Source organism: Camellia sinensis, chromosome 15 (assembly GCF_055761805.1).
Source record: "Camellia sinensis isolate YWXY chromosome 15, ASM5576180v1, whole genome shotgun sequence".
Lineage (NCBI taxonomy): Eukaryota > Viridiplantae > Streptophyta > Magnoliopsida > Ericales > Theaceae > Camellia > Camellia sinensis.
In genome coordinates, this window is record NC_138975.1 from 118,421,963 (window position 1) to 118,494,051 (window position 72,089).

A 72,089-nucleotide genomic window follows, 5' to 3' on the forward strand; every position below is an offset into this window, starting at 1 on the left:
TATTTAGTTTTGAGTTTTCAAAAATAATTTTTTAAATTTTCAATTCGTATTTTGATATTTGTAATGATTTTTAAAATATTTTAATCAAATTTTTTTTGGATCCACTTAATCTTAATATATTTAAAAAGTAAAAAATTTATAAATTATTTTTTTTAAAATTCATTAAATACAAAAAAATAAAAATATATTGAATTTTCATATATTTTAAAATATTTTTTTATATTTACCTATTTTTTAATTTTTTTTAAATAAATATTATACTTTTTAAACATATTTAAATTAAAAATATATAAAAAATAAAAAATTACTAAAAATAAAAAAATACAAAAAAATAAAAAACTCAATTTTCTCGAACCAAGCATGATTCACCTTAACTTAATTTATCATTTATTTATTTATATTATTTTCTTGGGCTTGAGTTAGAACCCTGATTTGTTATATATTACAACAACAACAAAAAAAACCCGGAACTAGAACGATCGCGACCCGGAAGACCCCCTCCTTCTCTCTCTCTAAAACCAGTCTGGCGACGAGGGTTTCTCCGGAGATTCCAATGGCGAAATCATCACCGGTTTCTGCGCTGAAAGCATACTGGTTTCCTCTGATTCTCTTCGCATCATCCATGTTCTATCAGCTCCTGATCCTCCCTCGTTCCTACCCTCCGTCTCACTACGATGGTCACACTCACTCACTATCGAACTTTCTTTTTTCTCTCTTTCTTCACCATCTACTTTTCATAACAATCAATCTTTGTAATTTCAGTTTTGGGGATCAAGAGGTATAGTTCCATGGAACAAGTCACTGAAGCCTACGAGAAGTTCTCATCCAAGTGGTAATAACGCTCTTGACTCTCTAAAATCTGATCTTTTATTATATCAAGTTTTGAATTTATATATATGTATATGCATACATAGTGAAGTGTGATACTTTGCAGTCTAGCCTTTTCTGGGTATCATTTCAATTTTGTGTTATATGTACTCTTATATTCTGTTTTAACCCTTGACAGTTTTATTTGTGACTTGTGAGATACAAAATTGGTAGGTTAACTTTGTGTCTTTACCTCTAAGAAGCACGGGCACTGACAGACATGGGAACACGTAAATTTTTAAAAAATACAGATACAACATGTCGACACACGTTCAAAACATATATTTTTATTATATATATATTTTTTAATTATTTAATATATATATTTTAAGTCAAATATTTAATTTTATTAAAAAATTTACCAACCTTAGGTATGCTATTTTAGTAAAAAAAAAATAGTACTCAGTGTCCCTAGAGTGTCTCTAGTGCAGCCTCAGCAGCGTATGTCCTCAACATGTCCCTTGTGTGTCCTCAGTGTGTCACAGCGTGTCCACAGTGTGTCCAAAGTGTCCAACTCTTTCCAGCGTGTCGTCCGGCGCGTGTCCGTGTCCGTGTCGATGTCCATGTCCGACATGTGTCAGACACCTACCTGTATGCGACCTCCGGAGAGGTGTTTGTGCTTCATAGCTTTACCTCATTTTTACTAATCAATTTTTTATGTTGTGTTCTGTCTAATATTTTCAAGGCATACATTTCATGGATTGGCTTTACTATGGTATACAAATACAATACTAGTAGGGCTTGTTTAATTGGTTGGAGTAATAGTGATAGGATTAATAATCCATGGGATTAACCATTGAATTGACTGTCCAACTCAATTAGGGCTTGTTTGATTAGGCAGACTACAGTATAGGATTGAGATTTTTAATCCATAGGACTCGCATTCCATTGTCTGGTTGCAGATTTTATTATTCAGATTAGATTCCAATGGTCATTCTATCTGACAAAATTGATGATTTTTTTAAATCTTACAACTTATACATATAATTGAAATTATAAATTTTTATATCTATTGCAAAATGAACTTGGATAATAGAAAATTATGTATCTCAGCAATCCAGCTGGATAACTAATCCTACACTAATCCCATGGATTGGTAATACACTCGCTATTAATTCTTGCTAACCAAACAAGAGTGGATTATTAATAATAATACTTACTTCCATATGGTATTGCATATCCCACGATTTTGTGGGATTAGAAATCCTACGTATTAGTAAGCCGGCCACTGTTTATGCCATCCAAATGTAGGAATGTGCATATCACTGGATTAACAATCCAGTCGTATGCTCGCTCTAATACTAGAATCAAACAGGCCCATAATGAAATATATTTATGAAAATGGCAGTGTTATGTTTATATAATATATTCTCAATCAACTTGACATTCAAAAGATGGACCTATGAACTCTAAATAGAGTAGAATATGAAGAAAGATAAAGTGAAAAGTCTTTATTTTAAAACCTAAAAGGTGTGTATATTTATTGTTAAAGAAAAAGTAAAATATAATTGTGGAACCGTTGGGTTGGACTGGCTTGACCCATATTTATTTCACTATAATAACGAAAGAATGGTGGGGAACAGATTTGTGAGACCACATAAGCTTATTCTAATCTACCCCAGAACCTTAATATGTGAAAATCCTCCAAACAGCTTGAATTGAGCACTAAATATCCATACAATCTTGTTTGGGGTCTTTACTACAAGGGAAGAAGTAAGCGAGAATCTCTCTTTTAATCTATCAATGTGATAGAATCTGCACTTGGCCTTTCCAGCAATTGCCTGAAATAATAGAGGAAACATGAACCTCTTTGCGCATACTTGAATCATATATAATTGGAGTGGATTTTTTCAGGCAATTGGAAGAAAAGAAAAGAAAAAAGAGGAGGCAACCATTTGTTAAACCATAGTGATATCTTCTAAGAAATTGAAGTGGTTTTTTTTTTTTTTCTTTCCAATAATACTACAAACCCAAACTTAACTACCCAGAAATTACCTAGAATTATCATCTTATGGTTGAGATTTATTCTATATATGGACCCCACACCACACAAATTCAATCACAACCACACAATCTTATTTGGGGTAAATTTGGGGAAGTTAAGGGTGGGTACCTAGAATTATTATTTTTTTTAGGTGTGTGTTTGTGTGTTATAAGGGGTATTGGGTCTATCTTTGAATTTTTTCATGTTTTTTACTCTCTTTCTTTTTTATTTAGTTGTAGAAGGGTTGTGCCCCTCACTATGTTCATATGTTTTTCTTTGCTGCTAATAAAAAAATACTTCTTTCTCCAAGCCCAAGTGAGTCCTTGAGAATTTTTAAAGTTGTGATCTATACCAATTTGCCCAAATGAAAGATCCAACATAAGTAATTAAAAAAATTCCATATATGCCTACTGACTGAGCTTTATTTAGTTCTTCATGCTTCTTAAAACCCGAACCATGGTCCTCCTTTGGCAAACATATAGAATCTTCGGCAATCTTGGCTATATGGTAGAGGTGAGATTCACTCCTTTCCATGGAAAGGCTTGCAAAACTTTTTCTATGGAAGTGAGAACTTTCTTTTGGAGAATAAACATACTGGACTCTATGTTACATGGACTTGGGTACAGGTGTCGGGTGTGGGTATGTATCTAGAGGTCGGACTCATCAAACCATAATTTAAGGGTACGTGGACTCGGCAAAAATGTCATATTTTTATATTTTTAATCAAATATGTAAGATAAAATGGTGCTATATATAACTTGTAGTGTCAAAAAGATGTTTATAGCAATTATACAATAATATGTACATATAATAATAGTGTTATTATATAAAATTATATAAGAAGTATCCATTGAAAAGTATTCGACACATATTCTGTTAAAATATATCATCCACTACTCCACTACACACCCCACTTCACCTACTACACTCACCTACCACCACCATCCACTACACCTACATCTATATAAACCACCATTTGTAATTTGTAATATACAACAATCTTGTAATCAATCAATTCAACATATCAATAATACATAAATTCTTACATGGTATCAGAGCAAGGTTAAGAACCTATTCATTCTGCTTCACCGGCGGGCGGCAGCCTCGCCTTGGCCGCCCGCCGGACCTCTACACATAACCCCCTGTGTTCGTCTTTGCAACACTCTCTCTCGCATTTTTTATTTCCCATTTGATTTGGAACTATGAAGCTAGTTACCAACATCAACCCAAAAAGACTCTTCAGGTCAAAGAAGAGCCGGCCGGTCTCACGATCCGACCCGTTATCGTTCAGCTCCGGTTACTCCTCCTCTGAGTCCTCAACCTCCGGGCCGCTCCACCACCGCAAATCCGAACCCGAAAAGGAGACTCCGACTAGCGTTTTGCCTTCGAAATCATCGGAGATCTCATGCGATTGGTCCGAAATCTGCTTCGAGTTCGTTCAAACCTTCAAGATGATCGATAAAGACGCTGATGGAAAGATCACGAGCAATGAGCTCGAGGCTTTGCTCAGCCGAGTCGGCCTAGTCGGCGCCGAGCCACCGACCGAGGAGGAACTGAAGTTGCTGCCTGACGTTAAGCTTACGTCACCATTTTGGTCGGGATCACTGTACCGGCGACTGTGACCATTCGACCCAAACCTAGATAAGTCGGAGGGACCATTTGCTGCAGCATCAAATGCAGATCTCCAATCCTCACCGGGTCCACTGGTTCTTGGACTGCTTTCTGATCCACCACTCTCCAGCATGCTGGAGGCTGCAGCTGCCCGATTGTCATGAATACTAAGTTGCCTGGTGAGCTTTGAAAGAAGAGAAGATTGTTTCTGACAACGCTCCCTCTTGCGCTTTACATTTTGGTCCTCCATCAGCAACTCTTCAATCCTTGCCATACTTTGAGAGCTGACTGAACTGTACAACTTATTAAGCATGTCTTCCTTGGCTTTCTCCACTTGGCAAAGAACCACTGCTTTTGGGACATTGGCAGCAAGGCTGTTCAGACCTTGAGCCTGAGCTTACAACCGTCACAGGGAATGTGCACTTTCAGAACACAAGTCTGGATCTTCAAAATTAATGGGGTTTTACACAACCCATGATGATGGCTAATGGTCCGCATATGCCTAAAATGATGATAATACTTCTTTTCACACACTGATGTTTCCCACTAAACTTCCTTTTCTTTTCTTTTTTTTTTATTTTAATCCCTCTTTTTAAAAAGACAACGCAACACAAGATTTGCACACCCATGCTTTCCTTAATATATTCTTGTTATTCTTATTATTATTATTATTATTTTAATCAAAAAAAAAAAAAAAAAAAACAAAAAAAATGGGCCAAGCACCCACGTGAATATTTCTCCTATCTTTCATTTTGATTTCCAAGTTATTCTTATTATTTCTTTCTTTATTTTTCTTTTACATTATTTTTACTCTTTTTTAAATTTCATTCATACCATATCGCTTTGCACACCAAACCATCTTTTATTCATATCGGGATCAACCCCGATCCACATTTTACACAAAAAAAAAAAAAAAAAAAAAAAAAAAAAAAAATACACAACACATCACAACAACAACAGCTTTGTTTTCTTTTCTGCAGACGGCCACCCACCGACCTACTCTGCCGCCGGTCTCTTTTTTTTGCCTCCGTCCTGGGCGGTCCTTGACGGTGCTGCCTCCGTGTTTTCCACGCCGCCGAGCACGTTCACTCCCCCATACTCCTCCACTGCAGCATATGGAGGACTTCCAAATCGGAACATCACGGTGGCCTTCCGCTTCAGCTCCTTGTTTTCTGCCCTTAGCACGCTTATCTCTGCTCGCGCATCCTTATACATGCGTTGGAGCAGAGCCAGCTGGGAGTTTAAATGCTGCACCTCATTTGTCCTGCTCTGCAGCCGGTTCGACAAATTTGTGACCGCCGTCATGGTTTCCACGCATGACTTCAGAGTATACTGATTAGCCTCAATATCAGTTTGCACCGCCATTTTTTGCTCCACCGACCGCATCGGAAAGTTCAATGGAGCAAACCCAGAGGTGTTTGGTTGAGGTTCACTGGCCACCGCACCAGTTATTTCTCTTGTGGGCTCGTTCAGTTCTGGAAAGAGCGTGAGCAGGTTCTGGGTAGCTGGACGGGAAGAGTCAGTGTTTCAGCGCAGGGTTTACAGAGTGTTTCAGACTGGTTTATTCAGAGGTTTCAAACTGGTTTACACAGCCTCTGCCTCAACCTTGTTTTAAATAGCCAGGGCCAGCCACGCGCATCGCGCGCCTCTTGACAGACGACAAACTGGCACGCCTTTTCATGGCACATTTTTTGATAAAGTGGGCACGCCTTTTGATGGCACGCCTTTTGAAAAATTGGGCACACCTTTTGAGGGTGCAACTTTTACAACGGTCCGACATGACCCCATAAACTGTCCCGACATTTGATTCCGGTTAGCATCTTCAACGGTCCGACATGACCCTATAAACTGTCCCGACATTTGATTCCGGTTAGCATCTTCAGCGGTCCGACATGACTCTATAAACTGTCCCGACATTGATTCCGGTTAGCATACAGTGTCCTCTACAACGTTATGACACCGCCATACAGTGTCCTCTACACCGTTATGACACCACCATACAGTGTCCTCTACACCGTTATGACACCCCCTTCAGTGTCCTCTACCACGTTATGGCACCACCTTTCAGTGTCTTCACCAACGGTCTGACATGACCATACAGTGTCTCCTATCTTTTTTTTTTCTTTTTATGTATTTTCTTGTTTTGTTCCTCTCTTCAAACTCAAGTTGGTTAGTTTCTATCCTCCTTGAGTTTGCGGGGGGCTGTTAAAATATATCATCCACTACTCCACTACACACCCCACTTCACCTACTACACTCACCTACCACCACCATCCACTACACCTACATCTATATAAACCACCATTTGTAATTTGTAATATACAACAATCTTGTAATCAATCAATTCAACATATCAATAATACATAAATTCTTACATATTCCATACCCTTGTTCGGCACGGGTGTTTGATTTATTTTGAAGAATCCATGTAACATAGAGGACTAGTATATTTGAATAGAGAATGACACTGCCTTGATCAATATTATATGGGCTCTTCTAAATTTATGAAGTATATGTGTTGGATAGTTAACACTTGCGTAAGGGTATGGGATATGTTCAATATGCCTAGTTGGAGATGCACCCAAAAAGTATGTATAAGTTGTCGAGTTTACTATAGTAATATGCATAAGATTTCTATGTTTTATATAAATACTATATTTTAGTTTTTAAACGTCATTTTATCCTTAAAATATTAAGAAAATAACATATATGAAATATAGCCGTGTCTAGGTGTCCTTGACATGAGAATTAGATGAATTTGACACTTAACACATATCCACACTCAACACCCATACCCGAGTCTATGTACATAGGTTTTGATCAATTGAAATCTGCCAGTGCAAGATTATACATCAGTCCAGGACTTAACTCTGGCTATAATTCAACAAGACGTCTGCAACACTCTGCCATGAACTTCGAAGAAATTAAGCTAGAAACGCCATATTAGAAGACTCATCACTTTTAGCAGGATTCGGAGTAAAATCAGACAAACTCTGAAAAACAGTCAAAGTCTCTTTAAATAGAGTAATAAAACTCACATCAGCCTTGCAAAAGAGTACGAGGTTAGTTATAAGTGGAAGTCAAATGAGTAATCCTTTCCTTTGCATACCTTGAGTACTTGAAGTCACTCACTATTATCTTCTTTCTCAGGATACCTGTCAGAATTTCTATAGCCTAAACAAACAAGTAGGGTGGCATGGGTGCCCTTGTTTAAGGCCTTTGGCACTTGGGAAATATTCCTTCAGTTCATTATCACTGCCATTAATTAAAAAGCTTGGAGAAGTAATACATGCCTTGACCCAACTGATAAACTTTTCAGGAAACCCCATCCCATCAACTGTCTGGAGCTTGGAATGCCAACTTACTGAATCATAGGCTTTTCTTAAGTCCACCTTCGAAGCACATTTCCTGCCATTAGCACTGCGATGATATTTCCTGGGAAAGCAGCACATTATCAGCAATCCTCTCCATCCTTCATAATGGGCAGTTTGACAATGTGGCACAATTGAAGGAATCTGCTACAATTTTAGCAGTGCACTTATAAATGATGTTACAATAAGAGATAGGTCTATCACTTAGATTTGAAGGTTTAGGCAGCTTGTCGATCCAATTAATCACTATAGATTGAACTTCTCTCAGCAAGCACCAGAACTGAAGAAAAAAGATATCCAAGCAATCACATCATCACCTATAATGGACCAAGCTTTTTTAAAGAACATAGCATTGTACCTATCAGCTGTTGGAGCTTTTTTAAAGAACATAGCATTGTACCTATCAGCTATTGGAGCTTTTTCATCTTTCAGTGAGAACATAGTGCTTCATCTCTGCAGGAGCAACATACCTGAGTAACTCACATTTCTGACATTCAGTAAGTTGCTTCTTGATATAGTTTTTTATGTCATCACCAGCCCCATGGTCAGCAGTAGTGGGCCCTAAAAGTTTATCAAAAAATGAGACAATGTCTTTACTTCATTTGGGTATGACTGAACCGCCCTCCTTTGTTATTCCCACATTTCTATGGCTAGCTCTTCTCTGATTTATAGCTTTAAAGTAAAAAACACTATTCTGGTCCCCTAAATTCAACTACTGAATTATAAAGTTCTGCTTAACATACTTTCCTCAACCCTACAACTACTCAACTTGCTAAAATTATTTCCACTTCCTTTCAACTACTTTTGTGACCAGTCTTATTTCTCAACTCTTAACAATAATGACCACTATATTTAAGCTTCTTTTTTTTTTTTTTTTTTTTTTGGCTGAATAACTATATTTAAGCTTTGAGCTGGTTGTATTTCTCTCATTCATGAGGAGAATTGACTTGTGGAAATATTTAGAAGTTAAATCTTGTAAACATCAATTTTGTTTTTGCAGGTTCTGAAGTTTGATGATGGTTAAACTTGTACACTTTAAAAGTTGAAGCATTAGTTTAATAATGGATGTTTATGACCACTGATTCACTACCAGTATAGAAAACAGACTAATTTGCTTAATAATTGTCATATACTCAAGGTTCTACTTTGTTTGTTTGTTTTTTTAATTTATTTTTCTGCTGCAATATGATTGTGTTTATATCACTTTGTGTCGTTATATTAGTTGACACGATTATGCATTGTTGTGAATTAACCACGGTAACTTTTCTTACTTAGTTGATGCTGATCTTTTCTAGAAGACGTTAATAAGATATGTAGCTAACTGTATATATGGTATTTTTTTTTTTCTCTCTAATTGGTGTTATACCAAATATTTTTATATTAAACTAACAAATGCATTGATTCAGGAATTCGGGCACAGAAGTTCCTCCTATAACTGAGTTTATCAAGGTTTGTAAGTCTCCATTTGCTCTCAAGGGGATTTACAAAATCAGTTTCATGTGTATGTTTATGTATATATATGTGTGTATGTCTCGCATGGGTGGGTTTTGAACATCCTGTAATATTGTTATATATTTTTATGTCATATGTGAAATAACGTTGTATTGTATATATGTTCTCCTGTCTTGCTTCAATTTGGCCACATTTATTGGAAGTTGAGAAACAAAATTTTTTCACGATGACATTATTGGAATAAATTTTCCAAGATGGTTGAGTAGTAATACAGCAGAAGTATAGAACTGGAAGGTAGAGGTAGGATCAATTGGTACAGGATGACTGACTTAGATTGGCTGATCATGTGAAACATGGGCCAATAATTGTGCCAACTAGAGAGAGCAATGTCTTGAAGGTGTTGCCTAATGAAGGGAATACAAAGAAAGGACCTAAAAGGACTGGAAAAACATGTTAGTTTATTTTGATTTAACTTTGGACCCAGTCCCAAATATTCGTGAAATAAGATCCATAGAAGCATAATATTTTGTTGAGTTGAGCCATGTGATAATTTGTACAGATTCTTTGCATTGCATTTGATATTGCTTCTTGAAATTAAGAATAAATTTTCCCTTTGTTACTATTGGAATCTGTTACGACAACGAAATTATTCAAGGGAAAAGGATCTCCTTTGATAAATTTCCTTATGTTTATAAGATATCCCAATGCTTAATCAGTCAAATTATAAAAGTTCTCTTACTTATACAATCTGTGGCTTGTTTATGGTTTGATATCCCACGTTGAGTAACTCTTAAATTTATGGTTTGATGAGTCCGACCTCTAGATACATACCCACACCCGGCACACTTACCTGATTCCATGTAACATAGATGTCGGCCATTGAATGGATGTCCACCACTCTGGTTTTCTCTTCTTTCTCGTTCTTTCTCTTGATGCTTTTTCTACATTTGCTCTCTATACAATGGAACAAACCAAGCAATCAAAACGAAGAACGAAACTCCTAATCATTGGTAGTGAGGTGCTGATGAAGAAGCTGTCGCTTAAGGCTGTATGGAAGTCAAATCTGTTGACTGGAGGAATGAAAAGAGACACGCATGTTCAAGCTAGAAAAACTGATATGGTTTTGGGTTTTGTCTTGAAATTATTGTCATTATTTCATGGAAGATGGAATTTATGATAAGCTCTACAAGATTTTGGGTTTTGTTTTGAAATTATTGTAATTATTTTATGGAAGATGGAATCTATAATAATATCTACAAGATTCTGCAATACAAGATTCTGATAATATCTACAAGATTCAACTGCAAAAATTTTATTTTTTGATTTTAATTTTTTTGCAATCCTTTGTAATTTTGATCTCCATGATATCATAACTTCTGTATATTCTTGCTCATAAAGTATTCTTAAGATTATATGCCCCCTCCGTTAGTTGCATCAGATAAATAATATAGTCTGAACTTTGTAGATTATCAGTCAGATTTATGTGTGTATGTAGATCATATTATCAATAAGATGTTTTGAAAGAAGAACTGAGTGAGAAATCTGGGAGAGAGAAGACAAAAACCAGAGGAGAAATTGAAAATAAGTAAAAAACTAGTATGGGTCTGACATGTCAACTATTGAATGACTACCCATAAAGTCCATCCATCACGGCTAAGCTGTAAGGAATTTAATCTCATTTATAAAATGAGTGTAGCTGGGATAGAGATAGTTAGAAGAACGTGTGGTAAGACTAGGAAATACACAATTAGAAACTAAATATATTTGTGAAATGACTGGAGTAACACTGATTTAAGATGAGTTGAAAGAGAATATGCTAAGATGGTTTGATGATGTACAATGAAGGGTGTAGATGCAATAGTAACGAATAGTAATATGATCAGCATAAATAGAAATGTTAGGGAGAGCCCTAGACCTAAATTGATATGGGATGTTATAGTAAAAAATGATATGTATTTATTTAATTTAATTTAATTGAGCATATAGCCCTTGATAAAGCAGAATGACAAAAAAGAATTCATGTTGCCAGCCCCACTTGATTGGATTAGTTTGGTTGGGTTTGGATTGTCTAGAAATTATATGGTTTTGTTGGCACCAATATCAAATCCTACTCGAGTTAACTTGAGTACTTCCAGTATTGTAATTATTTAAGTTAGGTTGTTTGATTTCCAGATTCGATATGCTTTTGAGCTGCTGACAAATCCTTTATGGAAGAGGAATTACAACATATTCGGTATTGACGAGCACATTGTGAGTTTTTAATTATCGTCCTATCAATATGAAGCCTATGGTGCTTAGTTTGAACCTTTACTATTTTTCTTTGCTCAATAGACTTTACTAATAATCTTTTGATGCATGACATTGATTGTTGACTGTAGCATGTTCTTGATAGTATCAAGGAGTGACATGCTGGGACAATTTTTTTCTGAAATTGACCTTCCATTGCTGGAGTCTACTTCCTTTGGTTAGTTGGGTTGTTCCATTCTAGACTATTTGCTTTTGTACCAAAGATTTTTATTTGGAAACACGTACTATATGTTTCTCGTTGTGGGAAATACAACTCTAATATGATGTCATCATCCTTTGCTTTTATTTTCTTTTCCTGTTAAATCAGATCCAGGAGATCATGATTTTGAGGTCATCACCTCTGGGAACTTTCTGTCTAAGTTTGAAAATTCAAAAGCATTGCTAATTCAGGTATTCTTAATAGGTACAGTGACTTGATATATCTTGGCTATTATCAAAAGAGCAAGTACTTAGTGGACCAACGTTACATAGAGTCTCTAAATAATTAACATTTTTAGTTGGACATTCACTTAACAAGCATGTAAAGTTATTCAACTTTAATTATACATAAAACTCCGTTACTACATCAATTCTGTTACATATTTTATTCAAAGCAAGTGAAGTATAACACTCAATGTCACTTACCATTTTATCTTGTGAAATTAGAAATAGTATTAAGAAATCTATATGTGACCATGCTTGATGCCCTAGGACTTGGGAATTAGATGAATTGATGCTTAGATACATACTTGCATTCGACACTCGTACCTGAAGCTTAGAATCTATGTAACAAAGGACTGGCTGTGTTGTTTTTGCTCATTTTGTACAATTGATATTTCATGTAATATGTAACAAATATCTTAACTTGAATTATCCCAGAAAACCAAAATCTGAAAAAGAAATAACAGTGAAAAAGAAAATCCTTGAAATTTAAACATTTTTCTTTAATCTAGGGTTTCAATGTTAATGTTGGTAGGGATGGAAAGACTCTTCATACTGATATAAAAACATAGATACATCATTCATATGTTGGAATTTTTTTATTAATAAGCAACAATTGAGTTTGTAGTCAAATGTTGAAAATGTGTGAAATACCAGCTATACAAAATAATCATAGAAGGCTGCCGTAAATATTATGAACTCTTGATCTTGTCTTTGTCATTCCTGTTGTTGTCGCGGTTATTCTAATATTAGTGTACTGGAAAGAGATCTTTTATAGGTGTTTATTGTTGTTCATCAAAACTTGGTTCAGGTATTTTCATTTGGGAGTGACCGCTCTGCACAATTTTCTAATAACTGGAAGAAAATTGGTATGCATTTCTAATATTAATTGTTGCATATATTTGTTGTTGATGATGTTGTTTACTTGTGTTATATCTGTCTGCTTGCCCTCTTTTTTTACTATATTTTTTCTTTTTTGATATGTTCTTTGCTTGCCTTCTTTCCTTCATTATACTTAATATGTCCATGATAAAGATGTGGAACCTATATTTGTATAAAATGAATCTCTTTTCCATATCTTGTGCTGCTCATTATAGGAAACTTAGTTCATTGAAAATGATATGGGGTACAAAACCCAATAAAAGATTTTACTTTCAAAGTAAACAAAGCCGTTAGGCTTGAGTTGTATTTAAATGAATCTTAAGCGAAATGATTTGATTACAATTTTGTGAAATAACAAACAAAAAACTTATTTTTTCTCAAGTCAAGACATGTTTCTCCGACACAAGGCTGAGTAAACCTATTTACCTAATTAGTTTATTTACTTTTGTAACAGAATAGGTCTATCTGCATGCAAAACCTGATAATTCATTGAATCTCATTCATCCTATTGCTCTTCTTTCATTCGAGTATGTGGCCAGCATAAGGTTTTTAGATTCGGATGTAAAGTGGGAAGACTTGGGATTTTCAGAATATGGATTAAATCATATTGGCCTTGTTTGGTTTAACTCTCAAAACATAATTTTTGAAAAAAGTTTCTAAAATTTTGTTTGGTTGGAAATTTTTTTTAAAAAATTTCCAAAATTACTCTCTCTCTCCTACACATCAATCAATGACTTTTTCTCTCTCCTCTCTCCTTCTCAATCACTTTTTCTCTCACTCATTTCTACTCAACTACAATAAAATGTCAAATCATATCCCAAATTCCCATACTCCAAAACTATTTCGAAAATATACAACCAATCAAACAAAAAAAAATTTATAACTCTTTCCCCAAGATTTTTTTTGAAAATTTGTCTCCCAAAACCAAACCAAACACACCAATTGTATTCTATCATTTTAATTATTTGAAACATTTCATTTGTGTTCACTTTATGTTGGATAAGACAGAAATGGGAGCAGGTATTCCAGTTCCTCCTTTGCTTATATTCTTTCCAACCTTAAATTTTTACGGTTGGACTAAAATTAACTCTGAAAGCTTCTAAATGTTCTCCATCTTCTTCAATCCATTTGTACTGACTACACCAATCCCAGCAACTGAATCAACAGCACTCCAGGATAGCTTTCAAAATTTCCAAACCAAAAAATCACAGCAATGTAGTATTGATCCAGAAAATTACTAATATTCAAAAGCATACTGTTCAAAGCCCTAGAAAAATTAACTTTTTATTTCCAGCTTAAATCAATCTTAACCCTTCCCCTTCCTCTTCTTATTGGTCCTCAATGGCCTCTCCCCAGGTCCTTCATTTTAGCCACTAAATTACTCTCAAATAGAATCTTTTTTGAAAATCCAGCAAGCTGTCATTTTTGAAATTCAACAAATTTAGTTTTTTCTTCTCATCGTTCTACAAACCCTAGAAGTTATCTCGTCTTTTTAGAACCCTAACACTAAAACATATTCCAGCCCTAAACCCACCACAAACCCAAATGGAGGTGCTTTTGTCATAATTTTCCTAAGAGTACAGTTATTTAAATTTAATGTCTCCCAAATGAATCACAATTTGTACGTTATATTGATGTTAATTTATACTTTAATGTACATTTAACATTGACATGAGTGCTAATCAGCCTTTTGAGAACATGGCATAGGACACCCAAACAAAAAGGTGGAATATATATAACCATTAACCAATGATTTTGACATATCATATGTTGGTAACCTTTTGATAATCATTGAAGTATGTCAATAATAGTAAAAATACTAGGGAAATGGATGTCTCAATTTTGTCGTTGCACATATCAATTAGAATATCTAATGAGACACTATATATTGTATGTCTATGGATAATTGAGATAATTGAGTTACTATGTGATGGTATATAGTTGAACCACTTGTTGCTCTTTAACACATTTCTTTCCTTTTTTGTAACCATCTTCAAGTTCAATTTTGCGGTTGGAGCTTATTTATTTTCTTTCTCAATTTGTCGCTGTCATCATATGGTATTAACTCATTTTATAACGAATATTTATTCATTATATATGAAGGATTAAAGAAAGTATGTTTGATGTAGTCTGTCTAATGACGATATTGACATGATATTCATTGATTTTGATAATATCATAACCTTAAAATGTAGGTTGGTGGTTTGACCAAAATTATAGCCTTGAAAGAGTGGAATGGCTAGGTAGAACTTTCATACCCACCCGAGACAAATGGCACAAGGCTTTGTTGAGTGGGATAAGTTGAATTGAGTTGTGTTTGAGAAGGGGGCGGGGGGAAACCTGAGGTGGTACTTTAAATAGTGTCTCACATATCAACCAAGGAGTTGAATGCTACTAAAGTAGTGCCCTTTTATATGGATGCCCTTGTCACCATTTGTCCATGGTTCTTGTATGACATCATATCAATTATTAATGTTCAATCCGACATCCATACACATTTTTGCTAGCAACATATAAGAGAGAAGATATGAAAGAATTCCTTGGCATCATTCGGCTTTTTCCTTTGATTGGGAAAGAATAAACAAGTTGCTCTATTTCAATCCTAATACTATGATTTGATTTTCTAGAAGGATATAACTTGAGGATGGGAGATTATTTCTTGTTGTGTGTTTGGCACAACAAACATAACATGAAATAAGGCAAGTAAAATTCTTAATAAAACTCAATGCATATCATAATTGGTCCACTTCGAAACTAGGAATTTTGAAATTTTTTAAGGTTCATGCAGAAGTCCATTGCCATGGAAAACCAACCTGAATTGGCATGTCATCGTGTCTCGTTATGTGTTTATGAAAATGTCCTAGAAGGGGGTGAATAGGACAGTTATTTTGTTTTTTCTTCACCAGTCCTCAATGACCAATCTCAATTTTTCTAACCATTCGGTATGTTTAAAACTTAGAAAGTGATTCAATGTGATAGAAAAATATCTATCAAAGGTTCAAGTTTTGTTTGCCTTCTCGCCTGAAGTATCCATGAATCATCCAAACAACTGGTGACTTACAATGGGCACGCTAGTACCCACCTAAATTCTCCTCACAAAGACAATTTCTAGGATTTGAAGAATGTTTACCCTAGTCTAACCTAAAACCCACTAATCTACCTATTGTCTCCTATTCAAGTATTACACTTGGATTTGATGAAGGTTTCTCCTACGCTAACCTACAAGCTACTAATCTACCTAATATTTTGTCCTGAAGAACAACACTACGATTCTTTCTAGGTTTCACACAAAGGGCTCACCTAAAACCCACTACTTCAAGTCTCTAGGTTTTCACTCAAGGGCTCACCTAGAACCCACCACACTGGGTTTCACAAGGTCACCCTCAACCTCTTCCTCAATTCAGAATTCAACTAGTTTCTATGATCACCTGCAAGCTCAACCAAAGTCCTTAACTCACAACGTGTTTTTAGGCTCCCCCACAACCTCTTTCACAATGCACAACTCACAATGGGTAGCCTACTACCACAAACTATCAGAGTCAAACAAGCACCAACACAAAGTTTTGCAAGTCTTACCCCAACCTTTGCAATTTACAAAATAAATATCATGGGTGGTAAACATATCTCAACAATACACTAGTAGGAAGAATTTATACCTTAAATTGAAGCCCAAAAGTTGTCCAAAGTTTGCTTTTCAAGATCAAGCTTGGGCCAATTGTTGATAGTTAGCGTATAATGAATACTCTTTCTAAGCTCTCCCAAATCTCTCAAGATGTGTTCTCTAATGTATATAGGGAATATTGGGTCTCAAATCATCAAGTTCTGGGTTTAAAATGAAACTTATGTATAATGCATGAGTTCCAATGGTTAGATAATGATTAGTTTATTTTTTTCAAACTGCACCCAGTTTGGCCGGCCAAAATAGTTGATCATTCAAGTTTGTTTGATTTCTTCCACCAGCAACATGGCCAACTTCAAAAGATTATTAGCTCGCTCATTTTAACTCTGTTTTGGGCGAAATTTGTGCTCAATTTGAAACTATGTAAATCTAGTTTCATTTGAAATTGGTCTTACTCAAGGATTTAAAATTTTAAACTACAACCTAAGTTATGGCCGATAAAAAAAAAAAATAGATCCTAAGTTACAGTTTTTGGATGGCTAGGAGGTCATACTTAATTTACCAAAATGGTCACCAATCTTGACCAGGACCAGCATAAATGTCTTCTAAAGTCAAGTCTTTACCCTAGGTGGTTCTATTTAAGACATTTTGGTCTTCTTGAATCTTGTCACGTGGACATCCTTGTTTATGACTTGAGTTCATCCCTCCTTGACTCTTTGATGCCTCTTTGAAATTGTCAAGTGCTTGAGGCTTCTATGAGTTTTCTTTTCCCTTTCCAAACCCCTCTATGGATATTGGATTACACTTCATCCTTGCTACGATATAAGTCATGAAATTGCCAAATCCTATGGTTCTAGACTTAACTGTTTCACCATGTTACAGATTGAAAGTTAGCATTGTGATTAGAAAGCATCAAATGAGATCAACATATTTAAATAATAAAAAAAAAAGGGCAAAATCCATTTTACCTCCTTGTGGTTTGGTCCAATAGCATAGCCTCCGTCTTTTAAAAATAGCCAACTAACCCTCATGTGATTTTGGACTAAATTGCTCCCGTTACATTTTCTGTCCAAAACTAATATAACTTGTACTACATGTGCATTTTGAGAGAGTTGGGAAGAGAAATAATTAATTAAAGTCAACTTTTTAAGGTAAAAAGACAATCGCCCCTTTCATCATCTTTTTTTTTTAAAAAAACCCCTAAATCTAAACCTTCCACCACCTCCTCCACCATGCCAGTCGCCCCCACTCCCTCCCTCTTTCCACTGCCACCCTCCCCACCTTCTAGATACGACCTCCCTTCTAGATACGACCTCCCTTCCTGCCGCCCAGCCACCGTCTCCCTCCTCTCAACCATTGCCTTGGCCCCTGTACAAACTCCCCTATCACTGCAATGCAATTGGCACAATCTGCGATTCCTACAAACCGAACGACAAAACTCAACTTATTAAATAGTTCATATATATACGCACTATATATACACAGAGACTTGGTAATATGTAATCTTGTTTCTGTGATGAAGAAATAAATATGATGTGAAGAAATAATATGATATCGAGTTTGATTTCGGTCCCTTTTTTAGAAATCATAATGACAAATCTCAGCATTTGTAAAAGATTCACCAACCCTCCCATGCTTCTACAGTTCTATTGTTTAGCCATTTGTTTATTACGTTTCTTTTATTGTTTTCACTTTCAATTTTTTTTTTTCAAACTCTGTTTTGCCTGCTAATGGTAATATATATCTGTAATATGAATATATTATAACTTAAGATGTGATTAAATTAGTAATTAGGTTACAAATTTAGAATTTAAGTTAGAAGTTAAAAAAAATCAAGTTTCTTAATCGAGGCAAGTTTGATTTATTTTATTTTTTTACTTTTTATTCTTACACAAATAATGAGAAGTAGAGGAAGAAAACAAGGGTATAATTGTCTTTTTATCGCTAAAGTTAACAGAGTTAGTATTGCAATTTAATCCAAGACCACATGGGGGGCTTGTGGCTATTTTAAAAGATAAGGGGTAAAGTGCTATGGGGACCATACCATAGGGAGGTAAAAAAAAAAAATTTTTGGCATTGAAAAAGGAGTTGTTCTGCTATAAGAATCTAAGTAACAAATCGCTTACCTTGGCTAATTTTTGTTTTCTTGTATCATTCTTTCTTCTCTTTTGTCTTTTTCCTTTTCTTGTTTGGACTGATCAACTTGGCTGTTTTCATTTTCTCTATGAAGTTTTATGTTTCTAGATTACCTTGTTGATAGAAGTGGTTTTTGTTTTCGTTTCTTTGTGCAGCTTCTCTGTTGGATGGCATGGCAAATATTGGAATGGTTGAACTTGGAGAAGTTGAACTTGCTACTTACCTTGCTGAGAAGACATTTTCAGGGTAGCCTTCCTTTGAAAATGGTAAATAGTTTATCAGATTTTTTATATTTCAATTTTAGAATAATTACTAAGAAACTAAAAAAACTAGGACTCTTTGCCTCTATACACCTCCAAAATAGTTCAATGAGCAATCTTTGGGATTTTACAGCACAAAATCTCACCAAACAGATATTGATTTCCTAAGCTAGGGATCAAATATTTGCTCTCTTTCATATAATTTACACGAGTTATATGCAATGTGAATGATTAAGCACTGCAAACTAAATTTTCAAAAAACTACAAATGGAACTGCAAAAAGATAGGACTGCATCCTGACATAAATGAACTGCACAAAGAATATGCCGAGTTAATTGTGCGGGCTTGGGATGTAGAAGTATTTTTAGGGCCAAATTTGGGATGGTTAGATTAGGGCCGAGGTTGGGCAGGCCTTGGGATAATGCATATATTCTTACTATAAAGTGCAAGCCTGACCCAACCCAGTCGATGCCGACCCCTAGTAGAGAGTAAATCTGGATTTTATGACTGAAATGATTGTCACTTGATTTTCTCCCTAGTAAGAACTTTCTCTCAATTTCTGGAATTTAGTCATGCTTTCAATGGAATAAATTATTTTATATTTTCTTGTTTGCCATTTATATATTGTTTGATTATGCTTGTTAAAGAGTTGGGAGAACAACTATTATTGTTATAAGCACTTGACTTCTTCCCCTATTTTAACTTCATTTGATATGCTTACAGGCTTGCCTTCACTCGTTGCATTTCCCTCTGGATGTGACACTGCAAATTGTCTAATTAGGTGAGTTTCCGCCGAAGGTTTAAATTTTGAAAGCTGCCCTCATGCTGCATTGTGAGTTTTAAAGTCAACACACAGGCTTTATAACTTTGCACATTTCTATTTATGCCCAATGCAATCTCTCTCTCTCTCTCTCTATATATATATATTATGGGATTTGTCTTATAATTTGCTACTTGATAGATTCTAAAGGAAATTTTAACATCTTTTTGATTGTTTGATGCAGGTATGAGGGAGAGCTTTCTGTTGATGTTGTTACTAATTGGTTTGCAACCACGATGCTAAGTTTGCCTCGCATTCTATACTACTCAAAGGATTCATTGGCAATAAATACACTCTTTCTTGGGTCCGTATACACATTTTGTTATGACTAAATTGTGACATAGGATAGTTTAGGAAACTTGGATGATGCTGTCTACACTTGATTTTTTAGTAGTTTTAGGGCCAAGAAAGGTTGTGGGTTTAGAGTTCAATAAGGTTGGATGGTTCTAGTGTTTGTGATAGTAACAGATTATAATTATCTTGAATTTTGAAGTTAATTTGTGGAGAATAAGGTAGAAGGAATGAACTTTTGTTGGGAACGATTGATTACACTTGCATTACGTTGTAATGCTGGAGTGGAATTTCATAGATTGATGCACTGAAAAAGCAATATGAAAAGAAATCATTATTTAGTTAGGAGTCTTTTATGATAATTAGCATTTGATCAATATCATGCAATATTCTCTTGAATTTAATATTTGCATAATCATGACTAAGTTTATTATTGGATGGGTACTCCAGCATTTTTTTTTCTTTTCTAAACCCTATTTTTTTGTCTCACTCATGCTCTCTATTAATCTGATATAGGTTTGGGTAAGATGGGTAACAATTTGACCATATTCTTTTCACTTAAAAAGAGAAGGTAAAAGAATTTTTTACGGCCAAATTACATTGACCACTCCTAAGGTTTGGCCATAATACTCTCATTGACCCTATCATATAAAAACTACATTGACCACCCTCGTCAAACTTTGTTGGAAACCCTATTAACAGATGATGTCAATTTATTCTTTAAACTTTATGAATTAAAGCCCTTATTATATACTCCAATTTATCACCCAAAACCTTTTTTTTTTCCAACATAATCATCACAACCATCTCTTTTACCCCCCTCCAAAAATGAAACCTAAACAAAATCATCTTTGATGATTCACTTCCACCAGCAGGTCCAAGACCCATATTTCTCTAGCATCCTCTTTCCCTCCATCTTTCATCTCTCTCTTTGATCTTTGATAGATCCACCATAATATGAGCCATAATGAATCCCATGCCCTCCACCTTTGATCTAAACTACCAATCAAGAAAGTATGCAATGGGCACCCAACTACATCTCTCAAATCCACCTATGGGCACTTAGTTATACCAATTCCTATTCTTATGTACTTGCAAAATTACAAAAAGAGGGTGAATACACAAATTACCATCTCCATCTAACTCCCGAAGCAACTTCAACATCTCTAGTGAGCTAAACAGTGCAATCTCTAACTTGTAAGACCCTTCTGTAAGCTCTTAAACCAATTCAACCTATATATTGTCCCAACAATAGCTAAATGATTGTTATGTGTGAATCAATGGAGAAAATAGGCAAAAGAATATATTATATTTGGGTCATGGGAGCAGTGATTTTTCAAAGGACATGCTTTGTTGGTGGACCTGGTGGCTGATTCATGTTGCTTATCTGGAGTAGATTTAGATGAAAATGATGTTGATTGGTAACATCAACAAACCTTGTCTTGCATTAGTGGCATTTTGATCAGTTTACAACAACTATAACAATACCCTCGTTGAAAATGGTTTTCATTGCCAAGCCTTTTTCTTATTTTTGGTCAATAATCCTTCTCGGAGCATATCTTTTATCAAGCTAGGCTTTGGGTTGTGTATGGTATTTGATGAATGAAGGATGATAGGGGTTTGATTTTGGTGGTGGTGGCAATATTTGTGGTAGTTGTTGTCTTTTTGGCTAGCAAAGTGTGTGCCCACCATTGTGGCCATTAGTAAGTTTGGCATTGATGGCAAATATTGGTGGAACTGAAGTTCTGCTAATTATGACCCATACTTGCATTGGGTTTGTCATTGCAAAGCTTCTCTAAATCGAAGGGAAATGCCTCTCGTGTTTGGGTATTTGGAAACTTTATGGTGATTCATGGATGATTGTGTTGTGGTTGTGGATATTAAGGTTGAGTGTGGTGGTAAAGTAGGTAGCGATTGGAGTTTGTGAAACATGGGGTTGGAATTGGGTTAGATGATGGTGTTGGTGATGAAATGGGGGTTGAATGGTCGTGGTTGTTGATGATGGTGCTAAATCGACAGAGTAGTGTTGGTTGTTTGGCGATGGCGATGGCGATGGCGATGGTGATGGTAATGGTAGAGTTGTTTGGTGATAATGGTAATGGGGTTGCTGTGTCCAATTAATGTATATATATAGACAGAGAAGTGGTGGTGATAGATGATCTGGCTTAGACTGACACATATCATTTGGGCTAGTTATAACTTATATCAAGCGTAAAGTAGGCATTTCAAAATTAAAAAATATGATGTCATCATATTTCATTTTTATCACCAATGGTCAGTTAGCAACAAGAGGAAATCTATTACATGATTTCCCAAATAGAGGAAGTCAGTGTAATTATTAATACCATAGGGTAGCAAGTGTATTGAAGCCAAACCTTTGGAGTGGACAGCATAATTTATCTTTAACCACTGGAGTTAGGCAGTGGTGAGAACCAGTTTACATCATTAGGAGGTTATGGTTTGATTCCCCACTTTCCTCAAATGTACCGGGGGGGGGGAAGACCAGTAATTGATCCTCTTTTTTATGTATGCTGAATTTACCATGCACACGAGGCCATTAATTGGGGCAATTGCAAAAGGTTGGCAGACCAGTTTGAGAAAATCTGTTCAGCTGTGAGGGCTGCATCTCTGTGCGAATGATGGAAGACATTAGAGTTTTACCTAGTTTAGTCCTTCCAACTTCTCAATTGTCAAGATGCATGCTTGCCTGACATAAATCACTAATGACTTTTGATCTTCCTTTATCATTTTGCATAGTACTTTCAACTGAAACCAGCTTGCATTGCAGATAATAATGTTTCTCTTGCTTTCATGTTTTTTAATTGCCTTTTTATTGGAACTGATATGGAATTATATATTTATTCCAGCTACAAAGTTTTGTGGGAAAAAGCAGTCCTCATAAGGTACAAATTATTTTCAGCTCCCATATATTGCTAACCAGTCTATTTTATTTACTGTGTACTATTTAGTATTATTTTTCACTTTGATAATTTTGATTATAATTTATTGTCACACCAATAAAACTATTTAATGGATACCACTTGACCAAAAATTATGATCCCGGAATCTTCTTATGGACCCTTGAAACAAATAAGAGGAAGAAATGCTATGTGTAATCATGTCTTTAGTTCTTTTATTTCTTTCCATGAAATCCAAGTTATATATTTTATTTTAGCTGACTGTGCTACCCATCCAAATTGATACTTTACAACATGATGATATGTAAGGCATGTGTTCCTTCTTTGATGACACTGCCATGCTTATTCTTGCATTGTTTGGCTTCAATACCATGGGTAGATTCATGTTTTTTTTTGTTTTTTTTTATTTTATTTTTTTATATCTCATCCTTGATTGATTTTTCAATTCTGGATAGTAGGTGAAAGTCATTTTCTTCTCAGAAACAGGGGAGCGTGCAGCTCCATTCGTGCGTCAAGCTGCCCTAAATTATTGGCCATATGCTGCTTTCGCATTTGTGCCATGGCAAGAAGAGGAATCTTCCTTTTGGTGGAATGTGTATGTGTATTTTCTTTCTTTTCTTTTTTGGGAGAACGTATAGGAATGCTTTTTTTTTTCCTTCCCTTTTTTGAAAAAAAGAAAAAGAAAAGGAAAGATTAATATCTTAAATGTTCTTACAAGCTTCCTTCGGAATAATTTCCTAGTTTTGTGAATAATCTTGTCATTTTTTTTTATTGGCACCGGGGTGTCCGAATCAAAGCCCAACTAATCCCCAAATAATCTTGTCATTTAACCAATAATAAATCTTAGAATAGCATCAGAACTATTTTAAATTATTCCTTTCGTCATTGAACAGAAGCAGCTATCATTATTCTTTCTTATATTGGCTTGAAGGATTGATGATAAATGGGGAATCTTGGCTTGAAGGATTGATGATAAATGGGGAATTCTTTTTGCAGCAGAACCAGATTTTTTTGCAGTCACAACTATCTACTTTATGTTAACTTCTACTTAGATCTGGAAAGCTGTTATATCTTGAATAAGTGTATTTATCAAATTTCTTTATTTATTGCAGTGGTAGAGGGTAGAAAACGTTTGTCGTCATGTTACCCATGACAATAACAAAGTGTTATGTGTGAACAAACGAAATCCTACTTATGTTATGATGGAAGAAGAATAACAAGCTCAAATTTGATAGTGAAAAAGTATTTCTTGCCTCACATGAAAGACTTATATATACAAACTTTTTCTTTCAACGACATCTTTTGAAATTTCACTATGTTCAGTTATATCCTGAAAGGGGACAACAATTTTCATCTCAGTATTATATGAAATATAAGGCATTTGAATGTGCAGGATGTTTCCCTATAGCCCTACCCAGCCTTTGTATGTATTTTGAGCCAATTCCCATCATAAGATCTGGGGTTCTAGAAGAGGCTTGACAGTTAGATCCTATATATCTACTAGAGTCCATGCTACACAGCTTTAAAGCTGTCAGGGTCTGATTATTCATATTTCAAATCCTTTGAAAAATCTTGTGCAAACTTTTAAAATTTTCATTTCATTTTTCTGTTTTGTAATCTCAATTAGGATCACAAATGTTTTGTATCATTTCATGCTTTTGTTGGCATCTCCTTAAATTTCTATGTGAAGATTTTGAAATGAACCTCCAAGCATATTTGTTTCTTCTATTTTACTTTTGACTATTAAATTACAGAATAAGTTTTTAGATGAAAATCAAGTGAGGAAAATTCTTTTCATCAGTGTTGTTGAATACATATCATGTACTGTTATATGACTTGTGTGCATTGTGTATCATGTCTCATGTCTTATCATGTATAATACAATACATTAACATATATGACTATAGATTGTGGGTAAGAGAAGTTAGAGGCGATCGGTCATTGACCTCTGGGAAGATGGTGGGCACGTCAATGGCCCGAGATCATCGGAGGTGGAAGAGGAGAAGACCAAAGCAAGCTTAGAGAGGAAAGGGGTGGCAAGGAGAGACCTTGAACACTATGTATATGTTATATGATTCTTGTTGCTCTTGTTATGATTGTGGTTGCACTTATGATGTCGTTATATAAACTCCAGGAGTATTGGAGCCTAAGCGACCTCAAGAGAGGTGGCGAGTTCTCCTCAACTCGTCAGGAGGGTGATATTAGCCCTACTAGCCGTGCCCTATGATTCAGGTCCTGGGGAAGGTTGCATCATAGGAGTTGCAGGTGTAGGTATGATATCTTGAGAGACGTATCATACATGCAACATGTGTAAGTGTCAGGTCAACGTCCTTTTTCTCTAAGCTATGTCAAGGTGGAACTATCATTGCAAGGAGACAGTTACACGACCTTGATGATCCGGAGGTCTTAGCTTCCAATCCACAATCCTCTAATGATCCCAAGTGGGAGTTCCTAGGTCCTGCTCCCAACCTAGGCAACAAGGGGGTGAGTGCATGTTTGAGCCAATGGCTCATCTTGAGTAGCTAAGTAAATATAGGTGAGCCAAGGGTCCAACTATGTTGCTATGGAGCTGGGGTAAGTTGGCAGAGAATATATTTCTTATGTGTCATGATGGGTCATGGAGAGCTCTAGGTGAGCTAGCTCTATCAAAGTGAGTTGTGGTCCTGTTTTCATACTTGGTGGTGTGCATGCCCCCGCTTAAGCTAGGTATACAACCCCAACTTATCGTGGTACCTCAGGGGTCTGCCACGTGGATGTGTGATGGTGATGACATGATGCCCATAGGGCTCGCCACGTGCCAAGCACGATATAGATACCCACACAGATAAATAAATAAAAAGTACTTTCATATGATACATAAATATATTGAAAAAATGAAGTACTAAAGCATATAACCAATGACATGAAAAATAATCTCTAAAAACATACAAATTCGACAAAAAGGTAAATATGAATTCATTAGAAACCCAAATATTCAACTCATAAGAAATTGGAAAGAAAATTCAAAATTTAATATAACAGAAGGAGTAATGAGATTTGATTGCAAATATAAAAATAAAAGAAGATTTTTGTTTTTCAATTGAGCCAAACTTCATGGTCGCTAGTTCGTTTGATTCCCAGTTTGCAGTCAAAGACTTTCTTTAGGACTTGGTTGAGTGTAGCTTAAACATACTTGTTATGAGGTATATGGTCATAGTCCAAACAAGCCTTTTGGCCCAAATCTTGGGCCTCAACCCAATTCCAAATGGTTTGTCTATGTAAACTCTTTGTTTCTTTCACCTAAATTAGATTCATGAAAGTTCAATTTTTTTTTAGCAAAGGGAGTATGGGAGTCATTTTGCTTGAGGGTTTATCTGGATTTTGGTCTCCTTGGTATGGGTTTTTTTGATAATATGGTTTTGGATTGTTCAACGAGTGCGGGCAATGGCAATTGACATTGCGAAATGCTGTTAATAGGGCTAAAGGTGAAAGAGAAGGTATTGATAGCTAATTAAGAAATACATGTTAAATTGTGATACAATATGAAACTGATACAATGCAAAACATATCTCATGATTCAATCTACCAACATATGAATCCACAATACATATATTTTTCATAACGATTCTGACAACATTGCTTTTCATATTTAATCTTCATGTCTTTTCTGAAATTTTCTTTTTCTCTTTCTACTTTTTTGTTCCTTTTTTCTGGAAGGCATCTATTTTTTTGTTCCTTATTAAATAGTTTAGAGAAGAATCAATTGATCTTTTTTCGTCTTTTTCGTCAATTATGCATCAGGCTAACGGGCATATTGGTTAGAAAGATTGGTTACTCTAACCAGCATACTGGACTGTACTTTTCTTGGGGGAGACTAATTTAGGTTCCCTTTCCCCTTCCAATCTTTGGTAACTTGATCGTGAAACACCACCTTAAAAAATGTGGTGCTCCATAATTTTTTTCCAAAATAGTGTATGATCTTGATAGTTTTCTTATTATCAACAACAGGTTTGGTGTGGAATCTGCACCTGCAATTGTATTTTTGAAAGAACATGGTGTTAAACCTGTTGTGTATCATGGTATGCCCCTCTTTTTTTTTTATATTTCATTTCATAGTCTTTCTTGGTACTCTTTGTAACATAAATAATGTGTACATAACAAGCTAAGCAGTGCACATTATCTGCAGGACCTGCCAACAATTCATGGTTTGTAGATATAATGGAATAGAATAAACATCAAGGTAATGTTGTTTGTTTGTACTTTATCAAGTTTTATAATCTAGGGCTTGGACACTATAACAAAATTTGCCCGGTCATATTACTTGAGTGAGTGCAGCCATTGTGTAAATGGCTTGTTATAGTGATTCTAACGTGCAAGTAAACCTCATGTGATTGACAAGTGCAAACTGTTGGCTTCATGATTATTTGGAGGTCCTTGCTTTCATCAGTCTTTTTATCCACTGACTAGAGTCCTTTATGTAGTTATTTTCTTCAGCAAAGGGGAAAAAAAATCTAGATTATATTTTGATATTTTTTTCTAGGAAGTGTACCAATCATTTCTCTCTTCTTGAAACATTGGATCAGCTAATCTGACCATGAAGTTTTTCCTTGGTACATGTTTTCCTATGTAGAAATCTTCCTTGATAATTTCCTTCACATGAATTGAATTGTACAGAACTTGTCGGGTTATGATTTTGTTTTCATTTGATAAGATGTTGTGTTGCAACCTTTTTTTCCATATTGTGTAAATTTGTGGTAGAATCTTTTGTCAAATGTGGCCCTCCTTATAAAGTAACCCTTTTTCTTTAGATTTTACGTGAGTATAAGCCTGCAGAGTGTCTTCAGAGTGTCCATTTTTCCCACATAGTAGAATAAATGACTCAGCAATGCATCCTGCAAAGTTGCTTGTGAGGGATCGTCCTGTGTCTGCATTTGAGAGTTACTGGGAAGCTGACTAGGTTGTGTTTATTGGTTCCAATGGGCTGTGCTATTATACAAATATTATTATAGATATCCTTTAGCTGATTTAGTTTACTTTTGTGATCTACTAAATGCTCATAAGTTGTTCTATGTTGAGATCATGGTTATCATGGACGAGAGATTAGACAAAGCATTCTTTGTTCCCATGAACCCGGGCATAAATACAACCTTTTTAATATATTGAACTATAAAAACACGGAGGATAAATGATAAAAAAAGGAAAGAGCAAAATAAAGGATAGTCTCATCAAAATTTCCAATCTGCATTCTGACATAGAGTTGCCAAGGAGTCAATTTTGTGTTGCTTAAATCCCTTTACATATATGTAAATTCTTGGCTTTAGTCAGAATATGTTAGCCTCCTTAAATAAAGAAAATAATAATAATGCTACAATATACCATAAAAAAGTTTGAAAATGGATATACTAATTGTTAAAACAATGAGAAAGTCACAGATTTGTTAGCAGAAATATCGACATTTTTGGGTTGGCTTAAAACATGTTCCCAGGGAGGGAGGGAAGACAAGTAGAAGAGGTAGAAATGTTTATGAACCTCAGTGCAAATATTAGGGTTTTTGATCCCCACTTGTGAATATTTGAACCTTAAGGTTGTGCATATTGCGCTGTATTTGAAAGTAGTGGTGTTGCAAAATTTGAGGTTGGAGCGCATGAATTAAAAAGTGGGTGATTGTTTTAGTGATTCCTTTAATTAATTGGAGTTTGGCGATTGTTTTAGGGAATTCCTTGTTGGTTTTTTGGATGAATTAATTTTTGGTTGAGTTTGATATATATATATATATTCTATTTTTAGAAGGGTGGTAGCCTTACATTGATAAAGATGGTTGTTATGTGCAACAAAGACTTGTAGATGCAACAGTAAGTAAAAGTGATATGATCACCATAAATGAAAACGTTAGGAGGGGAAGATCTAAACTGCCATGTGATGTTGTAGTAAAAAATGATTTGAATTTATTAAATTTAATTTGTCATATAGCCTTTGACAGAGCGGAATAGACCAAAAGAATTCATGTAGCCGACTCCACTCAATTGGGACACAATACTTGGTTTGGTTTGGTGGTTACCATTCCGGTCTTAGTGGCGAAGTGGTTGAAAAGGTTGTGATGGGACTTTCTTTTTTTTTTTGGGGGGGGGGGGGGGGGGGGGGGGGGGTTGGGGGGATATATTTAACCACTTGGTTGATTTGATACTGTTTGCTCCCTTATTTGAGTGGTGGTTGGGGATTTGGGGTCTTGAAATCTTCAATCAAGCTCTTTTGAGAAAGTGGTTATGGAGTTTTGTGTGTGTGGGGGACAGATTTTGGAGAAGGTTTGTGTTGGCAAAATATGGGTGTAGGTGGGGTGATTGGATGTCTTTAGAGGTTTTTATGCATCGGTGTGGGCCTTTTACAGGGTATTAGGAAGGTTGGGTATGTTTTTCACCATCATGTGAGGTTTGTGTTTGAGAATTCAGTTTTGGTGACATCTTTGCTGTGGAGAGAAGTTGGAGCTGGCCTGTCTAGCTCGAGACAAATAACAATTGATAGAGGGGTTGTTGTTAGTGATATGTGAGGAGGGAGAGGGATCACATCTTTTGGGACATTTGGGCCTTATTTTGAGTCTTGTTTGACATGGTTTGGGTGTTCCCTTCAAATGTTTGGGACCTTTTGCTTTCTTGGAGGGTAGCCAGAGTTGAAAAGAGAAAAAAAGAGGTGATTGGCAGTTAGTTAGGACCTCCCATTTTATTTTGGAGCATCTGGAGGGAGCTTAATAGAAGAAGTTTTGATGGTGTTAAGAGTCTTGAGACTTCATTGAATCCTTTTTTGAATTTTGTTGAGAATTTTGAATATATTGATGTATAGGAGTTGTTTTTTATTGTTTTGGTTCTTATAGCGTAAAACATGGTGGCATCCCCTTGACAGTATATGAATCTTGTTGTGTTCTGGTGTCCTTGGACATAAAAGGTTTGATGAACTTGATAGTTCAGCACATGCAGGCACCTGATACCCATTTCTGAGTGCACGCAACATAGCTTTGAAGTTATATGAAGATATAACTATATGTCTATATTCCTATGCCTATAATACATATCAATTGGGAAATATTTACATATACATGTATAACATAAACCCGATTATACATTCTAAGATTTTATGAAACTAACTGTAATACATTGGTTTATTCTCCGTTCCTTATTTTTTAGAGCTTCCACAATTGAGAAGTGTGACGTCCATGGAGCTGGGTTGTGATGCCCGTGGCTATTCTCGTGCTGGAAATGAAACAGCGATTTGGTACTGTGTTATTCTGGCAGGAAGATCAAGCCCAGAACTCAACAAAATGCGTGCAGTGAGTTTGTTTGCCCTGCTTGTTATGTTAAATTAAATCCCTACTTGGTAGTTATTTCCTAGAAATGATTTAGCTACTTTGTTGGGAAATCATTGTCTAGTGATGCCAGCTGATTTTTCTCAACTTTGCAGACATTTTCATAAATTAATATAGACAACTACCTAAGAAAGAATAGAAAAGGTTACTTAAGGAAAATAGTATAGAAAGCGATTAGAAAGAAAACACAGAATGTGAAAAAACTTTATTTGTTGAATCTTGGCAAAGATCCTGATGTTCATTCGAAGTTATGACACAGAAAGTGTACTCATTCAAAATATGACATTGAATATTACAGAAAGATTCATGTGTGCATGCCCAAATGCTGGTATATTCTTCTAGTTTACTAAATGGAGTACATTACTATGATAAAGACTCTGCGCAGGATCCAAGAAGCACTGTCCACAGTTGATAAAGATCAGCCGTCGTCGCTAGCAGCTGTTGCACTGAAGGAAAAGCGGTTGACATTTACCTGGCTTATGGGGAAGCCCAGCAAGTAAGTGTCACCTTTTGTTTGTCTGGCATGTCAATATTTTCCAAGTTTAGTTCTTGTAAGAATTTATGTATTTATTGATTGATTGATGATTCTGTATTACAAGATTGATCTATTCTGTATATTACAACTCCTATATATAGAGGAGAAGATGGTAGTGGAGTGTGTGATAGTGGAGGTGGTAGGTGTGGAGAAAAATAGTGGAGGTAGTAGGTGAGTGGTATAGTGGAGGTGGTAGGTGTGGAGAAAGATAGTGGAGGTAGTAGGTGAGTGGTAAATTCTAACAGCCCCCCGCAAACTCAAGGAGGATAGAAACTAACCAACTTGAGTTTGGAGAGAGGAGCAAAACAAGAAAATACATAAAAATAAAAAAAGATAGGAGACACTGTATGGTCGTGTCAGACCGTTGGTGAAGACACTGTATGGGGTGTCATAACGTTGTAGAGGACACTGTATGGTGGTGTCAGACCGATGTAGAAGACAGTTTATGGGGTCATGTCGGACCGTTGTAGAAGACAGTTTATGGGGTCATGTCGGACCGTTTGTAGAAGACAGTTTATGGGGTCATGTCGGACCGTTGTAGAAGACAGTTTATGGGGTCATGTCGGACCGTTGTAGAAGACAATGTTGTGACAGTTTACGGAGTCTTGCTGGACCCTTGTAGAAACTAACCGGAATCAATGTCGGGACAGTTTACAGAGTCTTGTCGGACCCTTGTAGAAACTAACCGGAATCTATGTCGGGACAGTTTACAGAGTCTTGTCGGACCCATAAAGGAGCTAACCGGAATCAATGTCGGGACAGTTTACAGAGTCTTGTCGGACCCTTAAAAAAGCTAACCGGTATCAAATGTCGGGACAGTTTATAGAGTCTTGTCGGACCCTTGTAAAAGTGGCACCCTCAAAAGGTGTGCCCAATTTTGTCAAAAGGCGTGCCATCAAAAGGCGTGCCCAATTCATCAAAAGGTGTGCCGGACATGATGGCGAGGCGCGTGGGCGCCTTGGCTTGCGTGCCCGTTTGTCGGCTGGTGGTAAGAGGCGCGCGATGCGCGTGGCTGCCTCGACTATTTAACCAAGGTTGAGGCGGAGGCTGTGCAAACCAGTCTGAAACCGCCGAAAATCCTTTGAAAAAAACTCTTCCGTTTCTGAGAAAGAGATTCTGGAACACTCTGTTGCCATTCTGTCACCAACCCTTCCGAACATTACCAGTCTGAAATTGCTATTTCGCTGAAACACTTAGCAACCCAAAAAACATGGCCTCGTCTTCCCGTCCAGCTACCCAGAACCTGCTCACGCTCTTTCCAGAACTGAACGAGCCCACAGGAGAAATAACTGGTGCGGTGTCCAGTGAACCGCAACCAAACACCTCTGGTTTTGCTCCATTGAACTTTCCGATGCGGTCGGTGGAGCAAAAAATGGCGGTGCAGTCGGATGTGGAGGCCAATCAGTATACTCTGAAGGCATGTGTGGAAAGCATGACGGCGGTCACAAACTTGTCGAACCGGCTGCAGAGTAGAACAAATGAGGTGCAGCATTTAAACTCCCAGCTGGCTCTGCTCCAACGCATGTATAAGGATGCGCGAGCAGAGATAAGTGTGCTAAAGACAGAAAACAAGGAGCTGAAGCGGAAGGCCACCGTGATGTTCCGATTTGGAGGGCCTCCATATGCTGGAGTGGAGGAGCATGGAGGAGGCAACTGGCTTGGTGGCCGAGGAAGCACGGAGGCAGTACCGTCAAGGGCCGCCCAGGACGGAGGCAAGAAGAAGAGACCGGCGGCAGAGTAGAGAAGAAAATTCCCACTGTGGGTGTGATTGTTGATTTTTATTTTTATTTTTTTTTTATTTTTGTTTTATTTTTTGTTTTTTTTTTTTTTTGTTTTGTTGATGTAAAATGGTGAACGGGGTGGATCCCTGAGATGAATAAAATATGGTGTGTTGTGCAAATTTGTAAATGATTTTGGGTTTTTTTTTTTTTTTTTTTTTTTTTTTTTTTTTTGTGTTGGAAATGAAAAAAGAAAAGATAAAAACAAATAAAGAAATTGGAGTGGAGTGCAAAAGGGAAAGAGTGACGCAGCTGTGTCAGTAGAAAAAGAAAAAGGGATATGAGGTTGTGCAAAAGTAATATATGATAATAAATATATACATATATAAATTATATAGATAGTAAAAGAAAAGAAAGTGGAGTGGTCTTGGTGGATCACGTGGGTAACCTTTTGTTTATTTATTATTATTATTATATATATATATATATATATATATTTTTTTTTTTTTTTTTTGTTTTTTGTATTGTATAATTGGTTTCGCAAAAAAGGGGAAAGAATACAGATTATATTATATATCTAATATATGAAAGGGGAAAGAAGGTGCGCTGGTGGTGGATTGGAAAGTGACAAAAAAAAAATGAGAGAGACAGACTGGGGCACAACATGATGATGTTGGGGCATGGAATGGAGAGAGATTCGAAAAAATGTGAGTGGTGTGGTTCTTGAGAGAGAGAGAATGTGATCGGGGTTAGAGAGAGAGAAGGTGCGCTGGTGGTGTCATGGGTGGCAAGCACATTGTATTAGAGCAACGTTTCCTTCCCAATCTACAGTTTTGATGGGTTCTTCAGGACGCCCTGTAGCGCAATCAATGACTGTATGGATACCAACCAAAGTGGCAGGGATGGTTTCTGGTTTGCTCAGGTCTGCATTGACAACGGTGGCGCCCCAATCACGGAGGAAGTCGGCGGGGGCAGGTCGAGGCCTGACGAGGCAGCAGACGTCGTAACCCTCGTCTAGAGCCCTCCTCACAATCTGCCTCCCAAGTGTTCCGGTGGAGCCCACCACCAATATGCTCGTTGGCCTCACTGGAGTCCCCGGAGCTAGATTTGCAGTCTGAGCTGTACATGTTACCAACGGTTGCACATGACATCTGCGCCCTGGAGAAGAGGAGGAGTAGGAGATCGGGAGGTACTGAGATGGGTTTGGGCTTTTGCTGGACAGAGACAGAGGTCTCATCACGTTCGAGAGCTGGAAGAAGAACTCTGCTCTTCTTGGGTTACAGGACTGGAGCGATGACGAGCTTCTGAGTATGGTCAAAGAAGGTGACGTGGACGGTGATGGGGCTCTCAATCAGATGGAGTTTTGTGTTTTGATGTTCAGATTGAGTCCTGATTTGATGGACGAATCTGAGGCATGGCTTGATCGAGTTCTGGAATTGGAGCTCGGGACTGGTTGGTTCGATGATGAGGTGCTGGTTGCGCCGCCGTCAATGGCGGCGGTGGGCGGCGAAGGATAGGGCTTTTGGAGGTTTTCCTCTGGCGAGGTATGTGTAAAAAAAATCTTAGCGGATTAGGTTGAGGTCCGGCGGACGGCTAAGGTGAGGTTGCCGCCCGCCGGTGAAGCGAAAATATTAGATTCTAAACCAGCTCTGATACCATGTAAGAATTTATGTATTTATTGATTGATTGATGATTCTGTATTACAAGATTGATCTATTCTGTATATTACAACTCCTATATATAGAGGAGAAGATGGTAGTGGAGTGTGTGATAGTGGAGGTGGTAGGTGTGGAGAAAAATAGTGGAGGTAGTAGGTGAGTGGTATAGTGGAGGTGGTAGGTGTGGAGAAAGATAGTGGAGGTAGTAGGTGAGTGGTAAATTCTAACAGTTCTAGTTCAATTCGCATTTGTAGTAGTGAATGGATTAATTAATTTGGGGGTCATGTATGTGATGCTATATGGTACTTTGTAGGTAGCAATTTGTTCTGAAATTTTAATCTCTTTGTTGAACTTAGTTGGGATCACTATTGGCATTGGAAGATTTTTGCCAGAGTGCCAGTATCTTAATCCAAATGGTGGCCGAAGTTGGAAAAGGTTATGCGCTATATTCTCGTGCTGTAAGCAGCTGAGAATTTCTACCTGAAACTTTTGGAAATGTCCAAGAATCTGATTGCATTCATAAACCTTTTGACATCTGAATATGGTTTTTTGAGAAGATCATAGAGGCCTGTCACTGATTGGAATTTTAGGATGTAATTCTCATTTTTATGGCTATTCTTTTCCTTTCTTTAAATATATATTTTTTCTTTCCAAGTACTTACTAATAATCTTTCAAAATATGTGTTATTAATCTTAGAAAGTTAATGTATGATTTGAGCCACAAATCCCACAATACGTCATGTTTATACAAATATATTGTGTATTTAAAAGTTGTATTGAGGCTCGCTTCGAGGCGAGGCTAAGGTAAAATGCATTGAGTTTTTTTTTTTAATTTTTCGGTGAAACTCTCCAAAGACTTGCACATCACAGTTTGAGATGTGCAACTCATGTGCACCTTGTACTCCCTTTGCACATAAATATGAGTTGTGTTACATGGACTCTCCTATTTCCCTCACATTACCCGTGTCCATTGGATATGACATGGGTAAGGGTGTGGGATATGTGTTTGACACTTGTACCTAATTTAGGCACTCAGATCCTTTAATTTGTGACAATACATGAAGCAGAAGAAACTCACATTGTTAGTAAAGTAATATTTTTAGCCTCTCACATAAATTAGATATAGAAATTTCAAAATTTTCATGTATCTTATTTAATTTCTAATATATTTTTACACAATTTACAATATCTCATCTGAGAATATTATATAAAATATAATATATATGTGCATATGACGTGTCCCAATACTCATATCCAATTTTGGATACGTATCTCAAGATTTAAATTTATGAAGGTCTGACGCTTGGATACTCACCCGCACCCGATACTCATACCTAAGTCCCATGTACCAGTATGTATATGGAGAGCTTGACTTGGGTTGTTGTTTTTTTTTTTTGGGTGAATAACTTGGGTTGTTGTTAAGCTTATTATAATACCTAGTTTTTTTTTTTTTTTTTTTTAATGGTCTAATACCTAGTTTAAATTTAAACATAAAAAATAAGAACCCCTTTTGTAACCATCATATTCCATGGAAAAAACCAAGAAAAAATATAAAGCAAAGACTCAAGTAAGAAGTTCAATAATTGAAATTAAGAATGTTAAGTTCATCTTTGATGAAGGCAAGTTTCCTATTCTTGAATGAAGTGTTCAACGCCTTGAGAAAAGTATTTATACATTTATATTTAATTTTAAATAAAATTAAAATTAATGTGTACTAATTGGGCGTTATTTTTTTATTTAATTTTAAATAATTTTTTCTCACTAAATATAAAAATTTGAAATTTGAAATTTGAAATGCTTATGTGTTGATGCCTTGAGACTTACGCATTCACAGTTAAAAGCTTTGGTATATACATATTTAGCCATGGCCTGTCTAGTGCAAAGCATGCACACCTCAATTGTTTGGTGTATTAGATTATGTTCTCCATGTGAGACATGGCCAATTAAAAGTATTCATCATTCATTGTCATCCTATTTGAGTTCAAAACCAACTTTGGGACTCAAAATTGTTTTGTTTTTTGTCTTCAGTGATTTTTTTCTTCATATTTTAGTTTTTATTTTTTTTAAGATCCGCCTAACTAGACGCACTTAAAATTTAAAATATTTGAAAAAGATATGAAAAAAGTTAAGAGACAATTTCAAATCTTTTTACGAATATTTTATATTTTAAGTCCATCTAGATTAGGTTCATCTAAAAAGTTTTAAAAAAAAACTAAAATATGAAAAAAGTTCACTAAGGACCCCCCCCCCAAAAAAAAAATTGAAAAACAAAAAAACTCAAAAGCAATTCATAAATTAAACCAAAGAAGGTGAAAGTTTTTCATTATGATTCTTGGTCATTTAAAAAACTTTGGAAGTTATCTTTCACAAAATTTTTGTACTCTTGTTGATTGATTCTGTTTCGTGGATCGAGCTATATGTACAGGGAAATGTGATTCATCTCAAAGAATGAAATACAAAAGAGTGTAGGAAGTACATAGAATGAATTTTTGTGATCAAGCCATATGTACAAAGATTGTGATTCCTCTCCAACTATACAAATAATGCTATTCTGTAGGTCAAGCTATTTAGTGTAGGGAACAGAATGTGATTTCTCTCACAGAAGGTGTTGTATAATAAAAATTGAACTAAGTTCACCAGGTTGTGTATATGAGGCATGTAGTATTATATTGCAAAGGTGAAAATTGTTCATAAACTCCAATAGTAATTGTGTAAGATGTCATTGCAGCAGCATTGTATATATGATTAGAGGTTGTTTGCTTCTGCTTTATTCAGTTGAAGGAATGATCTTTCTATCTCTCCACTATTATTCCTAGCACCATTTGTAGGGTTTTTTTTATTTTTTTATTTTTATGTAGAAGTATGTGTGCTTAATTATGGATTATAATATTTTAATTAATAATGATCATGATGGACTATTCTATGTTGGAACATTTAACAAACGATCTTTTGCAACTGTATTAGTCACTATATTTCTCTTCTTCTCCAGCGATATTGTTTTTTCCACACTCAAACGGAGAACAACTATGAAACATGTGGACCTAGGAGGGATATAACAGATGTACCACAGTTAATTATTGTACGTTACAAAAGGAATGCTACAGAAGATAGTATTAAAATTGAGGAAAAAAAGCCCAAAAACATGTTGGAAGCATTTCCGAATGACGATGTGGATCTTGCATCACAACTTGTTGCGAGGTACAATGGTTCTGAAGAAAGTTCAGAGGTTTGGCCTTCTATCTGTTGTGAGATGGATTTTACTACATGTTTTAATTATTGAGATATATTTCACTCTGTATTGAGCGGTTAGCGCAAATGCAACATTCTTTGTGATTTAGTGCACCTTTTCACGTTGAGTTGTTTCTATTTTATTTGGTTGGCAGATTATCGAGTGGATCTCTCAAATAATCGAAGATGGTGACTCTAGGGAGCTCCCCTTTTTTGTAAGTTAACATAGACAAACTTTTTTTAGAATTAAGCTTCCTTTTGGTGCTTGAATGGAAAATTGTGTGTATTTTGCTGAGGGGTTTAATTACCTTCACTCCATTATTGATACCTAAGAAGCATGAACATGTGACACGACATTGACACACCGACATGTAAATTTTAAAAAAATGTAGGACACAATACATTGGGGACTTCTGCAAAATATATAATTTATTTATGTATTTATCAAATATATGTCATGTATAAGGATAAATAATTATTATGTAATATATATATAAATATTTAAGTATAATATATTCATTTGTGAAGTATAAAGGAGGAGAATAGGCATAAATTTATTTAATTTTTGTTGCATCATTGGATTCCAAGTTATTTATTCAAACTCATAATATGTTTCATGTATGTCTAAGTGTTGGAAAGTGTCCGGCTATGAAGCACCGTTACTCGGAAAATATTGCCATACTCATATCGGGTACTTACAGGGTACCGGTACGCTTACTGTTAGGGTTGCATGCGTATCGGGTACTTGAGATACGTACCAGGTACTTTTTATACATTTTTTGGCAGGTGGGTACTTCGTAGGTACATGATGGGTACATCGGGAGTACACCAAGCTATGGGACATTGATGGTGATACATTTAATTTATTAGAGTTATGATTTACTTGAAATTGCAAATCTTTTACTTGATGTGTCAAAGATGAAAGATGTATTATTCAATGATAAAGTTGATGGAAATGAAAATTGATGTTTAAAGTTTCCAAATTTTCTTAGTTTGTTTTTGGAATGAAACTTTATTTTGTAATTTCTCCTATTTAATGGCATTAAAATAGCATATGGATTTTGCTTTGATATTGGTATTGTTGAACTGTGATTTCTCTTTTGGTTTTGTAATTTTCCTTTTAGTTTTGATATTGAACTTTGATTGGTAGGTTGAATCTCAAACAATAAACTATGAAAAATAAAAAATTTGTTGATGTACCACAGCCGTACCCTGTATCCTATTTTTTTAGGTTTTGGCCGTATTAGCTGTTAGGTTTTATTTTTGGCAATCCCGTTTGACAAAACTCTTTTCAGTTGTATTTATTTTCGCACTCTTATTTCAGTGAGGTTATGAGAGTTTAGATGCGAATGCAACCCGAATTGTGCCTTTCAGAGAAGTTTGTGATGCTAATGCTTTCAAGATTGCCACTTCGCTGATTATGACAGGGATCGATTCAAAGTTGCCTGTTCGATCATGTTATATTTTTCCAGTTTTTCCAGTTTTGGCCTTCCCGCTCGAGCGAGGAAAAGGGCGCTCGAGCGGGGTTTACAAGCTCACAGTATATCTATTATGCCTGAAAAAGTACTGGATGGTGTGATTCGCCGCTCGAGCGGCAAAACCGACGCTCGAGCGTGGAGCCTGTATGAAATCACAGAATTTGAAGTCTCCGCTCGAGCGAGAAGACCCACGCTCGAGCGGACCGCGCGATCCCAGATTTCCAGATTTGTTAAGGAGTTGGTTTTCTTCTGAAACTAGGATTGCTTTGGTTTTCTATAAATAGTTGGTTTTCTCCAAACACTAGAGTAACTTCTCCAGATCTTATTTTTGGATCTTAAGGTTTATATCTGGAGATATTTTGCTAGTTTCTTTGATGTTTTTTATTGAGTATTCAACTCATGGTTTAAAGAGAGTACATCAAAGGTTGTGTTTTGTTCTACAAAAGAGAGAGTTGTTCTTCGGTGGATTCTGAAGAATTCGAGCCTGAAGCTTTGGTGGATTCTGGAGTGGCTCATCGTAAAGACAATTCCGAGGTGAAGACGGGTTGGAAGAGGCACATAGAGGTTGGTTCAATTAGGCGTGGATTCGCTAGGTAATTGAGAGTATACCTGTGTAATTCCTTTAAATCTTCTTAGTGGATTGTTTTGTGGCTGTTGCTCGTGGTTTTTTTATCACAGTTGGAGGTGTCCAATTGTGGTTTTTTCCACGTAAAATCGTTGTGTTTCTTTGTCTTGATTGTTTGATTGGAATTGTTATATTCTGCTTAAAATTGATACATAATCACAAATCAACATCTAGGGGATTTCTAGATTTTTCATTAGCGTACCCGTACAACTATCCACACCCGCACCCGTGCTACATAGGTATCCGATGAGTCTCAAACACGGCATGTTACGTTCTTAGAAGCGTCCGTGCTTCTTAGATTGATACTCATTGAACTTTGTGGTTTTTTGAAGGATGTATACACTCTAGAGCTTGGAGTTGCATCTCTTTCATACAAGATGTTACTTGCTCAAACCTTTTCTGTTTGTCTCATCGCAGAGAGCAAAAAATCCTGCACTTGTTCCCGAAGATGCAGATCCTATTTGGTCAGTAGGTGCCAAAACCATTCTATCCAAAGGGACATGAATGAAACAGAGAATTGGTAGCATCATGAATGGAATCCACAATCGCCTGGGAGATCCAAGGATTGGCCCAATCTTGCTCTTGGGAGCATTGATGTCTTTTGGTAGCATCTGGCTGCAAAGGAGCCAATCAACTCATCCAAGTCAATCAAATAATCAAACTCAACCGACAAAAAAGTAAGTCATGGCATATTGTGCTCCTAGGTGCATTGTTATTGTTTTTTTTTTTTTCCAGCTATTATCTTCATCTCTACTCCAATGTGATTTCATTGATATATTTTTGTCTCATGATTAGTCCTTTCTTTTATTTCCCTTTTCTACTTTTTAGCATCATTATTTTCCTTCTAATTAATTTTTATATGTGCGATGTCTTGGCTGCATGATATTTTACTTGATTAATTTAGTAACTTCTATTAATATTCTGTTAGGATTAGTCCACCCATGTGATATATGTGGGTCTCGTACATTTGTTAGGTTAGTTTAAGTATGTATTTGGGTTAGGATAGTAGAGTTCAAAATCTATTTGGGTTAGGATAGTAGAGTTCAGAATCTATTGGGAAACCAAATGTGTAGGTTTCAGTTACCTAATTTTATGGACCTAAGTTTTTTGTGGATAGACTATTATAAATAGTCATGGAGACTATGTTTTGGTGAGATTAAGAGAAGGATAAAACAGCGATGTAAGGGGTGACAAAAAATACTGTGAAGGTACTAGAGTGATCAATGGCTCAACTACTCTTGGGCACGGGGTTCTAGTAGTGATATGGGTTTTGAGCATGTTGACCATCTCACATGTATTATCTATTTTTTATTCATAGTTGAATCTTTCTCCCATGGATGTTGGCAATTGGTGCCGAACCACAAAAATCTGTGTCTAATTGTTTCTCTTTGGTGTGTGCTTCTGTTCACATTGGTGGGATGTGGTATAAATCCCATTCCCAACATATTCTTCGAAGTTTCCCTTCATTTAGTTCAAATGCAGTCACATATACCTTGTGGGTAGTAGCCTTTTTTGTTTTTTATGTTAATTTTTTTTTTTTTTTTGACGGCCATGTTATTGCCTATTCATTGTCAATTTATTTCTGCTCCTAACACATTATTGTACTGAGTGATAGCTTTGAGCATATCTCTGTATCATTTCATTGAACAATTCACATTTTCCAGCTTTGCAATTTGTAGCCTTGTCATTCTCATTGAAAAAGCAACACCCCACCCCAAACTCACAAAAAAAAAAAAAAAAACATTTAAAAGGATTTTTCTCTCCCTCACCACGAATCATTCTTGTATGATTGTTCCAAAGTTTTTAAAAGCAAATGTGTAACGTGAGGCATTTTTTCCCTCACGAGGAGAGAAGCGTGAGCCGCAAGGCGTTGATGCCTTAGAATTTTGAATTTTATATTAAAATAGTAAAAAAAATGTTAAAAATTAAATTTGACGTAAATACTTTTCTCCTTAATGCATCAAAAAAATTCATTGTAGAGATGGAAGCTTGCCCTCATCAAAGGTAAATCGGCATTTTTAGCTCAAGTTATTGAGCTTTTCACTCTTGGTAGCAAAAAATTCCTTCTCGGTTGATGTTTCGTACTCAGAAATGCAATTCTCCACTCCCAAGGAAGAAACCTGTAAGAAACTCATTTCCATTGAGGAAGAAACTCACACCCATTGGGGAAGAACCTCCCACTCAATTGAAATAGAACCTCTGAAACATACAATTCTCATGGAAACGGAAGAAAAACAACTCAAATTTATGGTAAATTACAAATACTTCCCTTGGGATTTGCTTAACATACGAATTGCCCCCTGTGGTTTGAAAAATTACAAATACCTTCCCATCAGAATTTTTTATTTAACAGAATTAATTGAAAAAATGAAATTTCTAACTGTTCACCTATACAATAATAAAATTATATGAATTATTAATTGAAATAAAAATTTACCATTATTAAAAATTATTAATTAACTTGATAATTTATTAATAATAGGACTTATTTGTTATGAAATTAAAAACCGTAGGGGGTATAATGTAATTTTTAGAATCACATGGGGTAATTTGTAATTTAAGTAAACTTCAAGGGGGGTGTTTGTAATTTATCCTCAAATATTTATTTTCAACTTTTTATTTGTACTTAGTATACAATTTACAGTTGACATCAATCTCCAAAATTAATTTTTATTTTAACACATAATTACAACTAGCAACCATAAACGTCAGTGATCTTAATTTTGCTATTCATACATAACTGCCCAATTTACTGCAGTGGGACTTGGATAAGCATTTTGGGGCCATTTTTCAAAATAAGCCAAATTTACAATTCAATTCCCAAACTAGGCCTAGTTTTGAAAGATTTTTCAAAATAGGTTAAAACGTGGTTCACAACCACGCTTTCAACGTGTGTGCGCATGGCCCGCGTGAAAATTGGGAAGCCTTAAAAGCGTGGTTACAAATCACGATTTTAATTAATAAATCGTGGTTACAAAAAGCGCTTTTAATTAATTTTTTTTTCTTCTGAAAGCGTTGTTATGAATCACGCTTTCAACTTAAATTTTTTTTCTGCTGAAAGCGCGGTTGTGAACCACGCTTTTAACCATTTTTTTTTTCTTTTTTTTTTTTTTTTTGCAAACGTGGTTGTGAACCACGCTTTTAGGTTAAATTTTTTTTCTTCTGAACACGTGGTTGTAAACCACGCTTTTTGGCTAAAATTTTGTTCTTCTAAAAGCGTGGTTGTGAACCACGCTTTTTACATAATTTTTTTTTTTTTTTGTTTCTGTTGTCATTGTTTTGATGATAATGTATTTCAGAATATTTTTTTGGGTTAAAATTGTTTTACTAAGCCCGTTCTCATGTTAATTTTTTTTTCTTTATTTTGGGTTAGAAGGTGTAATTCAGAAATTTTTTTTGGCTTTATTAAAGTAAATTTATTTTGTTTTTTCTTTTGTGTTTGTTTGGGGTTAGATGGTGATAATGTAATTTAGAAAACCTTGAGGAAAAAAACACATAAGTCTCCCACAAAAATACATAGGTAGTACAGGCATAAGTCTCCGACAACAATGCATTCTGAACACGATGAACTGAACACAATACGTACATCCTGGACATCCTGAACTGAACACACAATACATAAACATAATAGTTAGACAGACAAATATTAGCCAGATAAATTATCCGGCCTTGTGTTTGTGAATTCACTGTTGCCGTGTAACTTTCATAATTCAGATAAATAATTTTTTTTTCTTCTGAAAGCGTGTTTGTGAACTACGCTTTTACCAATTATTCAGCCTCAGTTTAAGTGAACTCTCAAGAAGAATTTTTTTTTTTTTGATTTTTTTGTTTTGTTTCTGTTGTCATTGTTTTGGTGATAATGTATTTCAGAATAATTTTTTGGGTTAAAATTGTTTTACTAAAGCCGTTCTCATGTTAATTTTTTTTTTTTCTTTTGTCTTTATTTTGGGTTAGAAGGTGCAATTCAGAATTTTTTTTGGCTTTACTAAAGTAAATTTATTTTGTTTTTTCTTGTGTTTGTTTTGGGTTAGAAGGTGATAATGTAATTCATAAATTTTTTGAGCTTTAGTAAAGCCGTTTTCATGTAAATTTTTATTTATTTTATTTTCTCTTTGTTTTGGGTTAGAAGGTGTTATTCAGTAATTTGTTTGGGCTTTACTAAAGCCGTTTTCATTTAAATATATATATTTTTTCTTTTGTCTTTGTTTTGGACTAGAAGGTGTTATTCAGTAATTTGTTTGGGCTTTATTAAAGTCGTTTTCATTTAAATATATATATTTTTTCTTTTGTCTTTGTTTTGGGCTAGAAGGTGTTATTCAGTAATTTGTTTGGGCTTATTAAAGTCGTTTTCATTTAAATATATATTTTTTTTCTTTTGTCTTTGTTTTGGGTTAGAAGGTAATAATGTAATTCAGAAATTTCTTTTCACTTTACTAAAGTCGTTTTCATGTAAATTTTATTTATTTATTTTTTTTTTCTCTTGTCTTTGTTTTGGGTTAGAGGGTGTTATTCAGAAATTTGTTTTGGCTTTACTAAAGCCGTTTTCATTTAGATAATTTTTTTTTTCTATAGTCTTTGTTTTGGGTTAGAAGGTGATAATGTAATTCAGAAAACCTTGAGGAAAAAACACATAAGTCTTCCACAAAAATACATAGATAGTACAGACATAAGTCTCCGACGACAATACATTTTGGACACCATGAACTTAACACACAATACATACATCTTGGACACCCTGAACTGAACACACAGTATATAAACATAACAGTTAGACAGACAAATATTAGCCAGACAATCTGACAAACTCATTACGGAAACAGTTAGTCTAACACAGACATTACATATTAATGCATGACCTAATATTGCCGAAGTGTAGACATTAACACCTAATTCGTGCTTAAATCGGTAGGTGGCTCAGAGTCTGAATAATCCGAAAGCTCAGTGTCAGAGACAAGCTCAGGATCCTCCATGATACCCTTGATAGCCGCAACATTTGGTTCTGTTTTGTTCTTCTGGGCATCCTTCTTAACTATGTATAGCTGCATATCACGAGCTAACCTACGGCGCATTTCAGAAATCTCACGTTATAGTCTTTCACATAGTCGATCAACATTATAAGGATCTTCCTTTTGGATCTCAACAGAACATGTTTTTGGCACCTTCAGTCGATTTTCCCGACATAATCTTTCCATTTGCACTCGCTCTATAAATAGTGCGGGCCACTTCAGAAGTCTAGCGTGGGCTAAACCATATCCTGTTTGATTATCTGATGGCTCCATACATAAACCTCCTTGAACTGGATAATACTTGGGCATCAAAAAATGTCGCTTCCCAAACCTATCACGATAACCACAAGCATAATCTAAAACAGGTATTCCTACTCCTTCCCATGAATCGTCTTCAGCGTCGCCACGTTCCCTTCCCCCTCATTGTCGTGAGCTGTCACCCTTTTGCAAGTTCCTACCATCTCTACGATTCCCACTCCCACCCATGAACTATGTAGCCATGCTAATTTTTTAAAACAAATGAATGATAATTTCGTAGGGCGAAATGAGTTGTAAGGTTGTGTCTTCACCTTTAGTCGTTTATATAGTTAGTTGTGAACAACTTTAGAAAGATGCCCCTGCATGACAATCCCACAGATACAAACAAGGTATGAGTTGTCACTAGAATTAAAAAACAGAGAAAAGCAAATACTGTGTACCAAGTCACGTGACTTGACAATCCATCTGCATATACCGACAAAGTAAGGACATGTTGACTATAAGGTAAATAAGTTAATTCACTGTTGGCATGTGACTTTCTGAATTGAGAATCACTGTAATGAAAAAATCGAGCAAAAAATCAATAAAACCAAAGCATGTGCACCAAGTCACATGTCTTGACAATCCATCTGCATATACCAACAAAATAAGGGCATGCTCACTGTAAGGTAAATAAGTGAATTCACTGTTGCCATGTGACTTTATGAATTGAGAATCCCACATATATTAATAAGAAATGAGTTGTCACTGTAATAAAAAAAATCGAGCAAAAAATCGAGAAAACCAAAGCATGTGCACCAAGTCACATGACTTGACAATCCATCTACATATACGGACAAAATAATGGCATGCTCACTGTAAGGTAAATCAGTAAATTCACTGTTGCCATGTGACTTTCTGAATTGAGAATCCCACATATATTAATAAGAAATGAGTTGTAAGGTAAATAAGTTAATTCACTGTTGGCATGTGACTTTCTGAATTGAGAATCACTGTAATAAAAAAATCGAGAAAACCAAAGCATGTGCACCAAGTCACATGACTTGACAATCCATCTACATATACGGACAAAATAATGGCATGCTCGCTGTAAGGTAAATCAGTGAATTCACCGTTGCCATGTGACTTTCTGAATTGAGAATCCCACATAAATTAATAAGAAATGAGTTGTTACTGTAATAAAAAATCGAGCAAAAAATTGAGAAAACCAAAGCATGTGCACCAAGTCACATGACTTGACAATCCATCTATATATACGGACAAAATAATGGCATGCTCACTGTAAGGTAAATCAGTGAATTCACTGTTGCCATGTGACTTTCTGAATTGAGAATCCCACATATATTAATAAGAAATGAGTTGTCACTCTAATAAAAAAATCGAGCAAAAAATCGAGAAAACCAAAGCATGTGCACCAAGTCATATGACTTGACAATCCATCTACATATACGGACAAAATAATGGCATGCTCACTGTAAGGTAAATCAGTGAATTCATTGTTGCCATGTGACTTTATGAATTGAGAATCCCACATATATCAAATTGGTGTTCAGTTGTCACTGTAATAAAAAAATCGAGAAAACCAAAGCCTATGCAACCAATCACATGACTTGACAATCCATCTGCATATACCGAGAAAATAAGGGCATGCTCACTGTAAGGTAAATCAGTGAATTCACTGTTGCCATGTGACTTTCTGAATTGAGACTATAATAAAAAATGAAGCTTATGTAGGCAATGTTGTGTTTGACTTAGCTATGCATCATTCGTTGTTACGACCAAACGTTCGTGTATTTCATTGAAAAGTATGACTATTTGAATTATTTGTTGTCATTTGGGTACAAGTCAAGTTTCTTACATTTTTGGCCTTGCGTTGATTGCTATTCTATACTAAGAGAATCGTCAATTTCTTGAAAAAGGTGCAGAAAATAATCTGTTTGTGCATAATTAATTGTAAATAGTGATTTTCACAAGCAAATCAAGTAAAACCAATTTGGTTTTAAATTTAGTTCCCCAACTGGACCAGTCACTTGGCTGTGAGCTTGTTTGTCCAGCCCCCAAGTTTAGTTATCTGTCAACCCTCCATTCCTTACCAAAGTCATCATTTTGACTGGACTTCCTGGAATTGAAAGGTGACTCTTTCTTCTTTCCTGATGGAGATTAAAATTCTTTACGTACATGATCCCTATTTCACGAGCCCCAGTTAAGGGAAGCTTTTCACTGACCTACCTGTTATGTTTTATGTGTTATTGAAGGCGGTAGTTCGTTTGTCTAAATTTTATTAGTCCCCCAACTAAACCAACCACTTGGCTTTGAGGTTGTTTGTCCAGCCCCCCAAGTTTAGTTTTTTGTCAACTCCCCATTCCTTACCAGAGTCATCACTTTTACTGGACTTCCAGGAATTGAAAGGTGACTCTTTCTTCTTTCCTGATGGAGATTGAAATTCTTTACGTAGAGAATCATCCCTATTTCACGAGCCCTAGTTAAGAGAAGCTTTTCACCAACCTACCTGTTATGCTTTATGTGTTATTGAAGGCAGTAGTTCGTTTGTCTGAACTTTATTAGTCCTCCAACTGGACCAACCACTTGGCTTTGAGGTTGTTTGTCCAGCCCCCCAAGTTTAGTTTTCTGTCAACCCCCCATTCCTTACCAGAGTCATCATTTTTACTGGACTTTCAGGAATTGAAAGGTAACTCTTTCTTCTTTCCTGATGGAGATTGAAATTCTTTACGTAAAGAATCATCCCTATTTCACGAGCTTCAGTTAAGGGAAGCTTTTCACCGACCTACCTGTTATGTTTTATGTGTTATTGAAGGCGGTAGTTCGTTTATCTGAACTTTATTAGTCCCCCAACTGGACCAACCACTTGGCTTTGAGGTTGTTTGTCTAGCCCCCCAAGTTTAGTTTTCTGTCAACCCCCTATTCCTTACCAGAGTAATCATTTTTACTGGACTTCCAGGAATTGAAAGGTGACTCTTTCTTCTTTCCTGATAGAGATTGAAATTCTTTACGTAAAGAATCATCCCTATTTCACGAGCCCCAGTTAAGGGAAGCTTTTCATCGACCTACCTGTTATGTTTTATGTGTTATTGAAGGCGGTAGTTCGTTTGTCTGAACTTTATTAGTCCCCCAACTGGACCAACCACTTGGCTTTGAGGTTGTTTGTCCAGCCCCCCAAGTTTAGTTTTCTGTCAACCCCCCATTCCTTACCAGACTCATTGCAATTCAATAAAGAAAGTCATGAACTAATAAATGTGTAGTTATAAATGTAGTTATTTCATAAATTTCAAGTTCATAAAACAAATACTTGAAATACATCCGTACGTTAGATTAACAACAACATTGTCTTACACTCCAGTAACGAAGATATGAGACAACATACAAACATATATGAAAGATAGTTTTCATTCCTCATCTGACATATAGTAGTCAGAGATATATTTTTCATTGTTTAAGACATTATTTCGCTCAATCACTGTCAAATCTCTGTTGCTTGCTTCTGCCATTTCAGTGGCTAGCTGAAGCATGAAATGTCGACATCTCCGCATCAACATTTTGTTGTTCTCCTTCTTAATTTTGCTAACTGCTTTTTCATAGTCACTCACATTTCGTCTAGCCATGGTCAATGAACGACGATGTGGTACCGGTGCCCCAAAGTTACGTAGATCATTAAACAATCCTTCTTGCTCCGTTACCCTGAACGCCCATTCTGCTCGAATACCAGCATAATAATCATTCAGACTCGAGTACTTTTCGCTCTTGTAGTCATAAGTAAATGGAGGTAACAGCCACACTTTCGGATTTCTTTGCTGGCGTGAACTTCCTGCACCTTTTGAAGACATTGTTCATAAAATAAACAGACAAATAATAATAGTAATTGTAGATATATTACTATTGTTATGACTTGAACAAACATCATAATGGGGGTGTCGCTATTTATAGATATCATACTGAGGGTTAACTAGAGATGATCTAGTGACGATAATGCATGCTGGGGCACTATGGAAGAAGTGATACCCGTGATATTATTTTATGTTATTAATTTCATGCAATCCTGAGTACCCGTGACTTTGTGTACCTGTGATGTAGTCACGGACGTGGTTGTCAGATAAAATCATAATTGTAGGCCAGAGGATGACAATGCAATCCCTTCATATTCGAGCAGTGAGTTGTCAAATAAAACAACATGCAGTGAGTTGTCACATTGTCACATGGTCGTATTTTTTCATGCTTACTTTTTTAACACAGTAAGTAGTCACTTGGAATTGACGATTTTAGTACAAATTGGTGTTTGCAAAAAATTATAAATGAAATAATATTGTTGTTTGCAAAAAATTACTATTGTAAATGAAATAATTTAAAAATTACTATTTATATAAATAGTAATTTATGAAATAATTTGCAAAAAATTACAAATTGGTGTTTGCAAAAAATTACTATTGTTGTTTTTTTCACCGAAATAATAAAATGGTCACCTCACTTCGACCTACAGCCTATATTTTATCTTATTTTCACTTAATGAACTTCACAGTCATCCCATTTTCTCCTCTTTGCATTTTCTGCTTCTTTTTATATTCGGTAAATTACACTTTACTCCTTCAACACTATTGCCATGGGGTCGTATTGATGTGACTTAGATGAATTCTGAAATGTGAGAAAAAAACAAAGCATTTATTTGCGCTGCAGAAAGTCACATGCATCACGTAATGTGAGGAAAAAAGTCACAAACTATATAAGCATGGCAAAGTCAGAAAGTCACATGCATTACTGCATAACTACATAAAGTGACATGCATCACTGTATCACTGCACAAAGTTACATGCATCACTGCATCGCTGCACAAAGTCACATGCATCACTGCATCGCCGTACAAAGTCACATAGCATCTGAGGAAAAAACAAAGCATCCAAATAATTATGTCTGTTCAAGTCACTGGCAAGCATCACTGAGAAATGTTGGATGTATCACTGCGCCGAGCTACAATTTATTATCGTACCATACCTACTGTGCCCTTGTGAATTATGCAATTCATTAAAATTTTGAGGGGGTGTCATAAAAGTCGAAGTGACAACTCCTATCAAGTTAATGCATAGTTGTTCAGGTCATAAAAGTTGACGTGACAACTCTGATGCATAGTTGTTTACAATAATTTCATACATACAGCTACCATGTGTATATATGGTATAAATATCGCATCATACCACAACAAAAGTTTTATAGCTATTTCGAGCGATACAGTGGTTAATCTATATTTAGCAATGGGTCGCTATTGGGTTGCAGATGGAGATGAATTTGAATACCCATTAAATCCAAATTTGCGTTACTCACATGCCACCGTCAATACCATGAGAGCTGAGTGGGAATTTTGCAAAACTCGAGTGAACGTTCTCGTTGAGCTATTCATGAAGTTAATCTTAAATTTCCTCGCTGGTTAGCCATGCGTATGCCAACTGACACTCCACAGTTATTGCAAAGGGCATTGCATCATATCCGCGACGAGGTTAATCGCATGACCCAACAATCGCAAAGGTCCGAACTAATGAAGACCGCAAATGAGCGTGCCGAAGATGGGTTAATGGATGATGCACACCAGTACTTCGCCGGGAGCATGGATGTTATGTATGAATATGATATTGAGATGTCAGATGATGATGATAATGAATGAAATTGTTTGGATGAACGACCAAACCATTTATGTAATAGTTTTTGACTTATCAATGAAGGGAGATATTTCAATTGTTTTCGAATAGTTCTTGTAATTCTACCTTTACTTTCTCTCCGTTATTGTTATTTTGAAGAACGCTACTTAAACTAGACTTTCATGATTTCATGCATTATTGATGTGGAATATAATAATGCTACTTAATGAAGTACAGGTTTATATAACAAATAGTTGAAATACACGTTTAAGCTAGATGAACAACAAATATATATGTCTACATTTTGTTTGGTTATCATTGGTTTGTACATGAAAAAAAGACTGTGACTGCAATCATTCAGAAAAGTGAAAGAAAAGGGAACACAAAATTATATGTTTGTTTAGATATTTATTTTGTTTCCTTTTTATTCATATTTCTCCCCACAACTATCCATTATGCAATGCCATATATACAGTGGTGGTCCTCCAATCTCGCTCAATAATAAAATCCTATCAATTCTTATCCTTTTTTTTTCTGTTTTCCTTTTCATTTTTATGGAAGTCATCAAAACAAGAATAAAAAATTGTAAAATTATATTTTTCGAATAAATAAGTATGAAACATTTACATCATCTGTACAAGTTTGATTTACAAAAACTATAACAAAAACTATAAATAAAATAAACTATACACTCAATATCACACCCGCTAATGCCCTAACCTGCCCCCAGTCCCACAACCCCGACCATGGACCTCCCTCCTCGATCTCCTGCGGTACTCTCTGAATATCTGGCTCCCCCAATCGTAAATGCGTATCCTGTGGAGCCTGTGAGTGTGACCCCCCCTCTACTACATGTGCTGCCCCTGATCCTGTCTGTGGCCGAAGATCGGATACTGCTGTGAGCTGTGAAACTCCATCATCTGGTGCAACTGTATCACGATCTGCAGCTGGACCTCGACCTCGGCCGCGACGTACGCCACGACGAAAACCTCGGCTTCTCCCGCGCACTCTGGGGGGGGCTCAATATGGGCCTCATTGTCAACGTGGGAGATGTCAGTGAGAACTGCATCATGTGAACTCATGGTCGCGATCGAACTGTCTGGTGGTGGTAACTGGGTGGGTGGGGTAACAACGGCATGCATGTATCGGGGCGGTGTCCAATCAGGGTCTGGCACATAAGGTATGCCAGTATGCTGCGTAGGAAGTACGTCGAGAGAATCTGCAGATATGTATGGGGTAGTATGTGGTGGGGTGACTGATGTCGAAGGAGCTTATGTGGCAGGCGCTGAAGTGGACGGCGTTGATGTGTCTGGAGTAGCTGCTGAACTGTGTATACCGTAGTGGCCGTAATGCAGACGATCTCCCCAATGGGCAACCTGGAATGCCTGGTACAATAACTCTCAGATCTCTGCAACGGCCTGTAAGGCATGCCGTCCATCACGTCTGAAATGGGCGTCCTCAGCCAAGTGAAACGACCTCCCAGCTCCAGCCACCTGAACAAACATTCAGACGTATTATTAGGCTACAGTTGACTGAAAGTAAATCAAGTATGATTTTTCATCAATTTTTTTTTTTTTTTGGTAAATCAAATGTGATAATGAATATATTAATAAAAGTATCATTTCATTCAATTTTTATTTTAGTGAACTAAACACTTCCTTACAGATTTTGTATAAGAACTAAAATTTGGAGATCTTGTAAAAATTTTGATAACTTAGTTTGATGTGAGTTATATTTTGAATGAAACTAATCCATTCACTTCATTTTAGGCAACTTTCCATTTTACTTTTTTAGACATCCTAAACAAACTTTCCATTTTTAGTGGGTCACCCCATTTTAGTATTTTGTTTACACGTTTTTCCAAAAACAAAATTAATAAATACGAAAAATTAGCTTTTAACTTATTTCTTAAAACAACCCAAAAAATTGCTTTTACTAGTTATAGTGGCCTAATGATGAAGCTGAAGAGATAAACGAAAGAATAAGAAGATTTAACCATATCGACATGGACATGACTATTAAGCAAAAAAATTAAATTTTCAATTCAAAAAATATAGACAGGATTCACAATTCAAAATTCAAAAACCTAATTTCTAAAAAAATAGATAGGATTCACAATTCACAATGCAATAAATATAGACAAAATATGTATTATATAAAACAATGAATAAAATTAAAAAAACACATAATTTAATTAAAACTTTTTGAAGATATGATAATTTCTCCTAAATGATGGTTTGAGCTTGCATCATTTACTACGAAAAAAGTTAGAGAGGATACCAATGTAATACAAGATCGTATACTTTACCCCTTAATTATGTCATTAAAATCTGTTATATTTTCTTTCTTAGATTTTTTAATTTATTTCAAATTTATCATTTCTATAGCATCTATAAAAGAATGAAAGTTGCTTGAATTTTACACGAAATACCAAAATAATGTATCTAACACAAAACACCAAAATTGGCCAAAAGTGCCCGAAATTGTAAAATTATTGGGTATGGTATGGTTTAATTTTAAAATGTCCAATTGCCGAAAATTGTAAAATGTCCAAATGCCCAAAATTGGCTTTCATTTTTTAAGTTTAATTGGGTATGGTTTAAAAAAAATTGTAATCAAATTAAATTATTTAAATTATTCAACCAATTTGACCCAAATTGTTTAGGATGAATTTGGAACTACGTTTTTACATAATTTGTTCCTAAAAAAAATCATATAACATTATCAAAAAAATTTAACTTATTATAAATTTTTTAAACCCTAATTTTTGAAACCATAACCCTCATTTTTTATTTCACAATTTAAAACCCTAACTCTAATTGAAAAATGATTTCACATTTATCAATTCAAAACCCTAATTCAAAACCAAAACCCTCATTTCTCACTTCACATTCAATCGAAAACCATAACCTTCATTTTCTCATTACAAACATAATATTTAAATTTTTCTAAACAGATTCAACATTCAACAGATTTCACATTCAACAGATGTCATAAATGTAATCCTAATTTCTCAAATTTCACATATACATTAACCAGATTAAGAGTATTTTTAAATCAGATTAGGGTTTTAACCATAGAACGATTATGGCATTTTCACAAATCATTTAGGATGAATTTAGAGTATTTTTATGGCATATGTAACAAAAATCTGATTCAATTCGAAGTTAATGTTAAATGTTAGATTTAACCATAGAACGATTTAACGCTCCCATATACATTGAACAGAAATCTGATTTCACATTCAATAGAAATCTGATTTCACGTTCAATAAATTTCACAATTATAAACAGATTTCACATTTCTCAACAGATTTCACAAATTTTTAAACAGATTTCACAAATGAAAACCCTAATTTCTCAAATTTCACAATTATAAACCCTAACCCTAATTTATGATTTCTGATTTCACAACATTATACCCACATTCATGAATCCTATTCTACCAACATTATACCCACATTCACAACCACAAAAAACGCAATAAAGTAGATCAAGAGAGAGAGATAGAAGGCATACCAATGAGAGAGAGCAGAAAGAGAGCAGAGCAACAGTTCTCAAGCAGAGGGAGCTCATGCACAGCGAGAGAGAGAGAGAGAGAGAGCAGTAAGAGCGAGAGAGAGAGAGAGCAGGGAGCGAACTGTGTTATCTAACAAGCGTGATTGCAAATGACGGGGCTGGGGAGGTTTTATATGAGTTTTAAAAGCGTGGTTACAAACCACGCTTTCACTTAAAAAAATTGTATAAAAAGCGTGGTTCACAACCACGATTTCAGCAGAAAAAAAATTTGGCCAAAAAGCGTGGTTCACAACCACGATTTCAGCAGAAAAAAATTTTAGCCAAAAAGCATGGTTCACAACCACGTTTTCAGAAAAAGAAATTTTTTGGTTAAAAGCGTGGTTCACAACCACGCTTTCAGAAGAAAAAAAAATATAAGTTAAAAGCGTGGTTCATAACAACGCTTTCAGAAGAAAAAAAAAATTAATTAAAAGCGTGGTTTGTAACCACGATTTCTTAATTAAAAACGTGGTTTGTAACCACGCTTTTAAGATTTCCCAATTTTCACGCGGGACAGGCATCTAGAAGGTGAAAGCGTGGTTGTGAACCACGTTTTAGCCTATTTTGGGAAATCTTTCAAAACTAGGCTTAGTTTGGGAATTGAATTGTAAATTTGGCTTATTTTGGGAAATGGCCCAAGCATTTTGTACGTTAAACAGTATTTTGTTTTATGCATTTTTCTCCCTCTGCTTTCTATATGCTTGCTCAATCACCATATGAAAATTTCCAAGATGATGAAGATAGACCAAATCAGAGACGCAAGAAGAGAGCGGTGTCAAACCAAGATCGTCCTCCTTCCATCACTGACGTCGAACCAAAAAATGCTTACCAGATGCCACTATCAGGTTCTGACTCCGAGTAATAGATGGTGTTCAAAGGAATCAAGGTTTGACATTAAGCAAATTAAGCACATGGGGTTCTCAAAGTAAAGATCAAAGTTTTATCTCCACTGTGATTATACTGATTTGCTCACAGGTGTGACAAGTAACTAGCCAGGCTGCCCAACATATATACATTGATCATTTAGAATTTATACCATGAATTTTGGGAACCTGTTTGAATTGATAGTTTGTCTGTTTTAGTCTCAATGTGTGACTGAATCATAACTTTGCGATAATTTTCAATCTTGCAATTGTGTTACCTTCAGGAGTTGCTTTACCTTTCTTATTTGGAAAAAGGAAGCACATATGTGATTGTATCACTAAGTCGTAAAATTTTAGTGAAAAATTCTCATGAAGATTGAGGAGATATGTAATATTTTAGAAGGTTAATTCCCATAAAAGAAAATTTTCAACAAGTTCAGGTTAATATATTGTTCAAACTTAACAGAGTCCTGAGGTTAATTTCATATTCCTCCCTAAGATTGGGCAAGATGATATCTAGCCCTCAAAGGTTTCTAAGTAGGAGGGGTTGGACATGGGTGTCTCCATTGAGTCTTGTTAAAATATTAAGTTTGTGTTTGCATCATGGAATTGAAAAGGGAAAGAGAGAGGTGGGTGAAAATATGGGAAATGTAGCTATATTTTATGTACACTTCACCGAATTTTTCATTTTGTTTTTTCTAAATGCCTATTCAAGTCCACGATTCAAACATAGTTTAAAAAAATAAATATTCTTCTTTCATGATGTGAAACAAGGACCTCCTAATCAAGATGTTCACACGTAACAAATTGTTTTTACATTTGAAATTTTGATTTACTAAGTTTGATTGAGTGCTGATATATCTGTCAGAAGTGTCATATGCCATATGCATTGCATGTGCACTGATTGGTAATTCAAAAAAAATTAAAAATTTGTTTAGTTCTTTTATGATACTCTATATAGACACATGTATGTACATAACAACGTGGATGTCAGATTTTTATGTAGTCTTTATGGCTATATGATATCTATCTATCTATTTTAATATATAAAAGGAAGGCTGTTGGTGGTGTTGACATTTTTGTCTCATATTTTGAGGTTTTTCAAAATACTATTATATTTGTAGTTTTTGTAAAAATTATACAAAAAGGAGGACAAGTCTCAAACTCATGACCATGGATTTAATAATAAATGTTCTTACGGCTTGAGCAACGCATGTGTATTCTTTTTTATTATTATTCTTATAATATTATTTTTTTCAAATTATACACGCATCGCGGGTGCGGACTGTTAATATATATATATATATATATTAGTCCATCACTTGTATTTATTGCTCGTAAAAAACAAATTAATGAGCATAGGAGGAAATAAAACAAAAAAGAAAAAAACACCATATATAACAAAAGTTTGTGAGCGTGATGCCTCTTTTTATTGCAATCTTTTTAGCAACAAATGCTAATTTTGCATTTTATACCTCTAGTTTAAAATTTTCTATTTGACGTCAATAGGTAGTGAAATTTCTTTCTAATCTACAAACAATGAAATATGGTTTTTCATTTTGTAGCATGTAGTTTTGGATTTTTAGCTTTTAATTTGAAATTTCTCTATCCATAGATAATAAAAATTTCGTTGTTCGAAAATAAATAACGTCTTCAATATTGCATATTCAATACGAACTCTTACTGAATGGCTTTCGATGAGAGTACTCCAAAATTACTTTAAAAAAATAAAAATTTAAATTAAAAGTTAGTATTTAAATGTTTAAATAATAAAATTAGCTATTCACTAATTGGGTTGTGTTTGTTGCACATGTTGTCCTCCTCACAATAAAACTTATGGGCTTGTTTGTTTTCTTATAAGAAATCTTATTATAAGGGATCGATTATAAAAAAAAAAATCTCAACTTTTATTACTCTGGTCTTCTATTAATTTTTTATTTTTATTTTTATTTTTTTATTTTTTTTATGGATATGAACCAATAGAGGGGTGTGATTTGGTCAGTTTGGTTTGATTTGATATTAAATTTAGAACATATTTAAATGAATCATGCACTTGAACCAAATCAATCCAATCCAAAAAAATGAATCAATCAATAATAAAAAATTAAAATAAACAAGTCTTTAATATTTAAATTTAACACAAACATAAAATAAATATTTTTTAATACAAGCCAACCGTTGTGAATAGTATAGTGAAGTCTGACTCAAGTTTAAATACAATCAAAATAAATCAAATCCAATAACACAACTAACAAAATAAAATTAAGTACCGCAAATTCCAACTCTACCTTCCAGTATTTTCTTCTTCCATTCCCATTCTTCTTCTTATACTTCTCCCCATCGACTGAAAATAAAAACAAATAGTGAGAAATGATTAGTTGCAATCAAGTCCATTAGAATAGACCAATTAGACAAAAACATGCCGATATAAATTGAATCTTATAATATAAACAAACTACCGTATGCCCGTGCTTGAAGGCACAATGTAAATAATATTAGGATTAGAATATAATTGTAATCCCAACACTATTTAAATTTATTTTTTAATTTGATAAAATCACAAATTCATTATAAAATTTTGGAGTTCTCACAAAACTCCTCACGAAAACTCGCTTTTGCTTATATAATATATAGCTAGATAGATAGATATGCCTAACATACATACAATTTTCACGGGTATACATACAATACTGCTTTTGCTTATATAATTATATGGAAATTGTATGTATGCCTATAATGTCCTAGTGTATTACGGGCATACATGTATCGTATGAAAATATGTGTAAAATATATTGAACAAAAAGGAGAAAATTTAAAAAAAAAAAAACAAATAGAGAGAAAAATAAAAAAAATAAAAATAAAAGAAAGAGGAAGGCGGGATCATGGAAGGAGGGGTGTGAGAAAAGGAAAAAGTAAGAGAGAGAAAAGCAGGAAAGTAGAAAATGCATATGTAGAACATTTTTTTAAAAATATATCTCAACCATTGTTTTATAATTTGAACAGATCTGAGTCATTCAAATGTCCTAATAGGACAAAAATATGTTGAAGATTCAAAAAACGTCCTGATTTATTAAAATATGTTGAAGATTCATATGAGATCTAAATTTACGAAGTCTATCAGACATTCAATATATTTAAAAATAATAATTAATTGTTCAAATTCATTTAATTTGTGGACTAAAAAAATCATTAATATAATCTCCACTTCACACAGTAAAATCTGGCTCCTAATTCTGGGATCGCAGACTTTTCCATATAATATGAATAAAAATAAGTAAACAAAGAGGAGAAAATAAAAAAAATAAACAAATAGAGAGAAAAATAAAAATGGAGAAAATAAAAAAAGAAAAAGAAAAAAGAGAGGAAGATGAGATCATGGGATCATAGAAGGATGGGAGAGAAAATAAAAAAGTAAGAGAGAGAAACGGAAAAATAAAAAATGTACATGTAAGATATTTTTTAGAAAACATATCTCAACCGTCGTTTTATAATTTGAATAGATCTGAGCCGTCCAAATGTCCTAGTATGATAAATTCAAAAACCATTTGGCTTTATTATATAGATATATATATTTGGTGATTAGGTTTGTTCGAGTTAGATAAAACCTAAACCAAAAATTAATCCAATCTTATTGAATTATAAAATTGAAGACTCAAAACTAAACCAATGTATTCAAAAAAAAAAACCAAACCAACCCAATAATTTCCGTTTGGTTTAGTTTTTTTAATTCTATGATAATTTGTCCACCCCTAAACCAATATGAAGGCAAAAAAGCAATTTTATGATGAGAATTAATGAGGGGGATGTGAAAGAAATGATAAGAGACCCAATAGTTGTTTTGTCTCTTGTGAAAGAAAGGATTATCCAGAATTAAGAAATTTACTGAATGTGGAGGGAAGACACATGTCGCACTTTGTCAAAATCTTCTCCTTCTTCACCATTGACCCTTCGAAGCTTGTTATTGAAATTCTTGCTCATATTAGAAGTTGTAAATTGTTGGAGGGTAGCAATGAATCTCAGTCCCTCTGGAACCATTTCTAGTCCTCGGCAAGAAGCAATTTGTAAAGCAGAGAGATTGGGCATGGCTCCTTTTTCCACCTCCCACTCCTTTAAGTGCTCCAAATTAAAGAGATGTAGGGTTTTGAGTTGGGGGAAACCATTAGCGGAGCAAACCATTTTGTCCCCCACAAAGGCATCCTCACCTAAATCGAGAAATTGTAGGTTAGGTAGCCTCTCCAATGTTGGCATAGGGTCTTCTTCAAGTTCACATGTCATCAACGTTAACTCGATGAGGTTGGGAGAGAAACCCTGGAAGCACTCTTGTAACTCGGGAATAATTTCATAAATATGCAATCTGTAAAGATGGTGACACCCTAAGAGTTGTTTGAGAAGAGTCACGTCTTCTATTTCGTAAACATAAACGGATGTTTGTTGGAGGTGGTCGGCACTGATGCTTAGGTAGTTGATGAAAGCCGCTAAGTCTTGATTGTCCATTGCTGAGAAATTTGCATCTTCTAGTTGCCGAAGATTGATCAATTTACACAGATCATTGATGTCACAATTCTCCGTGTGAAACCCTCCTAATGTTTCGAGGTTGCTCAACCCATCAAATTTGAATTTAAGATCGTGACTCATATCGCCAGTCGTCTGAATATACAAATGCCTCAATTGTTCCATTCCATGTATGACTACTACTTCACCTGAGTTGAACTTGCAATTTCTTAAATCCAAGGTTTGCAAGTGTTTCAACTTGCAGATAGACGAATGCCATTTCGGTATCAAACAATCTCTAAACCTCAAGTACCTCAAGCTAATTAGGTTGCCTATTGATTTGACTGAATTTTCATCAAGCTCAAATCCTTCAAGATCCAAATTCCTAAGCAATTTGAAGTACTTGAAATGGGAGTTCAACGCTATTGAAGGCCCCTCGTAGACACTCCATGAATTGCAGAACAATATGGATCTTAGATGTTTAGTTGTCTCCAATTCAGGGAGGACAACGCTTTCGACATCCCTATTCAAATGAATTGCAAGTTTGCGTATTTTAGGAGCAGTAGTTGTTGATGTTGTGGTGGAAAAGCAATTAGCTAGATCAGTTTCATGTTGGAGATGAATGATCCTAAGAAAATCATTCATTTTTGCCTTTGATAAACACAGCTCCAACATAAGGTCATGAATGCGGCAATGATTGATCCTTTGAGTATACTTGTTTACTTGTACTTGAACCATGCACCTCTGTGCAAGCGCACCCAAGTAACGTTTTGCCACATCCATTATTGTTTCATCTCCTACTCTATCATCATCTACAATTATACCGTCAGCTATCCACAAGTGATATAGTCTTTCAGCATCTACCTTATAATCCTCTGGAAAGTGACCAAAATATAGAAAACATGGCTTCAATTGATAAGGCAAGTCATGGTAGCTTAAAGCTAACACATTTGATACTCCATTGTCATGTTGTATTGGGTCGTCGTTCCATTTATGTGAACGAACATTTTGGTATACCATCTCCCATTCCCTTAATGTATGCTTTCTTGCCAAAAGTCCACCAAGCACAACGATTGCTAACGGTAAACCAGCACACAACTTTACCATTTTCCTCCCTAATGCCTCCATGTTTGTGTCAAGCACTCTGGAGTCTACAAAAACAACAAAATGCAAAATTTAAAAACAACAAAAAAAATAGATTATTGCCTAGAGTCTTTAAAACAAAAAAAAAAAAAAACTCTAATGGATGCTTGCGTGAATAAGCAATAAAAAAGGGAAATTTGCCGACTTTTTCGAGACCCAAATCAAGTTTTTAATATGGGCCTTTTATAAATATATAGATAGATAATTCTAAAGCGAGCTTGTAATATGGATTGATTTTTAAACCTTTTTTTATTTTATTTTTTTGCAAAATCAAATCGGTTGGCAATTTAAATTTTATTTTAAAAATTTTGAACTTTTGTATTCTCAAGTATAAAACTCAAATTATTAGTTGTGAAATTATTAATCAAACTTGCATAATTCAATTTAACAATCAAATCCATCGCATCATTTTTGTGACAAAATTGACCAAAGGTAAGATTTAATCAATTTCAGTTTTAATAAGTGGATTTCCCCAAAAACAACTGTAACAGGGATAGTCTATAACATTTTATGCACAAACTATATATTTAGATATTAATCATCCATTAGTTTTACATAATTTACTACATCAACAAGCTTTTTTGTTTCTATTTAAGGGATAGATTTTTAGAACCCTTTTTTTTTCAACCAATTTTTGAATTCCAAAACAGCCATTTCCTCAACTTTGCCTCAAAGTCGGCACTGTTTACATTGATACTTGCATCTTTTCAATCAAAAGTTCTATATCAACAAAGAAGAAGAAAAATGATATCTCAAATTCATGCATGCATTTGGTGCAGAGAGAGTGATGTTAAGGGGCAAGAAGTGAACTGTGGCCCCTTTGGAAATTTGCTATTTTAATTGATTTTTAACTTTATATCAAAAGGCATATAAAAAAGTAGAAAGAGTGATGTATTTACTCCGTAACCTTCTTTCAGATTCCATTCTCCGAGCTAGTATTACAAAGTTGTCATACATGGCATAAGTCATTCAAATTTTAATGAATAATTAGTGGCTAGTCTTAGAGCATTATGTGTTATTGTCTATATGGTGTTTCAAATTAATTGCATAGCAAAACATTTTAGGGTAAATTACAAACACACCCCTTGAGGTTTGTTTAAAATACAAATTGCCTCTTGTGGTTATGAAAATTACATTTTGTCCCCTGAGATTTTTGATTTCATAACAAATAACCCCTTTTATTAATAAAACATCAAATTAATTAATAGTTTTTAATGACGTTAAAATTTTATTTCAACTAATAATTTAGGTAATTTTGTTATTATACAAGACAGTGGTTAAGAATTTTATTTTTTCAGTTAATTCTGATACATAAAATTTTTTGACAAGGGGATACTTATAATTTTTCAAATCACAAGGGACAATTCGTATTTTTAAGTAAACCTCAGGGGGTGCGTTTATAATTTACCCAAAATTTTATGAATGAAACATGTTAAGTCATCTTTGTGGGATAGTTAGGAGACAAATGATGACTATTTATTGTGTTGTGGTTTCTCATTGACCGATACTAGATCATGTAGATAATATAGTACTCTGAAAGTATCTAATATTTGTGTAAAATTATGGAGATGCAAGTGAAAAGTTATGGAGATACAAGCATGTTTGTGTAAAATTTTATTTTCTGTCTCACCGTAAAGTAATCACTAAGTTTTCAATTTTATGTAGTTTTCGTAAATGAATATTCTAAATACATTTGGTCCGACCCTGTAGCCAATAGAGCTAAAGTATTTTCCATATCTTTCCCAAATTTCAACCCATGGGTCGTTAATCTTTTTAGATGATAATAGATCGCACAGATGATATGAAAACTAACATTGAAATAATTTAATTTGTATCAAAATATATAGCAATGTGGACTGATTAATATTACCTCCACCATCTATTTTTAGTAATGATTTTTTTTGAAGTAGATCCCAACTTTCCTCGTCATTTAAATACTGGGGTTCATGGACGATAGGACGTGCATCTATCTGTGAAGGTAATATTTTATCACGAGTCGTTAGCAATATTTTGCTACCCGTGTTTTCTGGGAAGGCCGGCTCCAATTTCTCCCAAGCCTTTATTGACCAAATGTCATCCAGGACAACTAAGCATTTTTTACTCTGCTGGACTTCATAAAGTTGCTGAAACAACTCTTCAATTCTCATCCTGCCAACATCTTCCTTCCTCTCTGGAACAAGTTTGCTGAAGATTCTTTCCAGAATATCTCTTGTTTGGAATTGTTGAGATATGCATACCCATGCCAAATGATCAAAATAATCCTGGACATCTTGGTGATGATATACTTTTTTAGCTAGAGTGGTCTTCCCCAAACCACCCATGCCGCAAATAGAGACAACTCCCCTACGCCTAGGAGTATTGTCATCAACTTGCACCAAATGTTTCACAACCTTGTTCAAGTCTTCCTCAAACCCAACAAAATCCTTTTCAACAACATGCAGATACGTTTGCCTCAATTCTTGTTGCTCCTCAACCGCCAAACTTCTTAGGCCTTCACCTATAGCAATATTAGTTTAGTCTTTCTAACGGTCGATATTCAATAATAATGTTGTACAAATAGAATTTTTATACAAAAAAACTCACATAAAATGAATTTTTTTTTTCTTTTGTGATCATTTTAAAGAGGAAAAAAACACTCATTTCATGGTCCAAAAATAACAGTGTCGCATAATTTGTATGAATTTTGTATATAAAAATTCTATTTTATGATTCATTTTTCACCATATAACAAAACATCCTTTACAAAATATATATTAAAAAAACTGGTGGTTAAAATTGTGAAATATTATTTTTATATGTTTCTATAAATTTACAGGATTTTTTTGCTTCTGATTTCTAGTAATATTTTTTTTTGAATATAAAGGCAACACAATTTTTTATAATAATAATATAGGTCCTCTAAAATATATGGTGACAAAAAAACTCCCACTATACGGCTTCATGTATCGTCTATTACTTTTTTTAACTCATTTAAAAATTTCAAAATTATATAACTTTTTATCTAAATTTTTTTATTTATAAAATTTGTATTTTTTGATTCGTTTCATCCAGATCTGTAAAACAATATCCATGATGAATACCAAATTTTAAAATAAAATAAAATAAAAAGTTGTTGAAATTTTATTGACTTGAGACAGGTCAATAAATTTTTAGTTAGTGAGTGAAATTTCGATGACCAATCTAAGTCAATGAAATTTCTAAGAGTATAAATTTTATATAAAAAAAAAAATAGATATATAAATCAAAAGTTATTAAATTTAAAATTTTGCAAACACTCCAACAACATAAAAGGTCATAAGAGAGTGCAACGACATTATGAGAAAAATTAGGATTTTTAAGTTCACGATGACATTTTGGACTATATATGTTAAAGTTGTCATTATTATTTTAAGATTTCAAATTTTAAGAATTTTAACTAGTAGATAAATTGTTGTTATTCTTAAATTCTTACACAAATTTGTAGGGAGGTGTCTTTTTAATTTTTCCTAAATTTAACTGAAAAATTAAAATATAAAATATTATTCATTCCTAAAATTGATTATGTCACACGAAAGAGTAATGGAATATATTAACATAATTTAAGTTTCAAACTTTAATTAGTAACAATTTTGAATCTCAAAAGAGAGAAAAATATACTTTAAATAAAAACATAACAATAATTGAAAATTATTAACAAATAAATAAATAAATAAAACTTAAATTTAAAATCAACACTTGAACTGGCTCACCTATACTTTTCAAGCCGTAAGTATCTAAACTAGCGATGAGACCAGTGATCTTATTTTTAATGGCACCGATCTCACTTCCGACCCTATGAACGTCTATCCATTCATTGAAGATGCAAGCGAATCTTTTCAGGGTATTTCGGAAACCCTTTTTGTTCCTTTTTGATGAAACTTGGATGACATAAGTTTCGAGGATGTCTTCGGTTTCATAAGCAAGTTTTCTGATTTCCGCAACCCAGTTGTTGACCCTTTTATCTACAAGATCAGTTTGTATTGCATAATCTACGTCTTGTAAGAAGCATTGCATTCGATTCAACTCGACTCGGATTTGTTCAACTTGGTCGCTTACTCCGTATAAGAATTTTGCTTCTTCAGTTAACAGAACTCCAAGTCTTTTGACAATGAAGGACACAACAGGCACTTCCATTATCAAACTGTGCTACTTCAATTGAATTCAAACCCACTCCCTCCCAACCCAACAAAATCTGGGTTCAAATTCAAAGAGTAGATGGTAACCTAGGATGAAGGTTGGAGAAGAGAAGGGGTTGGGATGTGGGGTGAGTGTAGAGACTGGAGAGAGAGAGAGAGAGAGAGAGAGAGAGATTGATTAATTGAGACACAGTTCTTAGAAATAGTAGGGGTTGCACAACTTTGTGGTGGAGCTGATTTATGGACAGTACATTATCTATTCCGGTTTTCATTTTTTTAAATTTTATCTTATTTATCTTTAAAAAATAAAGGGTAAAATATAAATGTACTTCTTCAGTTTATTTAAAATATAATTTGTCTTTACAATTTTAAAAATTACAAATATTATTTTTTTTTGAATTTTTTATTTAAGAGAATGAATAAAAAAAATAAAATTTCTAATTACACTCATATATAATAATAAAATTATTTAAATCGTCAATTGAAATATATTTATAATATTATTAAAAATTATTAATTGATTTGATAATTTATCACTCATAAAAATGATTATTTATTGTGTGATTAGAAACTTGAAAGAGTGAGATATAATTTTCAAAATCATATGAGATAATTTATATTTTAAACCAATGTCAAGAGTGTATGTGTAATTTATTCAAAAAATAAAATAGATGATTAAATTTTAAATATATATTAATCATTTATTTTTTTCATAAATAAATTATATAGTATAAAAAAATTACAATTATTAAATTAATTTAATTTTTTTATTTATACATAATACTCTAGAATGATTTGGATCTGGATAATAGAGTTTAGTGTCAATTTTTTTAAATAAAAAGTATATAATATATATAATTTTTTATTACGTACCACATACGAAAACACAGGACGATGTGATTTACAAATTAACATGTGAGATGGGACCCAACCTAACGCGGGACAATGGGACTGGGCTCACGCGTTGAGAACACGATCCGATGGGTGTCATTCAAACATGTGATGATGTTTGTATGCATTAATACAGACGTGGCAACAATTTACGAAAAATAAAAGGAAAAGTTTTCAATGTAAAAAATAATTTGGTATTAATTTTCTGAATTTAATTTTTTGAAAAATTTTAATTTTTTAATTTTTTAATTTTTAATTTTTAGTGAATGTTTTAAAAATTTTAAGAATTTTTTTTTATTTTTAGAACTTAATAAACACATAAAAATATAAAAATATATATATACTGAATTTTTTTTCAATATTTTAGTGAATTTTTTAAAGATTTGTTTTCACAAATATCATACTTTTTAAATATATTTATGTTAGGTATGTTTAAAAATTACTAAAAATATTTTAAAAATTCAATGAAAATAAAAAAAAAGTATGAAAAATAAAAAAGTAAAATTTTTTGAAAAATAAATTCTCGGAATGGAAACCAAACAGGGTGAATAGTATAAATAAGTAAAAATATGTATAAATATTAATAATTAAAATTATAAAATTTATTTTATAAATTTATAATAGCATTGTGAAATTACCGAGTAATTTCCCAAACAAAAAAGGCGTCAAAGGACAATGAAGACTGACTTTAGTGGTGACTTTATTCCGTTACTTTAATTTTAGGGGAAATTATAAATGGATTTTAATAGTTAGATTTAATTTTATTAAATTTTATTAAAAATAAGTTATAATAAATTTGTTGTTAAAAATATTTTTTTATGAATTTTTTTTACACATGTCTCTAAAAATTGATAATTAGTAACTTTTTCTGTCACAATTTTAATAAATTATCGCTAAATTTACTATTAGTGACGTTTTTCTGTAACAAAATTTTAAAACTATTAGTGAAAGTTGAAAATTAGCAACTTTTTTGAGATGATTTTTTTAATATGTCGTTAAAATTTATAATTAATATTATTTTTGTAAAAAAATTTCAAACTGTCTTCGAAAATTAATAATTAATAACGCTTTTTAATAACATTTGATAAAAAAATACTATTAATTTATAATAATTAAAATTATAAAATATATTTTATGAATTTATAATAACTTTATGAAATTACCGAGTAATTTTCCCCAAAACAAAAAAGGCAGCAAAAGACAATGAAGACAAACTTTAGCTCTATCACTCTAATTTTATTAGGTCATGTGATTATTATAAATAACCTATACTATTGTATAAGAATCAAATTTTTTAAATTAATTCATATGATTTATGATTTAGGTGTCGTTTAGAAAGTGGGTTGACTTTTTTAACTTTTTGATTTTTTTAGCTATTTTAGTCTAGGTTAAAAAGCTTAGTCGGGGAAAGACTTTTTGACTTTGTTGATTTTTTTAGCTTTTTTTTGTAAGAAAAGAATGTATTGATTATGGATTTGATGTGGTGTTTTATTTGTTATGAATAAAATAGTCAAAAAAAAAAGCCCAGAAACTAACTTGTCAAACGTTGTCTTAATAGATGTAGATGTGATATCCATCCCTACTAAAGAGTTATAATATAAGACAAATACTAATCAGTATTTTTTTATGTATTATTTAATATTGAGAATTATGTATAAAATATTTTAAAAATATATGAAAATGTTCAAAATTATATTAATTTCAATAAAAATATATTGAATTTAATAAAAAAATTTCTTGTATTCTTTAAAATTTTTGTCTTTTACTTGCATCCTAGAGATATTTTGTTAATAAGACTCATAATATAAATCTTCAATGGTATTTTGGGATTTTGGCTAAAGTTAATTTTTAACTTTTAATCTATTTTGAATCACAGATTATTTCTTTATTTTTTTATATATTTTTTCAGAAAAAGTTAAAAAAATAAAAAAATTAATTTTTAATCAATTTCTCAAAACAAGCTTAAAGAAGAAAAAACACAACCTAATTTAAATACAAAAGTTATACTGTCCTGCCAAAAAAAATTTCTTTCTTAATTAAGGCTGAATTTGAGAAGAGTTAAAAATTAATTTTTGATCTATTTCAAATTATATCATTTCTCATATATTTTATATATTTTTTTTAAAAAAAAATTAATTTTTTTTTTTTTGTTACAGAGAAATCCTCCCACCCTCCCACAGATCCAAGACAGCGCCCCATGAGGAGATCACCAGGGTGTCCTGTTCTCCGTTCCGAGTAAGCATTAAACCCACACCAAGTAGCTGATTAGGCATCCTTGAGGTCCAACCTTCTAACCAACAGTGCTTCGCCCAGAAAATTGGCCCAATAAAAAAATTAAACTTGTGACCTTGAAGCTTAAATCCCAACACCTTACCACAATGTCACAATTCCTTAGGTTTAAAAAAAAAAAAATAATAATAATTTTTAACCAACCTCTCCCGTGTTATTAACGTAAACATCCAAAAGATATGTTGAACGCGTTGGGTTAGGTTGGTTGGGGTCCGGTCCATATGTTCAACGCGATAACGCGTGAACCACTCACTTTTTTCAACACTCTACTTTATCTTTTTCTTTTTAATTCTCTTGGGTCACCTTCTTTTCACATGCACTCACCTTCATTTCACATGCACTCCACTCACTTTTCGTTTTTGACGGAAATAGCATATTTTTTAATTCCCAATCGTTTAAATTTAACACTCTAAACAAAGTTCTATATACTTGGTATTAAAATAAATAAATAAATAAATACATAAAGAAAGAAAAATTATATCATGGGTGAGGGACAATTTATTAGAGCTCACCTAAAACTCTATATTTATCTTTTTTCTTATTTTTAAAGAAGTCCACTCACTGTATGACATTATTACAGTGAATATTTAATTAAAAATGTTAAGGGTGTATTTGGTAACGTTTACGTTTTCAGTTTATATTTACAAAAATTTTACAAAATGATTTTTATTTATTTTTTTGTTCATTTTTAGAAAAACATAAATTACAAACGCATTTGGTAATTGACAAAATGTTTAAAAAAAATTTAAAATATAAAAAAGAGTGAGAAATAACAAGTGGTGACAAGTGACGGCGGAAGACGGTGGTGGAAAGTGGTGACGGTAGGTAGTGGGTAGCTGGTGGTGATGGGTAGTGGCGGGTGGGTGACGGTGGCGGGTGGTGGGTAGTAGCGAGTAGGTGGCGGGTGGCGGTGGTGGCAGATGGCGGTGGTAGCAGGTGGGTGGCAAATGATGGGTGGTGGTGGTGGGTGGTGGCGGGTAGGTGGCAGGTGGTGGTGGTGGTAGTGGGTGGATAGATGGGTGAGTGACGATGGCGGGTGGTGGTGGCGGGTGGGTGGGTGAGTGAGTGACTATGGCAGGTGGTGGTAGTGGTGGCGGGTGGGTGGGTGACGGTAGCGGGTGGTGGTGGTGGTGGTGGTGGTGGTGGTGACAGGTGAGTGGCGGATGGCGGGTGGTAGCGGCAGATGGGTAGAGGGTGGTGACGGTGGGTGGGTGGGTGACGGTGGCGGGTGGTGGGTGGTAGTGAGTGGGTGGTGGTGGCAGATGGGTGGCGGCATGGCCGGTGGTGGCAGATGGGTGGCGGCATGGCCGGTGGTGGTGCTGGTGGTCGGTGGATGGGTGACGGTGGTGGTGGGTGGATGGGTGACGGTGGCGGGTGGTAGGTGGTAGCGAGTGGGTGGTAGTGGTGGTAGGTGGTGGTAGCAGGTGGGTGACGGGTGGATGGTGGTAGGTAGTGGGTGGTGGTGACGGGTGGGTGGCAGGTGGTGGGTGGTAAGTGGAGGTGGTAAGTAGGTGGCGAGTGGTGGTGGCGGGCGGTGGATAGTAGTGGCGGGTGGTAGGTGGTGGTGGTGGTGGTGGTGGCAGCGGCAAGGGATGGGTGGTAGTGGCGGTGGTGGCAAGGGATAGGTGGTGGTGGCGAGTGGGTGGCAGATGGGTGGTGGTTGGTAGTGGGTGGTGGTGGCGGGTGGTGGTGGCAGGTGGGTGGTGAGTGGTGGTGGCGGGTGGTGGTGGCAGGCGGGTGGTGAGTGGTGGTGGCAGGTGGTGGTGGGGGGTGGGTGGTGGCAGCGGCGGCTGCGGCGGCGGCGGCGGCGGAAGACGGTGGTGGAAAATGGTGACGGGTGGTTGCTAGTGTTAGGTGGTAAAAAAAAAAAAAAACTCAAAACTCAAAACGGAAACACATTTTTTGTGTTTTCATTTTTTGGCCTAAGTTATAAACTGAGACCGCTGATTTATAAATCAAAAATTTTACCAAACAAGTTTTTATTAGACTTTTTAAAATTTTTGTAAATATAAACAGAAAACTGAAAACGTAAGTATTACCAAACGGCACCTAAAGATTTCAAAAATTTTATTAAAAGTTTTACCAAATATCTAACATTAGTCTAATTTAATTGCTTCTTCAATATGTGTTTTTTTGGATGAATATCTTCTTCATTATATGTTGAGAAAGATAAGCGGTCTATTTTGAAAAGAAGATTAAAAATTAATTTTTTAATTTTTTTTAAAAAAATATATAAAAAAATAAAAAGTGATATCATTTAAAAAATTAAAAAAAATCAAAAAATTAACTTTTAATTATATTGCCAAAATAAACCTTAAGATTATCTTTCGCAACACATATTAAAGGAGCAATTAAATTAGTCACTATAATAATGTCATAAAATTAGTGGACTTATTTGGAATATATTATTTTAGTACTTTTAAAATTTTTTAGTTAAAATATGAGATAAAAAATTAATATATTTAGAATAACTTTTTAATTTTTTACCAAAAATATGTAAAAAAAATAGAAAAATAATTAATTTTTTGATATAAATTATATTTTTTTTAATCATTTTTAAATTTTTAATCCAAAATATTAAATTACCAAATCAGACGTTAAAAAGAAAAAGAGAAAGTATAGCGTCGAAAAAAGTGAGTGGTTCACGCGTTATTGCATTGAACATATGGATCTGACTCGACCACACCAAGTAGTTGATTAGGCATTCTTGAGGTCCAACCTTGAGATCCAACCTCCTAACCAACAGTACTTCGTCCAAAAAATTAGCCTAATGAAAAAATTGAACTTGTGACCTTAAGGCTTAAATTCCAAAACCTTACCACAATCCCTTAAGTTTAAAAAAAAAATAATAATAATTTTTAACCAACTTCTCCCGTGTTATTAACGTAAACATCCAAAAGATATGTTGAACGCGTTGGGTTAGGTTGGTTGGGGTCCGGTCCATATGTTCAACGCGATAACGCGTGAACCACTCACTTTTTTCAACACTCTACTTTGTCTTTTTCTTTTTAATTCTCTTGGGTCACCTTCTTTTCACATGCACTCACCTTCATTTCACATGCACTCCACTCACTTTTTGTTTTTCACGGAAATAGTATATTTTTTAATTCCCTATCGTTTAAATTTAACACTCTAAACAAAGTTCTATATACTTGCTATTAAAATAAATAAATAAATAAATACATAAAGAAAGAAAAATTATATCATGGGTGAGGGGCAATTTATTAGAGCTCACCTAAAACTCTATATTTATCTTTTTTTCTTATTTTTAAAGAAGTCCACTCACTGTATGACATTATTACAGTGAATAATTTAATTAAAAATGTTGTGTGTTTGGTAACGTTTACGTTTTCAGTTTATATTTACAAAAATTTTACAAAATAATTTTTGTTTATTTTTAAAAAAATATAAACTACAAACGCGTTTGGTAATTGACAAAATATTTAAAAAAATTTAAAAATATAAAAAAAAGTGAGAAATGACAAGTGGTGGCAGAAGACGGTGGTGGAAAGTGGTGACGGTGGGTGGTGGGTAGCTGGTGGTGATGGGTAGTGGCGGGTGGGTGACGGTGGCGGGTGGTGGGTGGTAGCGAGTGTGTGGTGGTGGTGGTGGTGGTGGTGGCGGGTGGCAGGTGGCGGTGGTAGCAGGTGGGTGGCGAATGGCGGGTGGCGATGGGTGGTGGCGGGTAGGTGGCAGGTGGTGGTGGTGGTGGCGGGTGGGTGGGTGGGTGAGTGACGATGGCGGGTGGTGGTGGTAGTGGTGGCAGGCGGATGGCGGGTGGTGGTGGCGAATGGGTAGAGGGTGGTGACGGTGGGTGGGTGGGTGACGGTGGCGGGTGGTAGTGAGTCGGTGGTGGTGGCAGATGGGTGGTGGATGGCGGGTGGTGGTGGTGCTGGTGGTGGGTGGGTGGGTGATGGTGGCGGGTGGTAGGTGGTAGGGAGTGGGTGGTGGTGGTGGTAGTAGTGATGGGTGGTGGTGGCAAGTGGGTAGCGGGTGGGTGGTGGTGACGGGTGGGTGGCAGGTGGTGGATGGTGGTGGCAGGTGGGTGGTGAGTGGAGGTGGTAAGTAGGTAACGGTTGGTGGTGGCGGGCAGTGGATGGTAGTGGCGGGTGGTGGGTGGGCGGATGGATAGCAGGTGGGTGGTAAGTGGTGGTGGCAGGTGGTGGTGGGGAGTGGGTGGTGGTGGTGGTGGCGGCAAGGGATGGGTAGTGGTGGCGAGTGAGTGGCAGGTGGGTGGTAAGTGGTGGTGGCAGGTGGTGGTGGGGAGTGGGTGGTGGTGGTGGTG

At 34.9% G+C, this 72,089-nt stretch overlaps 1 protein-coding gene, 1 long non-coding RNA gene and 1 pseudogene across 3 annotated transcripts; 2 read left to right on the top strand and 1 right to left on the bottom strand.

Annotated features, from left to right (window-relative positions):
• Nucleotides 1–453: 453 nt before the first annotated feature.
• Nucleotides 454–36,945, top strand: LOC145813869 (uncharacterized; annotated as a pseudogene). The gene is made up of 17 exons (XR_014357264.1): nt 454–677; nt 763–832; nt 9,240–9,282; nt 11,458–11,535; nt 11,664–11,749; nt 11,900–11,995; nt 12,824–12,881; nt 18,805–18,915; nt 19,633–19,690; nt 19,914–20,010; nt 22,888–22,923; nt 23,397–23,533; nt 26,926–26,996; nt 27,104–27,157; nt 30,093–30,235; nt 30,646–30,767; nt 34,539–36,945. The product of XR_014357264.1 is annotated as an uncharacterized LOC145813869 (transcript).
• A 17,472-nt stretch (nt 36,946–54,417) lies between these two features.
• Nucleotides 54,418–55,294, top strand: LOC145813870 (uncharacterized). Its single transcript, XR_014357265.1, has 2 exons — nt 54,418–54,859; nt 54,949–55,294. It is a non-coding gene; the product is annotated as an uncharacterized LOC145813870 (long non-coding RNA).
• Nucleotides 55,295–56,940: 1,646 nt separating this feature from the next.
• LOC145813871 (putative disease resistance protein At1g50180) lies at nt 56,941–64,892 on the bottom strand. Its single transcript, XM_082910108.1, has 4 exons — nt 64,199–64,892; nt 62,341–62,967; nt 58,720–60,478; nt 56,941–57,180 (listed from the first exon to the last, which is right to left on the bottom strand). Exons 1-4 carry the CDS (start codon nt 64,620–64,622, stop codon nt 57,162–57,164), a joined length of 2,829 nt encoding a protein of 942 aa, XP_082766234.1. The 5' UTR covers nt 64,623–64,892; the 3' UTR covers nt 56,941–57,161.
• Between the last annotated feature and the right edge of the window lie 7,197 nt (nt 64,893–72,089).

What these genes read in the sequence shown, in the direction of transcription:
- LOC145813871 (XM_082910108.1), bottom strand. Translation starts at nt 64,622, where the DNA reads ATGGAAGTGCCTGTTGTGTCCTTCATTGTCAAAAGACTTGGAGTTCTG. An exon ending in TTACGGCTTGAAAAGTATAG is followed by an intron (nt 62,968 to 64,198) that starts GTGAGCCAGTTC and finishes ATATTGCTATAG; the next exon opens with GTGAAGGCCTAAGAAGTTTG. An exon ending in ACTAAAAATAGATGGTGGAG is followed by an intron (nt 60,479 to 62,340) that starts GTAATATTAATC and finishes TTGTTTTTGTAG; the next exon opens with ACTCCAGAGTGCTTGACACA.